The sequence below is a fragment of the Cannabis sativa genome, chromosome 4 (assembly GCF_029168945.1).
Source record: "Cannabis sativa cultivar Pink pepper isolate KNU-18-1 chromosome 4, ASM2916894v1, whole genome shotgun sequence".
NCBI lineage: Eukaryota > Viridiplantae > Streptophyta > Magnoliopsida > Rosales > Cannabaceae > Cannabis > Cannabis sativa.
Genome location: NC_083604.1, coordinates 67,113,178 through 67,185,266, shown reverse-complemented (window position 1 = coordinate 67,185,266; position 72,089 = coordinate 67,113,178). Strand labels below are relative to the sequence as shown.

Genomic DNA, 72,089 nt, shown 5'->3' with positions numbered 1-72,089 from the left:
ATTTCTTAATGAAAAATATATATGAATTGATTTAAAATTGACCAATTAAACATATAAACTTAACACGAACATGTATGATGAATAACTACTGGAAGTTACACTTATTTTTTCATATAAATCTAATTTTTATTTATTTGAAGGATCTATTCATATATGTATATTAGATTAATTTTTAATTTTAGTTATATATATTTTTAATTGTATAATTAATTTTTTTTATATTATTCAATAAGTAACATTCAAAAAATCACATAATCAATTTCAAAAATATCTCTATAATTATTTTTGTCTATTATAAACATACCTTTAAATTTATAAAATATATATATACGTACATACACGTACATTATATATACCTCATAAAATTTAATTAAGCCCAATGAAAACCATCAGGTGGAACAACTGACCCATCATAAACTAACCCACATTGGTATCATCCCATTCCCATCCCACCCCAAAACTTTTATTATTTGAAAATACCAAAATACCCTCATGGGTTGTTGCCCCACCTCCGAGTTTGGACGAGCAACTACAAATCAGTCAGAGACTTTGTGACATAGTTATGGAATTAAAACTAAATTAGTAGTTTAAGCTTGATTCTCAAAGGTCCACTATGAATTTTACTTTTAGAAAGTAAAAAGAAAAAAAAAAATTAATGGGCCCCTGAAGAACTAATATACACAAATCATGGATATGGTTTCAATTCTATCATTTTAAATATTTTTTTGACCCTTCAATGGATCTGGTTCTAGTGGAGCCTTATATAGTATTATATAATTTTTTTTCTCAAGACACTAACTTTGTTATAAGCAGTAGTACGTCAAGAGAATTCTGTTAAACGCACTTGTCTAACTGAAGTGACAAAATCGAAGACTTGGTGAGGTTGGTGGCCTTTGTGTTTTTAGGGATTGTTTATATATATTTTGTGCATTAAAATATTTGATTCTCCATAGTCACATTAACGGGTTTAGTTCACCCACTTAACATTTAAACTCTTTAAGCCTTCTCCAATTCATTGCGTGATTTTTCTTTTTTATTGCTTTATTTTATTTTATCTTATATACTCTTGAACCTATGAGAACTAATTCAATATACAACAAAGTCTATATGCTATTCTCAGCACAAAACATGAATATATATATTTTTTATGATGTATCAAATAATAATAATCATAAAACTTAATTTCTATGGTCATTTGACTCATTGTCACCATGTGTTGGTTAACTTTCCTCTTGGTGGTTTATGCATTGGTTGAAATTTGCATGCATTGCGTCAATAGTACTCATTACTGGCCACACTAGGCTAATTATTTCTTTCGAGTAATGTTATATTAATATATAATAATGTATCATAGTGAAACATAATTTATAATATTATTACTTACTATTTACTTATTAAATATATATAAACATAGAAAATATTATCCACAATAGGGATGCTATCTCTAAAATAAATATATCTTAGAGTAATATACAATTGAAAACAAAAGGAGTACTCTTCGTGTTCAAATCAAGTACTACACACGATTGTATTATACTTTCAAGTAAGGATATGCAGACGGAACATGAAATTAGTGAGAAATTTTAATCTTTATCCCTATCCCATCTTTATTATCCATGGAAGACAGGGTAGAAAATCTCCAAACATATGAAAATAAAATTTATTTTGAAAATTTACTTGTATAAAAATTAAAAATTATATATTATTTATTATTTAATATACTAATTATTATATAAAATATTTAATAAATTATAAAAATAAACACATATTATAAAATATAAAATATTAATAAAAAAATAATTTAAATATTAAGCGGCGGGTTCCTATCGAGACGGGAGTGTTATTCTAGTTTCTGCTCCGTTTAACATTTGAGAACAAAAAATAATTTTAGTCCCCACCTCATTCCCTATTTAGACGAAAAATTTCAACCCCGTTAGCGGATCCCCGACCAGTCTATTCCATGAGGAAAATGTACACCCCTACAAAGTGAGTAAGAAAACAATCACACGATGGAATAATATATACATAAAAATCCCTTTATTTACTCCTTTATTAACCACATAAGCTTTTTGCCAAAGCTAGCTAGCTTATCATTTATTCATAATAATTATGCGTTACAAGTTAACATCAAACATGCATTAATATAGGACCATAAGTACAAGTTTGACATGTGAAAGTGTAGTCCATTTTCGCTTTTTTGGAGAGCAAAGCTTTTATAGATGGGCCACCAATATAATCTATCGATCTACCGCTATATATACATAATAATAATAATAATAATTAATATTATCTGTTCTCTCAAAATATATAAAAAAAGATGTATCTATTATAAACTAACTTTCAGATCACTGTCCTACATGTCACCAGTAATTATTATAATTATTATCAGTTTCATAGATATTGCCTTAGAGAAAGTTACAACACCTTATTTTCTAAAAAAAAAACTATTTTATTAGATAAAAATCGATGATCAATTCATGTAATAAAAACACCATGCTTCGTTGTTTCAAGTCATTACATTTTACATTATTGCCTTATTGTTTTAATAAATATGTTATTGCTTTTTCTTGTTTAGCATGCGTTCATTATTCATTCTGTATTTATATAAATATTTCTCTTATAAAGTACGTAGTCTCTTCCAATCAAAAACATCCGCATCCCAAACTTGTATAATTGATCTTTTAAGATAACTCAACTTTTATTTCTAATGATGAATTGATATGGAAATTAATATATTGTAGTCATGTAAAGATGCAAATGCAATGTTTTACTTTCATGTACAATTTTACACTCTTTTTCTTAAAAAATAAATTATACCAGAATCAAGTGACGTGTAAAATTAATAATCCATTATTAAGGAAATGACAACTTATTTGTGATGTAATTTGGTATTAAAATGTACAGTTATGGATGACTTGAAATATCAGTATTATTGCATGGTCAATAACTCCATGCATATCTTAAAGTTAAAGCTAGATCTTAAGCATGAATAAAATTTGTTAATTTCTATTTTACTGTTAATAAAATAATTAGAAAACACATTTTAAATTTTACGGTGGATCAGATCTGTTCTTCCTATTAATAATATACAAGTAATAATAATTAACTTATTTCTGGTCAACTACAGGCTTTTTTTTCTTTTTGTAGTTAGTAATAAACTTGAAAATTTATATTCCTTAAATAGCAGTTTTTCTTATAAGTTTACAATATATAATGTATATTTTTTTGGTTAAATGACGGTATAAGTACCAAAAGTTTTAAGTTTGTAAATAGTATAATTCTAATATTTATTTTTATCAGCATAAGTACTCAATGTTTGTAAAACTGTAACTTTTCTCTAATTTTGTCAATACAAACTCTGTTATTTTCTTCAGCAAGCCACATATAAAGTCTAGATTCTTGATCATTGGGTCTAGACAGAAAGATGTAGTACCAGTTACTTCCAAATATTTATTTAATAAATTCAAAACGGAGTTTATACGGACAAAACTAGAAGAAAATTACAGTTTTACAAACATTAGGTACTTATGGAGTTAAAAATAAACATTGAGTTTATGCCGCTTACAAACTTAAAACTTTGAGTACTTATGCCGCTATTTACCCTATTTTTTTCATCTAATTTATAACAATAACCTTACTAGATGTGTCACGTCAACCAACTCTGACGCACTTAATATGTTTTTGACATTTTCAGATTTTTTTTCATTTTTTATTTTTTTGCGTTTTTATGTAATTTTTTAGTTAGTAATAGTGTTAATAAGAAAAAGAAATCAATTAGTTTCTTTTATAAAAAATTTCATTTTTAAATAATATAATTTGAAATACATTTTGGTTACCTCTAAAAATTATTTGTATACATCTTTTTAAGTTATAATACGTAGATTATAATTTAAAATAGATTTAATTAACCTTAATTTTTTTTTTAAAAAAAACTAATAAAATTATCATGCAATATAACAAGCTACTATTTTTATATACCAATTATTTTATGGGGTAAATACTATTTTGGACCCTGTGTTTTGTTAAATGACAAAATAGACCCTGTATTTTCTAAAATAGTAAAAATAGGACTCTGAGCTTAATTTTTGATAATTTTTTTTTTAATACAACCAACTTGAAGACAATGCTTAATACGAACAGATACAAAAAATGTAAACATTTTTGTCATATAGCACTTTTAGATCAGATTATAATTAAATTTTATTTTGACAAAAAATCAATTCAGGGTCCTATTTGTACTATTTTTGAAAATACAGGGTCCATTTTGTCATTTAACAAAATACAGGGTCCAATTGGTAACTTTTGTAAAACAGAAGGTCCAAAATGGTATAACTTTTGTTATTTTGAAAGCTATTTAATTATCGTATAATAATAATATATATATATATATATAAGGAAGAGGTTTCAATGGTTACATTTTTATTGTAACCATCATGGTTACATTTTTTTTAAGCCATTTGGATTACTATTAAATGGTTGTGATTAATTTGGAAATTAAATAAAAATAAATAATAAATAACTTGTAACCTGAAAATAACCTAATCATTTATTTCCTTATAAAACTTTAATTAAGATTAATTATATTTTAAAATTAAATTAATTATATTTATTAATTAATTTTTTTGCAATTTATTACTATATAAGGATCTTTTAGCAATTTATTTTTTTATACTTAAATTATTTAAAATTTTATAGCAAAACTTTTTATAATTTAAAATTATATACATATAATTTCATAATTTAAATTTTATTATACTTGTAATCTTAATTTTAAATTATTACACTTAATTATTTAATTTTTTTATTTAAATATTTAAAAAGTAAAAAATGAAATAAGTTGAAGGACTTTTAGAAAAAAAAAATGGCTGCACTTGTTATCGATTGATTAACTTGAGGCCTCATACTTAGTTTATATAATTGTAACAAAATAATTAAATATCATTTAAAAATAATTAATTATTTAAAAATTTATTATAAGAAGAGAATTTTAATTTGTGTCAAAAGAAGTTTAATTTTTGTAAAAAAAATAAATTTTATTGTAAATATTATAATTAAATGGCTTAATTATTAAAATAATTCAAGTAAAGATTTAAATATAAATATTAATTGCTAAAAGAGGTCTTGTTAAATATTTAATTAATTATTTTAAGAAAATAGTTAATTATAATTAAATAATTCTAAAAAAGGAATGTCTACTATTTAATTAATTATTTTAAGAAAATAGTTAATTATAATTAATTAAATCTAAAAAAGGAAAGTCTACCTATTAGTAACCTGCTATTACAGGTTAAAGAAAAATGTAACCATATGGTTACAATAAAAATGTAACCATTGAATAGTCACCTATATATATAATTCAATTAATAAAATTTTAAAATGAATAATAAGTAAGAAAAAGTATAAAACAATAACTAATTATTATATTGATAACTAAATGGTTAAATAGCAAAAAAAATATATGTTTCCTACATTTTAAAATATTCATATTGAAGAGTAAATTACAATGGTATTATTTTAGCTCATTCGAGTAATGACGTGACCAAAAATTATTTTTAAAGCTTGAGGGAAGAGGGAGAAATAAGAAAGAGAGAAAAAAAGAAAAAGAGAAATAGTATAAATGAGGTATTGAAACATACCCAAACAAATAAAAATTATTGATACTTGACCAAATTATACTCTGGCTCGAAAATATATACCATACTGTAGAACTCTTCACAAGCTTCAAAACGGTATATAAATGTAACGCCCTGACCCTCAGGAACGCCACGTGTGTGTGCTTTTATAACTTAATATTATTAATCTATAATTTTTTTTTTTAAAAAGTGTGGTTTAATTTAAATCTTTAATTAAATTCAACATAAAGACTCTTATTTTAAATAATGTCGTAATATAGGGATCCCCTGTTTATAAAATAAAAATATTCTTTTACAATAAATTACATTTCCAAACATAGAAAGGAATTCCGATCCTGCTTTCCAGAAGCCAAGACCCCAGGCTGATATGTACATTGCTGGAGACCTCTGACTCATGGCCGAACACAGCTACCAACTTCCATACCTGCACCACGAAGCACCCGTGAGTCACAATGACTCAGCAAGAAAAGCTACTAATTAGACTTTATGGAAAGTGCAGGCAGATTTCATAATAATATACTATACATACCGGTAGGTCTTACATATGTCAATCTACATATACAAAAAAATAACATAATGCTTATGTAAGCAAATTTAATACATAATAAAGAATATTTATAGCTATTCATAATCAACCATCTCAGTGGTTTATTAAGTACCTTAATCACGCAACATTATAAACACTCACTTTCAGTACCTCATAAATCACTCTAATTCATATATTACAGTAACCACATAATCTCAGTGCTTAATAAAGCACTCAAACACATAATCTTATTGCTTCGTAAAGCACTCAATTCTTACATCCCTACAGCATGTATTTTAACCCCCGACAGTTACAGAGACTAATTTCATAAATAATATAACGTTCATTCAATCATACCATAACACAATAATTTAGTTACAACTCATCACATAATAACACGCTTGATCGTTCCACAACTTCATAACCACATAATTTAGGTACTTCATAAAGTACCCCTACCACTCGTTAACCACGAGCTGTATATGTCACTATCGTTGTCCGATACAACAAACGATAAGTAAGAAACCTATCCGCGGTTTCAGGAGTAATTACTCATAACGGTAATAACCGTTTCTTTTACTCGATCATAATCGAGCCACAACGATAATAATCGTGTCATAATAATTCCCTCGATCATAATCGAGTCAAACGATAATAATCGTTTCATAATACTTCCCTCGATCATAATCGAGTCAAACGATAATAATTGTTTCCTATTAATTCCCTCGATCATAATCGAGTCACATCCAGTACATATCGTTAACCTCGATTAGGACTAAGTCACAATAACGTTTAACAAGATTTCGATCTCAATCGAATCTGTAACAATCAAAACATTAATCTTTTACAGTACTTAATACTTTTCTTACCTCAAGTCCATAGTCAAGTATGTGGGCCGACCTGAGTGGAATGATGCCCGACACTTTCGAGTCCTATGTCACGATAAAGGTAAATCAATAAGGGTCCATTCCAAAACACTGTCTAAAACCCGCATAAAATAACTTAGGGTTTTCTACCAAATCTTATGGTAAAAACACCCTAAAATAAAATACATCTTTTGGCTCTAATCTATGTCTCATACTGTAGAGCTCTTCATAAGCTTCGAAACGGTATATAGAATGTCTAAAACGGACACCCGAGTGACAAGTTATGGCTAAAATACGAAAATCGGCAATTTCAGAAAATTGACCATCCGGAATTCCGGTTGGCAGCCATGAATTCAATTAAAACATACACAATTAGACTTAATTCAACTAGAATATCACACTCAAACCTCAACTAAATCTACAGCCCTGAAAAACTTACAAGAATTATCAAAACCTAGCCTTAGAACCTAGGATTTCACCAACAAAACATAAGGAGGAACTTACCTCAAGATCTAGATTAGCTTGGGGATTAAGTTTAGCTCTGAAATAGAAGGTTGCTGAAGAGAAATAGTCCCCCTCATGGCTGGTTCCTGCTGCTCGAAGGAAGAGGAGGAGGAAGAGCTTGAAAAAAAATGAAGTTACTTAACTCACAAGTAACTTAAATAGGAAGAGAAAAGTTTCTTTTCTTTGTTTGTTTGGTTTTTTTTTTTTTTTTTTTTTTTTTTTTTTTTTAAAAAGCTACAGCCCCCTAAATAAAATAAAAGAGGTAACTAAAATTTCCCTCAAAAACTAAATAATCTCCAAAATAACCTAGGGACATATTGGTAATTTTGCTAATTCTTATCGGACTGATACAACAATCTGGTTTATATCGTAAAATTTCCTTCAAGCAAAATCAAAGTTCTTTGCCAATCTAGTTCCAAACCTTTCCTCGTACTTCTAAAGTTCATAGTGACTCTACTGGGCCATTTTATTTCTTTCAACAGATTAAACTACCACATAATATTAGTAAGTTCTCCAATCATGAACTCAATCCCTATTCTGGTTACATTCCCAACAACCGATAGTAAAATCTTTTCGCTTTACAAACTTGTCCTAAATCTCCTCAGTTTAAGGTATTTACTACTAATTTACTTCCCCAAGTGGTAATAAATCACACAGTTCAAAATTTTCAATCAACTTTAACCGTCATCACTGCCTCCCATCTAAATTCTTTCAAAAGAAAAGTATTTGATACTTTTGTGATCCGTATAGACTTCACATTTTCACCATATAGAAAATCCACATAGAAAAACGGTGCCCAACTTTCAATGTAAAACGATTACTGCCAATCCAATATCATGGCTTAAATACCACTTCTCATATTCCTTCAGTAGCCTCGATAGTTAGGCAATAACTCTCCTAAACTGTGTCAAAATACAATCTATTCCTTGTTTAGAAGTATCACCTTGAATCACATTTTCTCCTCACTGGCTAACAATGTTATCATTGATACAATAGTTAACCTCTATTTTCAATTCTTTTGATCTAATCACTAAGGGTGTTAACAACCCCCAACAATTATATGTAGCATCCTGTTAATTCCAGAAACTTCTAACCTTTATCGTAAATTTAGGTTCAGCGAGATTTGCATTTCTCATATTTGGCATAAAACTTATGCTTTTAGAAACGTTACAACATCATCCAAAGGAATCACAATACCCTTACTGAAGACAATTATGGAGTCATCGGTACGAAAACTGTTTTAAGAATATCCTCCTTTCAAGTCTTCAACTGGTAATTACCAAATCGAGACCAATTCTAGAGAAGATGATCCTTTCCTAAAATTATTTAGCATAACATCTGTCCTTATCAAAGGATACTTAATCTTCACCAATAACATTGGTGTACTCAAGAATGAAATACTTAAACTGGTAATTTCAAGCCCAACCTTCCTACAACTAAATCTTCACTCCTTTCAATTCTACAATTACCATTCAATTCAGAATTTTAAATACAGGTTTTACTCCCATTACAACTTTGATTCAGAATCAATTTCTTGCTTAACCAATAACCCTAGTGGCTCCTCTAAAAGCATCTAAAAACCTTGAGCCACAAGATTGTGCCCCAATCTCACTAATGTTCCCTTTATAATATTGGCCACACTAACTAAAAAATTTGGTACATCCATCCCATAGTAATCCCTTCAGCCTTAAATGTTGAGATTAATGAATTTCGGGACCTTGAACCTTACCTAAGAACACAAATGGGTCCTCACTTTTAGATTCAAGAGTTGCCACCTTTCTTTTCAATCGATAGTTGCATTATACCTTGTAAATTAGTTCAACCCTAGTATAATATTAGATTTCTCTAAATTCAGCACAACTGAAACAACCAACTATTTCCTTGCCCTCATAATCTGGGAAGGGTTTAGACCACATACTGGAAAATAACCAGTTCTCCAGTAGACTAAAAGGTACCAAAACTACTCAGTAACACATCATTAAGTTTTAACACATACTTCCAATCATCCTTCCACTCTTGCTACTATAACCAGGGATAGTTTCTTTTCCAATTGTCTACTACCCCACACTAGATGCAAGCTCTTGTATAGCTTTCACTTTACTGGTGTCTCTTACATCTCAACCCTCTGGATGGGTGTTGCAAATCTTTATTCCCACCACATCAAAAACTTGGTTACCCCAAATTCTCCTACTAGAACCCATAACTGATGAGTTGGTAACTTCTTCTTTTTTTTTTTAAGATCATTAGGGTTAACACTTTTTACCCGTTTCAACACTAGACATTTACTTTCATGAATCTCCTTTCATATTATGTCTTTCGTGATCTAATTCTTGCACCCCCAGAAGTAAGGTTTAGCTCAACCACCTGAGCATAAAACCAGACAACTTCTAGTTGCTTCGCCATTACATCTACATTCTGAATGATATACTCTTTTCCACCTTCAATTAGATTTAACCCTTCTAACAGCCTTAGCAACTACTCCATCAAAACGAAACTTTGCCAATCGGTCCAGCTTAGTGTCAGTTTCCATCACCGCGCTGCCTGGGACCAATTATGTAAGTTCTACTACCTGGCCACTCAGGTAGTCTCTTGCCTCATAGCATTCACTTGCTCTCAGCCCTGAGGTAGTGGAAGATTAGTACTCACACCACCTACCCCGAGCCTAACAGGCTCTCAATTTTTTACTTACTAGATCACCTCAGGTACACCTCCTAGTACATTTGTGATCATTCCTTCCTCATAGTCAAAATCTTTCTAACTAGAATTAATGCTAATAAGCATTACCGCGCATGCATAAACATAATTAACAACTTTATATCAAACTTCTCATGCTTCTCTAATAGCTTACACATTTAAAATAAGCATGCAATTCAAACAATCAACAATTACTGTATTAATCAATTATCAGTTTACACTTACTAAGCCATGAGTCGAACGAATCTTCGCAGCCAATGTACATATCAAACCAGTCTTCAGGATCTTTAAACCTTGGTCGCTCTGATACCATGTTGTAACGCCCTGACCCTCAGGAACGCCACGTGTGTGTGCTTTTATAACTTAATATTATTAATCTATAATTTTTTTTTTTTTTAAAGTGTGGTTTAATTTAAATCTTTAATTAAATTCAACATAAAGACTCTTATTTTAAATAATGTCGTAATATAGGGATCCCCTGTTTATAAAATAAAAATATTCTTTTACAATAAATTACATTTCCAAACATAGAAAGGAATTCCGATCCTGCTTTCCAGAAGCCAAGACCCCAGGCTGATATGTACATTGCTGGAGACCTCTGACTCATGGCCGAACACAGCTACCAACTTCCATACCTGCACCACGAAGCACCCGTGAGTCACAATGACTCAGCAAGAAAAGCTACTAATTAGACTTTATGGAAAGTGCAGGCAGATTTCATAATAATATACTATACATACCGGTAGGTCTTACATATGTCAATCTACATATACAAAAAAAATAACATAATGCTTATGTAAGCAAATTTAATACATAATAAAGAATATTTATAGCTATTCATAATCAACCATCTCAGTGGTTTATTAAGTACCTTAATCACGCAACATTATAAACACTCACTTTCAGTACCTCATAAATCACTCTAATTCATATATTACAGTAACCACATAATCTCAGTGCTTAATAAAGCACTCAAACACATAATCTTATTGCTTCGTAAAGCACTCAATTCTTACATCCCTACAGCATGTATTTTAACCCCAAGCCGATTCTGAGAGACTAATTTCATAAATAATATAACGTTCATTCAATCATACCATAACACAATAATTTAGTTACAACTCATCACATAATAACACGCTTGATCGTTCCACAACTTCATAACCACATAATTTAGGTACTTCATAAAGTACCCCTACCACTCGTTAACCACGAGCTGTATATGTCACTATCGTTGTCCGATACAACAAACGATAAGTAAGAAACCTATCCGCGGTTTCAGGAGTAATTACTCATAACGGTAATAACCGTTTCTTTTACTCGATCATAATCGAGCCACAACGATAATAATCGTGTCATAATAATTCCCTCGATCATAATCGAGTCAAACGATAATAATCGTTTCATAATACTTCCCTCGATCATAATCGAGTCAAACGATAATAATTGTTTCCTATTAATTCCCTCGATCATAATCGAGTCACATCCAGTACATATCGTTAACCTCGATTAGGACTAAGTCACAATAACGTTTAACAAGATTTCGATCTCAATCGAATCTGTAACAATCAAAACATTAATCTTTTACAGTACTTAATACTTTTCTTACCTCAAGTCCATAGTCAAGTATGTGGGCCGACCTGAGTGGAATGATGCCCGACACTTTCGAGTCCTATGTCACGATAAAGGTAAATCAATAAGGGTCCATTCCAAAACACTGTCTAAAACCCGCATAAAATAACTTAGGGTTTTCTACCAAATCTTATGGTAAAAACACCCTAAAATAAAATACATCTTTTGGCTCTAATCTATGTCTCATACTGTAGAGCTCTTCATAAGCTTCGAAACGGTATATAGAATGTCTAAAACGGACACCCGAGTGACAAGTTATGGCTAAAATACGAAAATCGGCAATTTCAGAAAATTGACCATCCGGAATTCCGGTTGGCAGCCATGAATTCAATTAAAACATACACAATTAGACTTAATTCAACTAGAATATCACACTCAAACCTCAACTAAATCTACAGCCCTGAAAAACTTACAAGAATTATCAAAACCTAGCCTTAGAACCTAGGATTTCACCAACAAAACATAAGGAGGAACTTACCTCAAGATCTAGATTAGCTTGGGGATTAAGTTTAGCTCTGAAATAGAAGGTTGCTGAAGAGAAATAGTCCCCCTCATGGCTGGTTCCTGCTGCTCGAAGGAAGAGGAGGAGGAAGAGCTTGAAAAAAAATGAAGTTACTTAACTCACAAGTAACTTAAATAGGAAGAGAAAAGTTTCTTTTCTTTGTTTGTTTGGTTTTTTTTTTTTTTTTTTAAAAAGCTACAGCCCCCTAAATAAAATAAAAGAGGTACTAAAATTTCCCTCAAAAACTAAATAATCTCCAAAATAACCTAGGGACATATTGGTAATTTTGCTAATTCTATTAAACCGACATTCTAATATTTCTAACCTAGTCCGAAATATTCCCAAAATAATTCTTCCATTAATGTCGTGACATTACTAACCACATCGCTAAATTTCCATAATTGCTGGGCCCGAAAATATTTTATTTCGTTAAATAAATTCTCAATAATTATCCCAAGTAAGATCATAATCTTACTTCGTTTCCAAAATAATTACATATTTAATAAAATATGTCTATTTAAACATTATTTATTTTCCGGGATATTACATATGGTATCTACGATACCCACATATTCCAGTACAATCTCCGTAATTAATAAATTACGCTTTATTATTCATTAATTCATATTTCCCTAATCAACTCATGATTAGTTTAAGTAGGATTATAATCCTACTCTAATACCCACTTAATCACATATTTAATAAAATATGGCCAAATAAATATCAATATAATTCTCGGGATATTACAATAAAACATTTAAAATAGACACCTGGGTGAAAAATTATGACCAAAATACGAATTTTGATCCTCACAAAAATACCAAAAATGGCAGACCATTTTTTTCTGCTCCAAAAACAGTCTACCGTTTTCACAAGAATGGGAAACGTCGAGTTTCAACTTCTCAAAATCCCATCAGAATCTAACCAAATCATGCCAAACTTCAGAGAACAATCATACATTATCCATATAACATTCTCTATGTAGGAGAAATCTAAATCATGCTCTCAATCAAAATTCGCCACGAGAGACCAAGCTTTGAGCTTAAAAGCTCAAACTTGGCTCTTACCTCAAAACAGTAGCAAACCTATCAAATTAATATTAAAACCAATCGTATAGCACCTCAAAGTCAAAACTAAACGCTCACAGACTCCATAACAGCCACAAAACACAAAATCAAATTTTAACACCTAAGCTTTCAAAGATTAAAATAGAATATACACTTACCTTAAGCTCTAACCTCCACTTCCTCTATCTATTACTAGAAGGTTAAGAAGCTGGTCTGGACAGAAGGGAGTAAGAAGAAAATAGTGGTGGTGGTGGTGGTTTGATTTGGATAAGAGAGCAAAGGAGAAGGAGACTTAGGTTTTAATTTTTGTTTTTAAACTTATCAAGTTATATATATAATAGTAATTAGTTTATATAATAATAATAATAATAATAATAATAATAATAATAATAATAATAATAATAATAATAATAATTTTTCAAATTTTTTAGTCATTACGAAATTTTTAACCTTGGGGTATTTGGTTAACTCCGAGTACCCCAAAATATTCTAGTAACTCTAAAATCAACTTGCTACAATAATTCCATTAACATTGCTAACTAAACCCTTTGTGATATTTTTGGTCTCCGATTGAATTTTTAAGGTCGCCAAACCTGAAAATATTGTTATTCCACAAACAACTTACATTGTACCCACATATTCCAAATAAATTTCTTTAATTAATAAATTATGCTTATTTATCCACTTATAGTAAAATTCACAATTCATGCTGAATTAAATAAGTAGGATCATAATCCTACTCATTACTCTGCAATTAACTCATAATATATAATAAATTCTAATTATTTCATAATTAGATTTTTGAGATATTACACATAGTTTTCAGGTTGAATTTTTCGAACTAAGATTTATTTGGTGTCATATGAAATGAACACGCAGAATCCAGGATCCATTCAGAATCTGAATTCTCAGAGGTAACAAGCAAAGCACTAGTCGAGTCATCACAATCACTCTTCACTACTGCATCTCCTTCAGATCTCGAATCATCTGACTTCAGCCTCTCCAGACACGTCTTTTTGACATGACTCAATTTTTTTGCAAATATTTAACATTCTTTTGGCTACCACACTAAGATTTAGATCTTGATTTTCCTTTTGAATCTTTATGGGTTTCCCTTTTCTCACTTCTGCCTCTCGTATACAATCCATCGCCACTTCCAAAGTTCTTTAACTAACTCTTTTGATTCAACTCTTTCGAATTTAAGATTGATTGAACATCATCGAGTGTAATCAACTCTTTTTCATATAGCATTGTATCTTTAAAATGCCCAAATGACTTTGGTAAAGAACTGAGTAACAATAAGGCTTGATCCTCATCTTCAATGGTAACACCAAAATTTTCAAGATCCAAAATTAACTTGTTAAAATTGTCAATATGTTCTCCAACAGATTGGTCCTCCATCATATTGAAAGAATACATGGCCTATTTCAGATATAATCTATTTACCAACGCTTTAGTCATGTACAGACTTTCAAGCTTTAGCCGAATCCCAGCAGCCGTGGCTTCTTTTGCAACCTTTCTTAGAACTTTATCTCCAAGAGTCAAAATGATTGTACTATGAGCCTTTGCAAGAATCCTTTCTTGTCCTTCTCAGACATAAAATCAAGAAGAGATTTTTCTCCAAGCAAAGCCTCGTACAATCCTTGGTGAACTAACATAGTCTTCATCTTCATTCTCCATAATCCAAAACCATTCATACTAGTAAAATTTTCAACATCGTATTTGGTTACAACAATGATTACAAACCAAGCTCTGATACCAGTTTGCTGTGAAAATTCAATTAATGACTTACGATGTAATTTTACTGGACTAACAAACACGCAATCAAGAACAATACTATAAGAGAATTGCAAGAATCAAGTAATAGATTAAAGCAGTAAAACAGAGAAAAATACACACCAAGTTTAACGAGTTAGAGTTAGGAATGTAAACGGGGCAGGGCGGGTGCGGGGATTGCTCCCCCACCCCCATACTCGCTTCCTAAATTCACCCTCATACCCGCCCCAATACCCATTTAAATTAAAGCTAGAGTGAGGCGGAGATTACCCGACGGGGGAAGGATTTCTATCGGGTACCCATTACATATATATTTTTGAAAAAAAAATAATGTCTCAAAGAGAATTAAAAAAAAAATAATCATAAAAACTCAGTAAAACAATAAAATTAAGTGGAATAGTGTGTATAGTAAAATAAAATGAAGTATAATCAATAAAAAACCTAAAACATGAAGTTATTTTAATTGTAGTAGTCATGATTTTAAAACTTAAATATATACATATATCATATCGGGGCGGGTATCTATTCCCCTGCCCCACCCCGTTTCCAATCCAGGTATGAACATTTAAACCCATACTTGTCCTCGCCCCCGAAAGTCAACCCCTATTCCCGCCCCATTAGGGGCGGGTACCCTCGGGTATAATTGTCATCCCTAATTAGAGCATTGTGCAATGCTCTATGTATCGGTCAGAACAACAACAGTCATATCTTTATTAATATTTGTGTTTTCAAGGTTACAAGAATTTTTTCAAACTATTACAGAGATCACAAGATGAACTTTCTCTCTAGTTTAGACCCTCTCTCTCTAATCTTAGACAATCATGATTTTCTCTCAAGCTTTCAATGGTCTAATTCTCTATGGGTTATAAAAGCGATAGCTATAAATAGATTTTCATAGTTGCTAAAATTAGTTCTGATTCTATCGTGGCTAATTAATTATGTCTCAATTCTCTAAGTTAGCACCGACAACATATTCCATGTCTGCTTCAGAAACGTGCCTTCTGTACGGACAATCTAGAAGACAATCACATGTTCCGAATGGGCGTTCAAGATTGATACTAGCTATCTAGAAGTACGTCTCCAGATTTATAACAAGCTATTCAAAAAACTTTACTTACAGAAGATAAGCTTTCCAGAAGAACTATTCAGATTGGCCACAACTTTACAAACAAAGCTTTTTGGATAAACACCAAACTTTCCATAACTTCTTTCCAGAGTAACAACTAGCTTTTTGGAAGACGAAATTTGTAACCATAATCAACAAATATATATTTGAAAAATAAAATAAATTAATTTAAAATTAAAATTAAATCATTTTAAAAATTAATTTAGAATATATTTTTTCTAAAGAAATGAAAATCCTAATATCATCTTTTTTTTTTAAAAAAAAAAAAGAGAAATTTTATTTATACCCCTAAATTTTTTAAAGACAATCCATTTTAATAATTTTTATTTGATATATAATTTATATTTTTAATTATAGTAAGTTTTTTTTTTTTAACTTTTTTCTTCCAATTCATATTCTTAAACAAAAGTAAATTATATTTTAAATATTTTGATAAAAAAAATGAAAATAAAAAATTATATGATTTTTTTTAAATAAATAAAAAATATATATATACATGAGTTAGAAAAAAATATGAAAATAAAATCAAAATAAATTTTAAAATTGACATTAAAATTGTGTGAGGAAAAAAATTAAGAGTAATTTTTAAAAATTATTTAAGTTTATATTTTTTTAAGGCTAATTAGGATTTTTGTCCCCTGAACTTTGACATGTACCAAATCATACCCCCTGAACTTTTAAGATCGTTAAAAATGCCCCTGAACTATTGAGATTGTTGGATTTAAGGACTTTTGTCTAATTTCATTCAATTTTACTATTTCAGTGATTGTTTATGTGCTAAATCATGCTCCCTAGACTTTGATATCTACCAAATCATGTCCCCCGAACTTTGACATGTACTAAATTATGACACTTGAACTTTCATCCACGTTAGACTTTTTTACTGAAATTGGAAAAAAATCCTTAAATCCAACAATCTCAATAGTTCAGGGGGCATTTTTAACGACTTTAAAAGTTCAGGGGAAAAAAATCCTAAGTAGCATTTTTTTAATAATAAAGTGCATTTACCATTGGGCTCGTTTGGAACGCCGTATTAGGTCGTATTGTATTGTATTGTATTATATTGAATTGGATTATGTATCATATTTTTATATAATACTATGTTAAACTTTAATTTATACTAAAATATTATATATTTAGGTGTCCATAAAAGTTAATACCACATATAGTTTTACATAAAAATATTGCATAAAATACAATTCAATACAATACAATACAATACGACCTAATGCGGCGTTCCAAACGAGCACTTTATGAGGTAGAAATAGAACTCTTACAAAAAAAAAACCCTAACATCATCTCTTTTTCTCTCCCTCTCTCTCCCTAAAACCAAAAGTTGAAATACCAAAAGTATCCTCATAACTCATAAGAGTCCAAATTCTCTCTACTCTTTACTCTTTCTTTGTTTTCTATAATAAAAAAACAAAGCTTGTTGGTTTGGTTCGTTAAAGCCATCTTGCAGCCAAAGCGGCAGTTACGGCAAAACTCACGAGCCCAGGAAAACAACGGCTGAGATTTCATCGATCAATAAATGTAAATGAAATATTATATTCATTCAAATATTAATATTTTGGAGGGTAACTCATAAAAACACCTAATAATTTATATATTAAATTATTTGTATCTGTAAGTAAATCTATGTATAAATATAGCACATTTATTCCAATCATCCTTAACGATCTCTCTCCCTCCAAACAATAACCAACTCCCAAACATATAGACCTTCTTCTTCCTCCAACGCACACTTTTTTGTATCTCCAATTTTCATGAACTGAAAAAATAATCATTATTTTTTGTTTCTTCTATGGCTTTCAAAGGTTCTGGGTTTTGAAAATATACTTTAGATTTATTTATATATAACTAGAAACCCCAGAGAGCCCAAATCATGATAATGGAAGGTAAGTTTTTCTTTTTTGTTTTGTTTAGAATGATTCCTATTTTTGTTTTTGATGCTTTTCAAAGAAAAACGTGATACATATTTGTTTGATTGCCGAGAAAATAAGTTACCGGTGAGCAAAATTAAGAAAGGAATACAGAGGAATATTATTCAAAATGTTTTTTTTTTCTTTTTAGCCTCCAAACTTCCAAAATGGTTTTCATCCTAAGCAACATACATAAATGTTCGAAGAAAGCTTTTCAAAATGTTTCCTTTTCTTTCTCTTTCATTTTCTCATTCGTATCCCCTGTTTCCCGGTAAACCCGCAAAAGGGAAAGATTTGATATTTCCGTTTGATTCATCTACGCAGAGACCGGAGCCGAAGACAAAGAAACCCCAGAAATGGTTTTGGAATCAGAGGGGAAAAGGTTAGGACTTTTTGGAAAAAAAGAAGAAGAAGAAGTTGAAGAGGATGAACAAGAAGACGAAGAAGCTTCTCCTAGAGGTGTTTTGGAAATCCCTATTTTGGGCAGAGCTGATTCCGACGATCACAGCAGTAGCTCCAGCGACAAAACGACATCACCTTTGTCGTCGTCGTCTTCGTCTTCTTCGACGACGTCTCAGTGGAGAAGCGTTTTCTATACACTAAAGAAGAAATCCATGAGACGATTCTCGACCATGCCGTTGTTGGTAGCGAGCTACGAGATGTCGAAGAAGGGAAGGAAGCTGGCTCGGATTCGCAGCGCGGACGACGCCGTTTCAGACCCCTTTGATATTCCTATTGCCAAGCCCTCGTGGAGGAACTTTGACCAATCTGAGCTGGCGGCTGCCACCGCTAATTTTAGTCCTGGTAACAACACATTTTAACTCCTTTTATTTATTTATTTATTTATTTTGTTTTAATTTTTAAAGCTGAAGTTTTGGATAAACAAAAGCATTTATCAAATGTCATTAAAAAGGGTTTAAATTTCCGAAAGAGAAAAAGAAATTTATGGCCAAACATAGGCCAGTGAGTGACTGTTCATGACTTTGGTAATTAGGTTTACGGGGTCAATGGTTTTGGTTTCTATCATTTATGGTCTTTAACTACAAAACCAGTAGTACTCTGACTAAGAAGTTCAAACATGTATTTACTTTTTATTAATAACATTGTCATTTTCATTATCGAGAATGGTTTTAATTCTTCGTTTTGCTTTGAATAGATATATGTATGTACATTTATTATTATTTGTTTGGAGGGGGCGGTGTTGGTTTATTTTTATTTTTTTTTTTGTTATGGTGAGCGAGCGTGGGAAATTGGGAAAATTACGACTGTTTCTAAGTCTAGTTTTTTTTTTTTTTTTTCAATTTTTTTTTTTTAATTTTTTAGTGGGGCTTTTGAGAAAATAAATGCATATGTACGAGTATTTATATTATCAATTGTAGATAAGATGAAAGAGGTACTATGTTTAGCAGCAATTAATTAATTTGGAGACAAAGCGTGGCCATCTTCTGTTCCTATGGAGACGACCTTTTTGACTAGAAAGTCTTCTTTAACTTTAATGGGTAGTAAGTAAAACAAGAAAGTGATTATTGTCTGTCTACTTGGCCACTCTTCCTTGAGAAGAACACCATGCTTTGCCTGCCATTTTGGTCGACTCAGTACTCAGTTCTATAATTTGTTTAGAAAATCACCTGTTCAAATTGGTCATTTAGTATTTCACTACTTTTTCTTTATTATTTCCTTCCTTAAAAGGGTTAATTTCTAATTGACAAAATCAACTTTCTACCCAAAACTAAATTAGTCACACTACACAATATTACTTGTAGAGATTTTAGTCTAAATATGTACCATAAATAAATAAGCAAGAATGATAATGACATAAATTAACTGATTAACCATATTTGAAAGACATCCCGCCAACTGATGAGGATTTTGGAGTCAATATTTTTATTTCATGTCTCTGTCTAAAAAGATTGGAAGTCAAAACAGTTTGGTGAAACCTTTTAAAGAATTTTATAAGAGGAGGTCATTATTTTCAACACTTGAACATAAAAATCTCAACCCTCAGTTTTGTCTAATTAGAATATAGGTAATGGTAGTTGCACATATTTCATATGATTTTGTCACAACTTAATTATTTTTCTATCTTTTTTTCTAATTTTCACTCCTTAAAGAATGACTTATTTATCAATAATAAAAATTGACAGAGAACATGATCGGAAAAGGTGGGCAGGCAGAGGTTTACAAAGGGTGCCTTCCTGATGGTCAACTCGTGGCGGTGAAAAGGTTGACCAAAAAAGAGAAGGAAAACGAGGAAAGAATTGGTGATTTCTTATCAGAGCTTGGGATCATTGCCCACATAGACCATCCAAATGCAGCTAAGCTGCTTGGTTTTGGTGTTGATGGCGGTTTTCACTTAGTCCTTCAATTTTCCCCACATGGCAGCTTAGCTTCCCTTCTCTTTGGTGTTCTATCTTTCTCTTTAACTTTAACTAGACTCAATTGACCTCATAATTTTTCACATAATGAAATATTTACATAATTTTCTTTTTCAGGTTTGGAGTGTTTGGAATGGAAAATAAGATTTAAGGTGGCAGTTGGGGTAGCACAAGGATTGCAATATCTACATCAAGGTTGCCAGAGACGAATTATTCATAGAGACATTAAGGCCTCTAACATACTACTCACTCAAGATTATGAGGCTCAGGTACTTTCATTTCATTACTCTCACCCAATCAAATTCAATCCAATGCACACCTCTCTCAATTAATTCATTTGTTTTTGAAATTGATTTTGTTGCTTGTATAATAATAATTAATGCAGATTTCTGATTTTGGACTTGCAAAATGGCTTCCTGAAAAATGGACTCACCATATTGTTTTCCCAATTGAAGGCACATTCGGGTATGTCAAGCACTTTGTATCACCACACTTTCTTTCTTCAATTAATTTGTTCTGTTTTGCAATAAATTGTTTGTTTATGGATTTGTTCTTTTTTCAAATGGTTTCAGATATTTGGCACCAGAATACTTCATGCATGGAATTGTAGATGAGAAGACAGATGTGTTTGCTTATGGAGTTTTACTGCTCGAGCTCATAACTGGTCGTCGAGCAGTTGATTCAAGCCAACAAAGCCTTGTGATCTGGGTAAAAATCTATGACTCTTATGATCTAATTCAACTAATATTATTCTCACCAGTAATCACTTTTTGACTTGGCAGTTATAAAGTGTCATTTTGAGCCTAATATGCTTTAACAAATTAGTTACTTAACTTAATCAACAAGTAACCTCATGTTAATTTCAGGCAAAGCCTATGCTGGACACAAACAATGTTAGGGATCTTGCAGACCCTAGATTAGGCAATGAATTCGACTCAATTGAAATGAAACAAATAATGCTGACAGCTTCCATGTGCATTCACCATCAATCTTCTAAACGTCCATACATGAATCAGGTTAGCCTAATTTTTCACTTTCAAGTTAGGCTAATTTTTCCATATCCAAAACAAGCCAAGATTAATAGACTGTGCATGATGTTGTCTTTTTTAACCAAATGAACATAGGTAGTTAAGATATTAAAGGGTGAAGATGGACATGTGGATTTGAAGCCAAAAACTACTTCAGGAGCCGTGAGATCAGTGATGTTAGATGCTTGTGATGTGGAAGATTACACTTGTTCAACTTACTTAAATGACCTGAATCGTCATAGACAACTTGTTATGGAGTGAAAATGAGTCTTTTTTCTTTTGATTATTAAGCTCTTTACGCTTCTTGTTGCTTCTTTGGCAACCTGCTTTTATTGTTGTTACTTGTTTTTGTGGGAATATTAAAACGGGTCATGGGTAATTGGGTATAGCTCTGTTCTTAATGTGGGCGTGAATTGCCAACTTCACTAAAGTTGTTGTCTGTATAAAATTATAGTGAAAAAAGAAAGGAAAAAAAACATGCCACTTTTGTTTTGTGACTGAATCAAAATATACAACATTTCCTTTCTTTTTTCTTTACTTGTTTGTTCTTACGTGGTTGATCTATGTCTTTGAATCTTATGACTTGTATTTGAACTTATAATAAATTACATATTTAAAAACAAAAATGAATTGTAAACAGAGAAAATCAATAATGGTCTGGATGGGCGTGTGAAAAGGAAATTCAAATTTGAAGAGTTCTGGACCCGTGATGAGCGTAGTAAATTTATTGTTAATCAAGCATGGTCTACAGTGCAACATGAGTGGCCTCTTTCCTGAATATTTTGAAGGATTGATATGGTTAGGGCTGCCTTTATTCATTGGAATCGAAATCAATTTGGTAACCTTGATAATTAGATTAAAGATTTGGAAAGGGAGTTAAATGAGTTGCAAGTAAAGAGGGTTGGGTTTCGTGATTGGTGCGATGAACATGCTCTAAGAAGTTCCTTCAAAGCAATCTATTGGAAACAACGTTCTAGAGTCTCTTAACTTAAAGAAGGAGATAAATACTCTAAATTTCTCAATATCTCTGTCACCATAAGGAACATAAGAAATGACATTAAAAGTATTCTTGACAAGCATGGTAACTGGATTAATTCTAGGGAACTCATTGGAAGAGAGTTCTCTAATTTTCTAAGCAACATTTTCTGTGGGAATGGTACTACCCCTGATGTTGATCTCACGGTTTTGATTACTGATCATTTAAGCAGGTATGAGTAGGAGGCCCTTTTAATTGTTTCAGATTGGGAGGAAATTAGAAACATGCTTTTTGTAGAAAATAGTGATTCGAATTATGTGTTTCGATTTCATAGAATAATACATATTTATATACAAAGCTAGGAGACTAAATATCTACTAAATATCTAATTCTTTTACAGCTAATATATATCTAATATCTAACACTCCCCCTCAAGCTGGAGCATAGATGTTAATCATGCCCAGCTTGTTACAAAGATAATCAACCCGCACTCCATTCAAAGCCTTTGTAAAAATATCTCCTAGTTGTTCTCCGGTCTTCACAAATCCTGTGGAAATCAGACCTTGTTGAATTTTCTCACGAACAAAATGACAATCAATCTCAATGTGCTTAGTTCGCTCGTGGAATACGGGATTTGAGGCAATATGAAGAGCAGCTTGATTATCACACCATAATTTTGCTGGAATAGAAGTCTCAAACCCGAATTCAGTCAAAAGCTGATAAATCCATATTACCTCACACACAGACTGGGCCGTAGCTCTATATTCTGATTCAGCACTGGATCTAGATACAACATTTTGTTTCTTACTCTTCCAAGAGACCAGATTGCCCCCAACAAATACACAATATCCTGAAGTGGATCGTCTATCTACCTTGGAGCCTGCCCAATCTGCATCAGAAAAACACTCAATCTGGGTATGTCTATGATCCTTGTAAACTATACCTCGTCCTGGTGCTCCTTTCAAGTAACATAAAATTTGCTCTAATGCTGCCCAATGATGAATTGTTGGAGAAGACATGAACTGACTGATAACACTAACCGGGAATGCAATATCTGGACAAGTTACAGTTAAATAATTCAACTTTCCAACTAACCTGCGATATTTCTCAGGATCTTCAAATGGTTTCCCATCACGTGTAAGATGCACAGCTGGATTCATTGGAGCATTACAAGGTTTTGCTCCCAATTTTCCTGTCTCAGTTAGCAAATCAAGTACATACTTTCTTTGAGACAGAAAAATACCTTGTTTACTCCGAGTAACTTCAATCCCCAAGAAATACTTGAGCTCCCCTAAATCTTTCGTGTTAAACTGGGTGTGAATGAAAGACTTAAGGGATGAGATGCCTTCAGTATCATTTCCAGTAATAATGATGTCATCAACATACACCACTAACAAAATGATACCAACAGTTGATCTTTTATAAAACACAGAATGATCTGACTTACTTTTCAACAAACCAAACTTCTCAACAGCCTGACTAAATTTACCAAACCAAGCATGAGGGCTTTGTTTCAATCCATACAAAGATTTGCGAAGATGACAAACTCGCCCTAACTCCCCCTGAGCAACAAACCCAGGAGGTTGCTCCATATATACTTCTTCCTCAAGATCTCCATGAAGAAAAGCATTTTTAATATCAAGCTGATGCAAAGGCCAATGATGAGTAGTTGCCATGGAAATGAACAGTCGAACAGATGTGAGTTTAGCAACAGGAGAAAAAGTATCACAATAGTCCACTCCATAGGTTTGAGCATAACCCTTGGCAACAAGACGGGCCTTTAAGCGAGCAACTGTGCTGTCTGGATTGAATTTAACCGTGAACACCCATTTACACCCGATGGCCTGTTTTCCGGAAGGTAAATCAACCAAGACCCAAGTACCATTCGCAACCAAAGCATTCATCTCTTTTATCATTGCAGCAAGCCAACCAGGATGAGACATCGCTTCTTGAACAGTTTTAGGAATAGTGATAGAATCAAGAGAAGCAATAAAAGAACAAGAAGAAGAGGAGAGATGATTATAAGACACAAAAGAAGTAATAGGAAAAGTACATTGACGTTTACCTTTACGTAGTGCAATGGGAAGATCATCTGAGATTTCCGGATCTGATGACGAAGATGCAGGTGCAGGACATGAAACAGGAGGTGGAGGAGGGGGGCGCTTGGTGTACACTATAGGAGGCCGAGGGAGTGGTGGAGGTGGTAGTGGTGGTGGAGGTGGTGGAGGTGTAGACATTGTGGGGGTGACGACCGAGGCAGGTGAAGGAACAAGAGACCCGCCAGAACATGTATCAGGCGCATAGGATGTGACAGAATAAACCAACAAATCATCATCCTCCCCCTGACTAGTAGAAGTAGTGGAAGATGAAAAATAAGGTGTATTTTCTACAAAGGTAACATCAATAGAAACAAGATATTTGTTGAGATCAGGACAATAACACCTATACCCTTTCTGAAGACGAGAATAACCAAGAAAGACACACTTTAGTGCCTTAGGGTCTAATTTTATGACAGATGGACGGACATCGCGAGCAAAACAAACACTGCCAAATACTCGCGGAGCAATTGGAAACAATGACTTATTAGGAAAAAGAATTTTAAATGGAATTGCACCATTAAGAACAGAGGATGGCATGATTAATAAGAAAGCATGTCGTGGAAACTGCATCGGCCCAAAAAGGTTTAGGAACTTTCATTTGAAACAAGAGAGCACGTGCAGTTTCAAGAAGATGTCTGTTTTTACGTTCTGCAACACCATTCTGAGGTGTCGTATCAACACAAGAAGTTTCATGAAGCATGCCATTAGAGGTCATATAAGATTGAAATTGAGCAGACGTGTACTCTTTGGCATTATCACTTCTCAAAGTACGAATAGATACATTAAATTGAGTTTTAATCTCAGCACAAAAAGCACAAAATATAGAAAATAACTCAGAACGATTTTTCATTACATATAACCAAGTTACACGAGAATAATCATCCACAAAAGTAACAAAATACCTGAATCCAGGTTGAGACAAAATAGGAGGACCCCAAACATCAGAATGAACTAACTCAAAAGGAACACTAGCACGTTTATGGACACGAGGACTCAAACTAACACGATGATGTTTGGCAAACTGACATGACTCACAATCTAACGAATATAAACTACTATATTGGGGACACAGTTTCTTGAGCAAAGGAAGGGATGGATGACCTAGACGACAATGAGCCTCAAAAGCGGAAACAACACTCAAGCAATAGAGGTTGGCGGAAGTGGGTCAAGAACATACAAGCCACCAGATTCATGTCCTTTACCAATAATCTTCTTCGTCATAAGATCCTGAAACAAACAATGATCAGGAAAGAATGAGATGCAACAATGTAAATTACGAGTGAGTTGACTAAGATAAAGCAAATTAAAGGACAAATCAGGTAAATGTAAGACTGATGACAAAGATAGCATAGGTGTAGGAACAATAGTGCTAGATCCAAGAACAGAAGCTGTTGACCCATCAGCTAAGGTGACAATAGAAGTGGCACCAGAAGTGGGACTATGAGACTTAAAAGTGGAAAAGAGACGGGAATTACCTGTCATATGATCTGTGGCACCAGAATCAATGACCCATTTTGAGGATTGGGAAAGAAGGCATGCATTAGAGTTACCTGAATCAGCAATCGCAGTGATAGAAGAAGATGAAGACTTAAGTGTTTCCTGATACCTTGAGAACTTGGCAAATTCATCAGCAGAAATAAGGACCGATTTGTCAGATGCATCACTAGTGCTGGCAATATTGGCAGAGTGTTGTTGTCGATTCTTAAACTGTAACTTCCTACACTCAAACTTGGTGTGGCCTGGTTTCTTACAATAATTGCACATGATGCTCCCAGAACTTAGTGTGCGGTTATCAGGTCCTTGTGAATTACCTCCTTTAAATCCACTTGGAGTAGAGTTTCTTTCCGGTGCAGAATTATTACGACTCACCAAGGCGCTATTAAGAGGAGTTGAAGAGGTAGTCTCTGTGCGAAGAACACGAGTAAACACATCTTGTAAAGAGGAGACATCAGAACCAGAGAGAACTTGTGACTTTGCAGAGTCAAATTCAGATGAGAGTCCTGCAAGAAAACTCATAATAGCCATCTGTTCTCGTTGGCGCTGTTGAACTTTTACATCAGGACTAAAGGGTAATAGCACATTAAGTTCTTCATACGTTTTCTTGAAAGACATAAAATAATTCATAAGAGACTTATCTTGTTTCTTCGCGCGATAAAAAGCTTTGCAAACATCATATATGCGAGATATGTTGTCTTTGCCAGAATACCAAAACTCCAAGTAACCCATTAGTTCTTTAACCAATTCACAATGATTAATCAAACTAATTACCTCATTATCGATAGAATTTCGAATTTGAAGGAACAAGCGAGCATCCTCACGGAGCCATATTTTCCTTGAATCGTTTGTTTCTTCAGGAGGATCGTCAGTCAAGTGATCATCTTTGTCAATACTCCTCAAATACAGTGGAATCGTCTTACTCCATTCCAAATAATTCGAACCAATCAACTTATGGTCCGTGATTTTAGACATCACGGGAACCACATCAGAAACAACGATTGATTTCGAATCTAATTTTATCTCTGCCATAATCTCGAAACCAAAAAATTGACAGAAAAAGGAAGAGAGCAAACTCAAAGGAATAGATACCCAAACACAAAGAAGACAAAAGTATCAAACCACAAAATGCGAAGAACCGCCGAAAACCGAAGCAAGGAGGACGAGAACAGAGCAGGAGTGGGACGGGCGTCGACCGCCACCGGAGAAGACATCGGACGCGCCCTCACGCGCCGGCGCGTGGGATGGCCGGCAGCGGCGAACGACAGCTCGTGGGCCCCACGCGCGGTGAATCTGGACGCCAGACTTTTGGATTTTGCAGTTCGGCGGCTGGGCAGTCCTCCTATGTGGGCGGTGAGAAAAAATTTTCACTCCAAATAGGGTTTTCGAAAAACAACCCTAAACTCAAACCCTAATTTTTTTTTCAGAACCCTAATTTCGAATTTCGAATTTTGAATCACATTGGCTCTGATACCATGTAGAAAATAGTGATTCGAATTATGTGTTTCGATTTCATAGAATAATACATATTTATATACAAAGCTAGGAGACTAAATATCTACTAAATATTTACTAAATATCTAATTCTTTTACAGCTAATATATATCTAATATCTAACACTTTTCAAGATGAGTAGCCTTAAGGTGTCAGGCCCAATTGGCATGCCTATTTTGTTCTTCAAGCTGCAGAAGAGAACTTCGGCTAAGGAGTTAGTAATTTTTTCACCTCTGGAAAAATGTATAAAGGTATCAATTCTTTCAATGCTTCTTTCGATGTAGAATTGATCCCGAAAGTTCAAAACCACCAAAAAGTATCTGAATTCAGACCTATCTCTTTATCAAATGTGATCTATAAAGTTATTTCTAATAGGATAAAGTCGATCCTCCCTCGTCTGATTTGTCCTACTCAATCAGCGTTTCTCTTGAGGAGAAATATTCAGGATAACAATATGCTACTTCAAGAGATCATACATTCCTTTAAGCGGAAACAAGGAAAAGAAGCTCTTTTCGCTATTAAGATGGACATGGTGAAGGTAAGATAAGTTGGGACTTTATGGACCTAGTGTTGAAAGCCTTTCATGTCTCTAATAGTAACTACAAGCTTATCTCCCAATGTTTAACTACGACCTCTTTAAATGTGTGTCTAAATGGTGCGTCAGTTAGTAACATTAAGCTAGGATTATGGGTGTGTAGAACGTCATCAACTCCAATTACAACCAACAGATCAATTCACAACTGATCTAATAGAATAGGATATCTAATCATAATTAGATCGAATCATATGTAAATTATGAAAAATCCAATTTTATCACATCGGTTGTTGGATGGGACATACGATCTAATGAACAATCGAACCGAAATGATATAATTATCATCTAATAGTCATCCAATTATATTTATTATATACTTATTATTTTGTTTTAAAAAATATATTAATTAATTTTATTCCTAATATGCACTTTCACATATGAGATCACATCAAAAGTATAAAATATCACATATCATTTTCCTAAAAGATTAAATTTAAGTGATTTATTTTATAATTTATATGATATTTGCATTTTATGTAGTGAACTTGTTTGTTAAGAGTGATGCTTATTTGGTTGGATTGGATTTGTGTTGTGTTATATTTTGATTATGGCATATGAAAATTAGGTTAGACTAAATTACTAGTGCTTATTATGTATGTTATATTTGTGTTTTATTACTATGAGAATTAGATTTTAAATTATGTTATATATATATTAATGGAGTTCAACATACTAAAACTAATAAAGATTAGATGGATCCAATGCAATAGAAAATTTGTTGATGCATCCAATGGTTAGAAATGATCCAATTCAATGCATCTATTGGATCGGCTCGGATCGTATCATTTGTCTCAATTCAATTGGATTGGATCGGTTGAAAAAAACCAACATCCAATAAATAATTAGATTAGATCGGTTAAGACCAAATCCATTAGATGTGATTCAATGAACACCCCTAGCCTGGATGTGGCTTGAGACAGGGTGATCCACTATCTTCCTGTATCTTTATCTGTGTTGTAAAAATCTTGTCAAGATTATTGGATAAGGCCTTTTTGTTGGAAAATATTTTACCAAGATTTAGATTTATTAACAAGTATGTTTAATAACACCCTAAATATGAATTTCTAAAATAATGAAATTTAAACACATAAAAAGTTAAGAAACCTTACATTGATTACAACGGAATATATGACTCCTCCCACTCAGATTCTCTAACCCTTGTTCCTTTCTGTCGCAGAGTATTATCAAGATCTGAGCCCGATACTCCTTTAGGTTATTAGATTCTTCACAGTCTTACACACTATGATTGAGTAATAGACTTATGATGGGAGGGCATGCACTCACTCACTATACGCTCAAATTTAATGAAGAACAATGTTCGAAATAGAAGAAGGAAAGAATGTGGTCTCAAATCTCTCTAGTTGTCTGATAGATTGTAAACTAGGTTATGAGAGATTAGGTCAAGTTATTGGATAATGAGACTATCCTATTCCTTTTATACTATTTCACTTAGGGTTAGGATTAAGTTATATGGAATAAAAAATTGATAAAATAATGGTAAATTATACACTAGTGGCTGGTCATATAGATGGGTCCCACTAATTATAATTTTACCATTTTTTTTAACCATTTATCTTTTATTTCACAAATGTCATATGTTTTAATTTTAATCTTATAAATACTAAAATTATTTATTTAATAATTATAATTAATTATCAAATAAAATTGTCATTTATATTATTTATTAATTAGACTCCACAAAGTCTCTTAATTAATAAATAAACTCTAAAACCTCTTTTCTTCACAATTAAGTCATTGTTTAGTGAAAAATTATAAATAAGACATAGTTTAATTTTAGAATTATAATTGATTAATTAAAATCAATTAACTGAGTCCTACAAGCAAGTATTGTCTCAACTAGTATGAGGACCATAGGTCTATATAATCAAGCTTCCAATAAGTAGCTCTAGAATTTACCAAGTAAATTCTCTAACTTATTAATTCATCCTTGCACCACTATAGATTTGGTATTACACTCTTAATTATATAGAGCTCTCTATATGTTCCACGATATAGATATGTTATGTAATTATCTATTGTTATAATCCTAATAATTAATGATCCTCTATAGACAATCTACATCGAGTAGGAACAAATTTACTGTTACACCCTTCAATGTATTTTATCCTTAAAACACTTAGCTTCCTGTAAATAATATTTCTAGTAAACTAATATAATTACTGAAATGAGCACTCAACCATTTATTTCTATTAAGCTAAACTCGAAGGAAATCATCATTTCACTTCTATGTCCAGATAGAAGCTATAGATTCCGTATCTATGATTAGTGCTCCCACTTAATTGAACTACCATGTCCTTATTCTATATGTCACGAAAAGATCCATTGGTCGACTTTAACCAACAAATTGAAGAACATAAATAATACAACAGAGCTAGAAGCCAACCATCTCAGGATTGAGATCATTTGATCTAAGATCAACTAGGTGATATTGAATTAGATAGATATTACGGTAAATTTATTATGTCTTATCCGAGTTCAATATCGGTCTCTTTCGATGGATACTCCATACATCCAACCCAAGCTTACTTTAACCAATGCCCTAGAAAAGACGTAACACTAATCCAAGGTGCAAGTAAACTACATTGTAGATTATCTTATCAATTAAACCCTGTGTAATGATAAATCATAGGACTACATTTAATCACATAATCTTGATTACATTCCATTGTGTTGATGATACAATAAACAAGAATATCAATGTGATAAAGATTTGGATGAATTTATAAATCAAACAAGTAATCACATGAACCAAAATACACATTAAACATGTAATGAAATAAATTTATTTCTTTATTAATAAATGAATGTTCAAGATTACATTCAAATAGAGTTTTATATAGGGCACAAAACCTAACAAACTCCCATTTGCACTAACATAAAATAATCAGTACATTTCAATTAATCCTAGATTCGTTTTGTCCTTTTCAAATGTAGTGACTGTCAAAATTTTGGTGAATGGATCAGCTAAGTTGTCTTCAGTATCAACTTTTTCCACCAGTACGTCCCCTCTTGCCAGATATTCTCTGATGATGTAATACTTCCTCTCAATGTGTTTGCTTCTTTTATGGCTTCGAGACTCTTTACTGTTGGCTATAGCACCATTACTGTCACAAAGTAAAACCAGTGGTTTTTCCATTCCAGGAACAACACCAAGTTTTGAGAAGAACTTTCTTAGCTAGACTAGTTCCTTAGCAGCCTCAGCGACATCTATGTATTTGGCATCCATGGTAGAGTCTGATGTTACGATTTGCTTGGCACTTCTCCAAACAATTGATGCAAATAGTATATGGAGTAATTCCCCAAAAAGATATAATTATTTTATTTTATTTTACTTTTCTAAAATAATATATAAGAGAACCAAATAAGTATAATCTAATTAAATATTCTCATGTATAATTAAGTTTACAGATAATCATATTCTCCTTCCTAATATTTTTAAACTTCCTATACCCAGCGCCCCCTTATATTAAATTTTGACAAAATTACACATGAATTTTTATACAATATGTGCATAAATATGATTTTTTTTCAAAAAAAAAAGGAAAATTTTTTATTTTCTGAGGGTAACTAGTTACCCCCATAATTAGTTACCACCATAATTAGTTATAATTTAACTTCTTTTAAAAATAAATTCCCTTAAAAATAATTTTTTCTAAAAAAAAGAGTACATTTTTCGTAAATTAATGCATTAAAAACCATAAAAAAATAACTCCACAAAATTTTTTGATTTTGAAACAGGCAGTACTTGTTCAATAATGGATCTTGGCCCCCCATTTGTTTGGGCCATGATGCAAAGCCCATCATACACCTGCCACTTTTTTTTCCCTTTTCTGCTGAACTGCTTCCATACTCGTCTCCAATAACTAACCAGAACCACTGAGAAGATATTTCAGAGATGGCCACTGAATTGACCGTACAACTGGTCTTCTTCCTCATGACCTTAGGGATGTTCTTTGTTATACTGAAATATCCAAAACAAGCCTTAACCAAGTTCCGTACCAAAAACAGAACAACGGTTCAGTCCGGCCGCCACTTAGCTCAAGCAACGAACCTATTGGATCGAGCCCGATCCATTCCCCACAAGGCCCAATCCCAGGCCCACGCGAAGAACGCCCTGGCCGAAGCAGAGAAAGCCATCTCTCTTTCCCCGAGAGACCCCTCCGCTCATATCATCAAAGCCATGGCTTCGGATCTCATGGACCGCAGAAGCTCGGCTCTGCGATCTCTTGATCTGGCCCTGTCTCCTCCGTGCGTCAAGTCCCTCTCCGGAAGGGCGCGTCGGGACGCGCTGATCAAGCGAGCCGAGCTTAATTGCGCCACAAACCGGAGGCGTCGTATCGACTCGGCAGTCGAGGACCTGGTCGAGGCAATCCGGTTGTGCAATGGCGACGCCGACGCGGAGTCGAGGGCTTTGTGTTTATTGGGTCAATGTTACGAGTGGAAAGGACTAAAGGAAAGTGCTTGGGAGACTTATGAAAAGGCAATAAGAATCGAACCAGGTTTGGTTATGGCTCGTCAAGGGTTGGAAAGATTGAGTTCGTAGCAGCTACCAACTGAAATTCAGGGGTTTTGCTCTGTACAGATTATTTTGCAATAGATAACCGTATTTCTCTTCTTATTTTATTGTAAATTAACTTGGCTTGGCTTCCCAATTAATATTTTGTGATTGTGTTGGTAATAAAAATGTTCATAAAAATATTTGACTTGACAATGAGAGAGATTTTCAAAGAAAAATTTTCTGAACTAGATATCCTCCTTTCAGCCAATGTACCATCTAAACAAGTTAAATATTACAAGATCCAGCTTTTCCTACTGTATCGAGTAGTTATATAGCCTGCATACAAAAAAGAGAAAATCCTCATAGCCTTTTCTTCTAACTCCTCAAGGTCGAGAGGTGGGATTAAAGGGTCAGATTTTTGGTCAGCTGGAAAGGGAGCCACTTACAGAGGGCTTTCGGTAATGGTGTTAGCTGCTAACATTAAGGGGCTGGAAAAAACCACTAACTACTTATTTATATAGCATCCCATATCAATAAGTCTGGTGAGGCCATATAAAGAACTCAGCAGGCTGAGGAATCATTCCCCCCATGGCAGGGCTTGAACCCGCAGTAGTATCAGAGTTTCCCAAGTAATTAGATTGATAGTGATGGAAGAGATTCTGATGATAAATAGCTGCAGTTGCAGCGTCAAACGGGATTCCACATGGGATTGTTGAAGCCGGCTGCATAGCCGAAAAGCTGATGTTATTGCTGTTGCTGCTGCCGCCGGTATTGTTGCAATGATTTTGATGGTCATGATGGTTAATACTTGGTTTCTCTTCGGCTTCAAGGGAGAGCTTTAAGCGCTTAGCTGCCCCGCCCACTGGAAGAGCACTTTTCGCAATTGCTTCAACATCATATCGATTCATCTCAAAGTTGGTCACTGCATTTATACCTCTGAACTTTATAGCTGCAATGTCATATGCCTCAGCTGCTTCCTCTTCAGTGGCTGTAGGGAAATGCGTTAATTTGGTAATCTCATTAATTAACCAATTTTATAACTAATTCTTAGGCCCTAATTGGATAAGAGTAAAAGTTATCTATTTACCAAAGGTTCCAAGATATAGATCTTTGTTTCCGGCAACACGGCCGATTCTTGCTTGCCATCGACCTTGCTGATGATGTCTGTACAGTAGATTAATGGACCTTGATTACTAATTTTTCAAATGAAATATAAATCTATACACTAAATAGTATTTTATTTATTTAGGCTACAAACAAGTGGAAATATATAATAACCTTGTTACACCCCGGTATATTGAAGCACCCCTTGAGAAACCACTACTTTTTCTGCAACAAAAATAGATTCGGGTTAATAAATTGTTCTAATTAGTTGAGTCAAAATGCACCACAAAGTAAATAGAAAATTATTACCTTCTGAGGGATGCAATAAATTCTTGCTTGGTCACGTGTTTCATTTCTTCCAACTCCTTACTGTAGTTCGAAACCTTGAAAAAGAGGAACAACCAAGATTGTTCAGTAACGTATTAAGAAATTAAGATACTAATCTGAACAGCATTTGTAAGATACATGAAAATCTTACAGGAAAGTTGGTAGTAGCTGTAGCGCCCCAGTATTTTAAAGCAGCCAAATCGTAAGCCCTGGCAGCTTTTTCTTCCTTGTCATAGCCACCTAAAACATTAATGAAGTTACATTTAGGGACTTGCTGCCTAAAATTTAATTTGTGAAACTTGAATATGAGAATATTGATTTTTAGGTCCTAATGGGGAAAGGATATGAGAGGTTCTTACCCAAATATACTGCAGAACACAATCAAATGTTGAATTGTTGTCAATAGCAATGATTCCGATTTCATGGAAAGAAAGAGAAAAAAAAGGTTCAAACATCAGTTTACGTAGTAGTCAGACATTATTGCTGAAAGAGTTCCACAAAAAAATATTTTAATAACTAAAAGTAATGATGAAATAAAAGACTTTTACTTCATATTTCACAAAGCAACTCTTTTTCACTATACAAAGAGAAAATAATGCTCGGCTAATCATTATTACCATCTAACTTTTATAGCCATTGTATATTTATACATTTTTTTTAATATGGTGTACAACTTGGATTATTATTATTCAAGTTACATAATTTCCAAAAGCTACCAATCTTTGCAAGAAGTAAAAGAACCCGTACATTCACATTATTTAAAAGAACCCAATGTGTATGGACCCAAAGCTAAGCCCACTACTCTGGATCCACAGAGATTTTCAACTAGTTTCGGCGACAATAGTGGACAAGAATTTAATAATGTCAAATTTTCAAATAGGTGCTTTGGTCAAACCAGACTACCTCTGATGGGATGAAAGCAAAAGCAAAAGTTAAAGCTAAGCTCAGTAAATCAGACCCCATTGATGTCTGTAACATCTGGGGTTTTGGGTATGGGTCGCATCAAAACCTTGCACAATGGTGGGTACGGAGAGAGATAGGAGCGTAGTCTCTGTGTTTGAGAAAGAGAAAGAGTAGAGAGAGGAAAATCACTGAAGCAAAGAAAACAAAGTAAAGAAAACCCACATATACAAAATGGCGGCACATCTGATCAAATCAATTGATGAGAAAAGAAAAGAAAGAAATTCAGAACAGAAAAATAAAAGTAAAGTACCATTTGTACATGTATAGACGTCAATCAATCATAAAAGACTCATGTAAAAAAAAAAAAGAGTAAATCTACCCCACACAACCAAAGAGCGCCATCCATTAATGCATTTTAATTGCATGCAAGTTTCTTTTCAGCTTTTTTCATAAGTTTCTTTACGAATATTCAAATCCTTTAGGAGTTCAAATATTCCATTTATGCAAAGAATTTAGGCAAAAGATAGATAGATAATAAATAGAGAAATTTGTATTTATGTATATATACGAACCTTGACGACCTTTCCTGGCCTGACCCTCTCTTCTACAGCTGTTATCCCATAGATGCGCTTCATATCTACCCGTCCACCTATGTCTGCAACAGTTCAGAAAGTTAGTAAAAACTGGTACAACTCAAAGGAACATTTTCTTCCAAACTTGGATCGTTCGTGCGTGAAATTATTATATTTAATCAAAAATGAAACTATAATACATTGGTGATAATTATGCTTAGACATTTTTTACTAAAATACAATAAACAACAAGTCTCTCAGGTGCGTGCATATATCTAGAAAATAATCAAAACATAGTACGATTGGTAAGAAAATAAACACTAAACAATGCAGAGACTGCTTAATGAATCAGGCTTTCAACTTTTCAATTAATTAAAACAATTACAAAAGGACAATTATCAGGCGTTTCTTAAAAGAAGACATGACTTTAATTTCTGGGCAATATTAGATACTGAAAATAATTTCTGGGAAAATAATAATGAAAACAAATGTAGAAGATAGTAAATACCTTGTGACACCTCTGTAAATTGATGTTCGCTGGCCAAACGTATCAGAAATCTTTTTTGTAGAATCAGTAGCAGCGGGAACAATGGCCTTCTCAGAGGTCTGAGTAGCAACAGCAAGAGATAAAGAACCGGTAGGACAGCTTGAGAAGGCCAACTCGTTTCCGGAGGACTCAATAGAATGAGTACCCGTGAACTCGCTGCAACTCAGCTGAGCTCTTGGGATTGAGGCTGAGTCGTCTACTTCAGAGCCCGAGTTAGTAGAGAATGCTTGAAATGCAGTAACGGCTTTAAGATCTTGATGTTGATCGTTGAAATAGGCCGAGCTGTGGTCGTAGATTTGGGTGAGGGACGAGTCCTGGGTCTCTGTTTGGCTATCGGAGTACCGAACCAAAGACGATGAGTCTCCAAGAAAGTCTTCGAGTTTTGGAACTGGATGGTGGTTTTGGGTACGTGGATCTATGAAGCTGGTCAGAACCGGTGATTCAGCAATGCTTGCAGAATGGCCATTATGCTTGCCTTGATGATCTTCACCATCTGGAAAAAACACTTGGGATTTCTGGTTCGACCAGGCTGAAATAAAAAGTAATTACATAAATAAAAACTGAGTAAAACAGAAGAAGAAAAAGTAAGTTAAGTCGGTCAATAAAGACTTGAAACTCCATTAATTTGGGTTCCTGTTCCTTCCCGAGAAAATGAAAAGGAAAACAAATGAATACATGAAAAAGGAAAATAAAAATAGGTAAAAATTCGGACCAAAGTCCCAAATGCAACTGTGCATAGACTCGCACATGCAGCTGAAGTAATCATACGAAAGTTTCACAAATAATCTTCCCAAACTTGTGTATTTACTACCCACGAAAATAAAAAAAAAAAATGAATAAAAGAAGAAACATTTCATGCTGGTCAGTGACATCAGTTTTCTCAGTAACCAAACAGAAAGCTGAAAAAGCTTGGGAGGGATAATCACGTGACTCGGTAAGATTATTTGAATGTTCCATTAAACCAAAATAGGCTTTCAACGTCACACTCAATCTCACACAAGATTTTTGTTTTTTCCACATTGATCATTACCCTTTTCTCAAAATAATAATAATAATAATAAAGCAAGACATATACTGTAAATTACCATTAGTGTAGAAACTATCGAGTAAATATTGCGGAGAAGCAGTAGAGGAAGTATCATAAGCCATGAATGGAGACTGATTATTATCAGAGGACCTCAACATTTCCAATGGAGAAAGAGAAAACGAAAGCCAGTTATTCGTCCCCGGAGCCATTAAGCTTGGTACTTGTACTATTCTCTCTCACACACACACCTCAACTTCTTCGTCACTAGTCTTTAATGTCACACTACTATTCTTTGTTTTGCCTTCTCTTCTTTCCACTAAATCCGAATAAACAAACATATATATCATTTATTGCACAACAGATTTTCTCAGGAAACAAACAAAAAATCAAAAGGAAGAAAGAAAAAAAAAAGCCAAAACCGTCATTTACCTTAAACCGTTACTAAAACTTCCTCACTCAGGATGAAGAAAAAGGAAAAAAAAAAACGTTGAATAAATATATATATAATTATATTTTAGACAAGTCTACCATTGGAAGCCATTTTTGAGATTCGAAGGTGTAATATAGTAAATGTAAGTAGTGCGCATGCAATAGGTGAAAGAGCTTGTTTGTTTGTTTGTTTGTTTGGGGAGTTACAGTCTTCAAAAAAGAACAAATAAAAGCCTTAAAATGTTCAGAGAAAGAAAGAAGAAGAAGAAGAAGAAGAAGAAATGAATGAGAAGGTAACGAGTGGTTTATATAGGGGAAAGAAGAGGATGAAGATGAAGCGGTTTCAGCTCATTTCACTGAAATAGTTTTTGAGAAAATAAAAAAGAAAAGTAGAGTGAAAAATTAAAATATTAAAATTAAAATAAAATAATAAAACTAAGGGAGAGAGACTTTTGGCTCTGCGCGGAAGAAAATATGTCTGAAACAAGGTCGCGAAAGATCCGGGCTGGCGGAAATTGGAGAGAATTTGTTAGGGTTCGTTTCGTTCGGGCTCTTTTCTAACCCATCTCATAAAAAAATAAATACTATATATGATTTTACGAAAATACCCTTCACCAATCGTCTTGCCTTTGCTGTACACTTGTCTTACATGCAGCTTTTTCGTCACTGACGTGGCTCTTTTGTTTTTATTTTATTATTTTTGGAAAATAATTGTGTCGAAATCATTTGTGCGTTATTTCTTTGTATTTTAGTTCATTAGTTAATTATTATTAGTGTTAGACTCTTAATACTTTCACATAAAAAGCACACTACGAGGGGAATTTATAAACCAATTTATATGATTATACATAAACATTTGTTTTTTGGTTACAGAATCCACTTATACACTAATTAATTTCAATTTTATAAATATAGTTATGGTCCCTACTTTGACAACGAATCTCTAATAAAAATTGCATGTAATAACATCAATTAGTTTAGTAAGTGTGAAAGAGTGTTGTACGTGTAATGTTAATTGGGGTGTTTATTTATTCTTGAACCAAAGAAATTTTATCCCTTTTAAGCATAAAAAAATTGAAAAATAATTAGAGCATGTTTAGTATTGTTTTCTGTTTTTTGTTTTAAAAAATTGTTTTTAGAAATGAAAACAAAAAATAATTTTTAAAATTTTTAAAACACAAGTCACGTTTGGTTAGTGATTTTTAAAAACAATATTGACCTAAAGTGAATTGGTTTTTAAAACAGAAAACAACATTTTGTTGTTTTTCAAAATTCTTGTTTTTGTAACTTTATTTTCTGAAAACTGTTTTTAAAAAACAAAGCCAAACAAGCCAAATTGTTTTAAAAACAATTTTCTGTTTTTAAAAATAAAAAACAGTTTTTTAGTTATGATGCCAAACATGTACTTAGTCTGTGTAACTCTTACGGTGGGAAGTTTTTTTTTTTCTTTAAGGGTGGGAAGTTAATCTCTATAATCTAGAATAAAAAGAAACAAAAAACAAAAATAAAATAAAAAAAAAATGTTTTATTAATATCAAGTTGGCACAAAAATTAATTGTTAATTTTTGCAATAGTAAGCAATAATTTTAGGGCTCATTTAATAAATTGTATAACAGTCGTATTATATTGAATATTTAGATAAAACAATGTATTATATTAATTATTACGACCAAAAATGTTAATACAATGTAACTAAGGTATTAAACTTTACAATAGGAACAAATGTGTAAGAGTAATCAATACCTTATTTTTGATTGTAGCCTTTGGCTATCAATCGTGCTTTGAATCATTCAATAGTACCATCAGCATTGTATTTTATTGTATATCACTTATAGTCAATGGCATGATGACCATCAAGAAGAGTTACGACAATTCAAGTGTCGTTGGCTTTTAGGGCATCGGTTTCAGTATCCATAACTTTCTGCCAAATAGGGTCTTTAGCTGCCATTTTGTAACTGAGAGGTTTAATAACCGGATGGGTAACAAAGATCGTTGCTCAATAGTGATCTTTTAACTTATCATAAGATAAATGTTGGTTAATAGAATGAGCAGTGAAAGAAGAGCAGTAGTTCGGAAACATAATCAGAAAATGTTTTGGTTTAGATACTAGTCTACCTGTTTTAGACATAACAAGTGAACTTGGATGAATATCCCTGGGTGTGGATGGAGCTTCATCATGAATGGAGGCCGATGTGTGATCCATAGTAGGAGGCAAATCATTGGGTATATCCCTCTTGTGGGATGAAGATTGATCATCATCAGGAACTGGTTCGTTCTCCACGAGTAGAATGTGGTACTGTCCTAAAGAAGGCAACAAAGAATATGAGAATAGTTCATTAATGGAAGAAGGAGAAATAATGTCCGAAAGAGAAAAAAATATTTTCATGAAAGTAAACATTTCTAGAGTGAATAAATGTTGGAATTTTATACCCTAAATAAAAACTAATTTCATTGTAATCTTATTTACTTTCAATAAAGATCAGAAATCATATCCTAACCTAGTCATATGTTTTGCTCACATGTTTTATACATGATTATAGATTTAATATATAATTTCTATTAACTTTTGAACATATAGTTATTCACAATTACAATGATGCCATCACAATGGAAAGTAATTGTGATTATATGCTTTAAATTATTAAGTCTCACGATTTATTAGTGCACTGAATTTATATTGATGTGATAATCAGTTATAAGGTTTACTTATACTTAGCTGAGTGAAATATCTTTTCTAAGGTATTAGTAAAGTAAACCAGGATTAGATGTATCGATTTTACATCGGACTAGACCGATATTGACAGTGGAAAAGATATCATAAATTTATTGTTATATCTTTTCCTAGTCAATATCACATAATTGATCATAGATCATTTGATCATTTGACTTATTCGTAACTATCTTACCATGGAACTAGCTTAATACTTATATCTTGGGAACTTGGAAGTGCAATTGAGTAGGAGTGCTAATCATAGATATAGACATCTATAGCTTCTATGTCTATTAGAAGTAAAATGACTGTTTCCTTAGAGGTTGGCCTAATGCGATAAATGATATAGGCCTCATTTCGATAATTATATTAGTTTCCCAAAATATCATTTACAAGTAGTTAAGTGTTTTAAGGATAAAATACATTGAAGGGTAAAACAGTAACTTTGTCCCTACTTAATATAAACCGTCTATAGATGATCAATGATTGTTGTGATTAAAATAATAGATTATTCATATTGTATCTATATTTAGTATATAGAGTGTTCTATGTAATCAAGAGTGAAATTCTGAATCCATAGTGGAGTCGGGAAGAATTAATAAGATAGGAAATTTACTCGATAAATTTCGGATCTACTTATTTGGAGCTTAGTTACATAGGCCTATGGTCCCCACATTGCCTGTGATAATATCATCTTGTAGACTCAATTAATTAATTTAATAAGTCAATTAGAATTGAAAAATGAATTATATCTTATTTGAGAAATTTCACCAAGTTTGGGCAATTTTAAGAAAAAAGGAAAAATATGAATTTATTTTAATAATTATCAAATAAAATAAAATTGGTATTTAAATAATTAGATGACAAAAGTGTTAAAATTAAAAAAGACACTTTTGTTTCATTAGTTGAAATAAAGTGGTAAAAATCTAACTTGGAAGCCCATATGTGTATTTGTATTGAGATTTTATGCCATAAATAAAACTCATTTCAATACAATCTGATTTGTTATCAATAGTAGATTAGAAGTCATAAATGTTTACATGTAATTTTCATGTTTATGGTTTAATGTATACAATTTCTGTTAAGTCCAGAACATAAAGTTATTCATAATTGCAATGATGTCAACACAGTGGAAGGTAATTGTGATTATATGCTTCAAAAGTTAATGTCCCATGATTCATCAGTGCACTGAATTTACACTGATGTGATAGTCAGTGATAAAGCTTACTTACACCTTGGATTAGTGTTATGTTCTTTCTAAAACATTGGCAAAGTATGCTAGTATCGGATGTATGGAGTATATATTGGACTGGGACCGATATTGATCTTGGTAAAGATATTATAATCTTACCTTTGTATCTTTCTAAGTCAACATCACTAATCCTGACATGGTTAGGTTCGATCTCAAGAATGTTATTTGTGCTCTTTAAGTTGTTAGTCAAAGCCTACCATTTGGTTCGGGTCACACGTACAGCTTGGGAACATGATAATACAATTGAGTGAAAGCACTAAACATAGATATGGAATCTATAGCTTCTATCTGAACATAGAAGTGAAATGATGATTTCCTTCGAGCTTGGCTTAATAAAGATAAATGGAAGAGCTCTTATTTCAGTGATTATATTAGTTTACTAAAATATCAATTATAGGAAGTTAAGTGTTTTAAGGATAAAATACATTGAGTGGTAAAACGGTAAATTTGTCTCTACCCAGTGTAAATCATCTATAGAGGATCTTTGATTATTGGGATTAGAACGATGGTTAATTTTCATAGCGTATCTATATCATGGAACATATAGAGTGTTCTATATAATTGAGAGTGAAATTCCAAATCTATAGTGGTGCAAGAAGAAATTAATAACTTAGGGAATTTACTAGGTAAATTCTAGATCTGCTTATTGGAAGCTCAGTTACATAGGCTCATGGTCCCCATACTAGTTGAGACAATACTGCTTGTAAGACTCAGCTAATTGATTTTAATTAATCAATTATAATTCTAAAATTAGATTATGTTTTATTTATAAATTTTCACTAAGTTAAGGCTTAATTGTGAAGAAACGAGATTCTGGTATTTATTTGTTAATTAAGAGACTTTATTAAGTCAAATTAATAAATATATTAAATGACAATTTTATTTGATAATTAATTTTAATAATTAAATATATAGTTTCGGCATTTAAGTGGTTGAATTGGAAAACATGACATTTGTGAAAGAATAGGATAAATAGTTAAAAATGACAAAATTGCAAGTGGTGGGCTCACATCCTATGGTCGACCACATGTGCTTAATTTTACCATTTATTTATCAATTTTTTAATGCCAAATAATTTAAACCTAAACCTAGAAGGATTCTTATAAATAGATAGTGATGGACTCAAAACTGACAGTTGATGACAGCTTTAGATTCATTAGCCTTCAGTCAAAACTTGAGTCTTCTATCTCTCTCAAAATTCGAATCCTTCTCTCTCTCCTTCTCATTCTAAATTCAAACCCTATAATGATAGAGTACATGCCCACGCATAACAAGTTGGTACTCAATCATAGTGTGTAAGACTGTGAAGTATCCAATCAACTGAAGGAGAATCGGGCTCAGATCTTGGTGATACTATGCTACAGAAAGGATACAAGGGTTAGAGATCTGAGTGGAAGAAGTCATTTAATTCCGCTGCAACCAATGTAAGGTTTCTTGAACTTTATATGTGTTTAAATTCCATTGTTTTAGAAATTCATATTTATGATGTTAAATAACATACATAGTAGTAAATCTAGATCCTGGTAAAATAATCTCCAACAATTGGCCAAAAGAGGAAGATTCATTATAAGTCTTTATTCCAAGCCCATCTCATCTAAATCTAACTCTATGTGAATACCTATATAAATAAAGAGAAGAGAATTGAAATATTTGAGAAATTTTATGGGTTTCCATCAATGGTGAAAAAACGAAGAAGGTAGGTCATTAAAGATCTTGCAAACAAATAGGGGTGGAAAAATATTTGGTTATGCAACTAAAAAATCATCAAGTTAAACTTCGATGTGTATCTAAACTTACTTCCCCGGAACTTTAAAATAGCATTTTGATGAAAATTGTAAGGTCTATAATTAGTTACTAGCAGTTGCCTAAGTCCTTCTAAGGATATGCCTTTGAGGCAGCTAATGACATGTTAAATGTCATCCCATCTACGTCTGATCCCAATATAACCTCAGATGCCCTAATCATGAATTTAAGCAAGGCTAGAATTGATAACTAAGATATGCATGTTTAGCTATTCTAAAAATATTAGGGGTGGACCATCCTGTGGTCATTAAGACAAGAAAGTGTTTGTTTCTACAAATACTACTTCTATAAATCTGAAAACAAAGTAGCCAAGTAGAGGAGATACTATTTGATTTAAACCCAAAGTGTTCCATCATCTTATACTATATAAGATGGTCCCACTGCCTCTCTTGTATTGACGTAAGTCTTCACAACTGAAGAAGACAATATCACTGATGTTCCTAGATCAAAAGTCACAATACCTTGTCGTAGTGGGAGGGTTTTTGGAAACCCACCCTATTATGAATTGGATGACACTAGTGATGACGATTCATTGTTAGTTTCAACATTAAATGGACAGTCCAAGTAAGAAACTAAGACTCGGAGCCAAGAGAACTATGGTTCAACCATTCATATGGATTAACCAAAAGTTTCAAACATAAGGACAAGAGGGGAAGCTTTGCTAAAGAAAATAGGTCTATTCAGTGGACTTAAGCAAACTTCCCTTTCCTAGTATCATGGGTTTGATGAGTATATCAAAACTAATGGGTTATGGTATATCTGATAATTTAATTACTCCAATGCAAAAAATTTACTTTAGAAAGATGCTAGAGCATCTTTCAATGGTCGAATCTAAAGGAAGTCACCAACTTCTAGACTTGGAATTTATTTATCTAAAAATAATTTCAACTATTCCAGAAAAGATAAAGGCCAAGGAAAAAAATTCTTTAAGCATCAATAATGAGAGGTCTCATGCATGCTTCAGTATACACTTGACCAAACACCTGCTGTTGAGTCAGGGTTATAAGTAGATATCAGTTTAATCTAGGATAGGAACATTGGAAGATAGTGAAATTAATCTTAAGATCAAGGAGGATCTATAAGTTAGTCTATAAGGGTGATGTTTTCAAAACCCTTTAGGCTACACTGACTCATATTTCTATATTGTATTAATGCTAAAAAGTTTACATTTCAGATGGTGACTACTCTAGGGTGGAGCAGTAATTTTTGGAGAAATGTAAAACTTATCTAGAGTCTCTAACTCCACCAGTGTCCCAAAGGCTACTAGATAATTATCCAGCTTAGGGAAAGTTCTATACAACTTTTAGCATTATTCCAGTCATAGATTAACTACTGGTGTTACTTTCCTATAACACAAATATAGGTCTCGAAAAGTAAAGAATCCAACACCCTAAGAGGAGTAAACATATAGATAGAAATTTTACAATATCAAAGTTTTTGTGACTAAGGAGGATGTAATGGTGGAGAAGGTTGATACTTAATACAACATATAAGATCTTATTACAGAGATAATACTACATACTACACTTGATCTAGACATCAAGAAGATGAGATTAATTGAAATAAATTTTAAGTTTTATAATAGTGCAAGTGGGAGTTTGTTGGGATTTTATGCCCCAAATAAAACTCATTTGAATAAAATCTTATTTTTCTAATTAATAAAAGATCATAAATCATTTTACGTTGCTTGGTTCACATGTTACTTTCATGATTATATTTTTAATATATAAATTATATTAAATCTAGAACGTATAGTTATTCATGATTATAGTATTGTCTGCATAGTGGATAATAATCAAATGATTATATGCTTCAAAATTATTTTAGTCCCATGATTTATTAGTACACTTGATTTACACTGACGTAATAAACATCGATATGATTTAGTTACACTTAGATAAGTGGAATGTCCTTTCTAAAGCATTAACAAAGTATGCTTGTATCAGATGTATAATATATACATCAGACTAGACCAATATTTACAGTGGAAAAGATATTATAAACTTACCGTTATATATTTTCTAAGTCGATGTCACTTAGTTGATCTTAAATCAATTGATCTCAATCCCGAGATGATTAGATTCTACCTTAATTGTACTATACAAGTTCTTTGACTTGTTTGTTACCAACTTACCCATAAGACTAGGCAATACTTACATCTTAGAAATTTGGTAGTACAATTAATTGGGAGCGTTAATCATAGAAATAAAATCTATAGCTTCTACAACTATTTAGAAGTGAAACGATGATTTTCTTAGAGCTTGGCTTAACGACTTATATGGAAAAGCTCTTATTTCGATAATTACATTAGTTTACTGAAATATCATTTGTAAGTAGCTAAGTGTTTAAAGGATAAAATACATTGATGGGTAAAACGATAATTTTGTCCCTATTCGATGTAAGCTGTCTAAAGAGGATCATTGATTGTTTAGATTGAAACAATAAATTATTCATAACGTGTTTGTATTTGGTATATATAGTTGTTCTATGTAATCAAGAGTACAATTATGAATCTATAATGGAGTTAAGAGGAATTAATAAGTTAGGAAATTTATTCATAAATTTCTGCTTATTGGAAGCTTGGTTACATCGACTCATGGTTCCCACACTATCTGAGATAATATTGCTTTGTAGAATCAATTAATTAATTTATCAAATCAATTAGAATTCTAAAGAAGACTGTGTATTATTTATAAATTTCATTAAGGAAGGGCATATTTGAGAAGAAAAGAGTTATAAGGGTTTATTAGTTAATTGAGACACTTTGTGAGTCTAACTAATAACTAATTTTAAATAGTAATTGGTCTAATGATTAATTATAATTATTAAATAGATAAAATTAGCATTTAAATAATCAGAATAGAAAAATAGTACTTTTAGAAAAAGATAAAGAAGTTTCATTTAATGAAACAAAGTGGCAAAAAAATAAACATGCGGGCCACAATTATGCATGCGTACTATCATTAATAAGTCATCTAGCGCCATTGTGGACCAAATCCCTACCCCACGAGATTGATCTCTAGATGAGGAAGACTTCTTAGTATTAGTCCATCCAACAGAGTTGAATTAAGAAAATAAATATCCTTCATGAGTTTGGCAACAAGGGTTTAAGCTCAAAACGAAGATGAGCAGCTTGCTTCGCCAACATAGCTTGGTTAAAAACAAAAACATCACGGATCCCCATTCCACCATCTTCTTTGTGCCAACAAAGCTTTTTCTAAGTGCACCAATGTAATTTTCTTTTATCCACCCTCCCTCCCCAACAGAAACAGACACACAACTTGTGAATCTCATCAACCAAAGTAACAAGTAATCTGGAAAAATTCATGGAATATTAAGTAGGGATAGATTGGATAACAGATTTAATAATAAGCTCCCTACCACCACTACTACAAAAATGGTATTTTGCTTTAGTTTTTAAGTGACATATAAAGAATTTGCGTTAGTTTGTGTAACTGACGCTATAGCCATAAGACGCAAATAGTTTTATTTTTTGCTTCACTTAGTAACCAACACTAAAAGGTTTTTGCTTTAGTTCTTAACCGAAGTAAATAGTAATGCACCAACGCAAAATAGTTTTTTTACTTTGGTTATGAACTGAAGCAAAAGAAAAAAAAAATATGAACTACCACCACCACCACACCCCATCAGACCACCACAACACCCCATCGGACCACCACAACAACCCAACAACAACAAGAGTAAATTCTGCCACCACAATAACCCATCAAACAACCAAAAGCACATCAAACCACCACCACAACCTACAAAAATAATCAGAGAGAGAGCCCGAACGAGAGAGAGAGAGAGAGAGAGAGAGAGAGAGAGAGAGAGAGAGAGAGAGAGAGAGAGATTGAAAGAGAAAGAAATTACCTTTGAAATGCAACCTGGGCTACGGTGGTTGACAAGGGAGGAGCTGGGTGCGCAATGACAGTTGGCTTGGGGCTTCGAGGAGCAGTAGATCTGAACACAAGAGAGAGAGAGAGAGAGAGAGAGAGAGAGAGAGAGAGAGAGAGAGAGAGAGAGAGAGAGAGAGAGAGAGTCATTGCCTGGTGGAGTTGGGCCTCTAGAGAGAGAGAGAGAGAGAGAGAGAGAGAGAGAGAGAGAGAGAGAGAGAGAGAGAGAGAGAGAGAGAGAGAGAGAGAGAGAGAGAGAGAGAGAGAGAGATAGATAGAGATAGAGGGAGAGAGAGAGAGAGAGAGAGAATGTAGGCTAAGTGCGGTAGGGTTTGAGTGGCTATAGAGATAACATATAGGTAGGGTTTTTTAAAATGGGTCGAAACCCACAAATCTGTGATTTTTTAAGTAATTTAGCGTTGTTTATGAATCGATGCAAATTTTGTGTCGGTTGTGAATTTTGTGTCGGTTGCGAATTTTGCGTCCACTCATAACCAACATAAAAACCCATTCAACTGACGTTAAATGGTGCGTTTGAGCGAAACAGACGCAGAATTTGAGCCCTCCATTTTTTTTTTTAAAAAAATCATCTTTAGCATTAGTTTTTTTTAATATCGAAGTAACAACTAACAAAAATTATTTATTATTGGCATCGATTAACAATCGAAGCAAAAAGGAGATGGTTGACTTTTGCGTTAGTCAACTAATTTCATTAGATGCATTGACCAATACAAAAAACTCTTTTTTGTAGTAGTGCACCAGAAGAAAAAGATCGAGATTTCTAGTTGAAAAGTTTATTCCAAACAAGATCTCAAATTGGAACAAACATTTTTTACTTCGACCAACTTAGTAAGGAAGAGCAAGGTATTTGTCATGAAAAGCTACCACATTCACCCCCAAAATAGTATGCATTGAGTCGTGTCAATAGGCACTTGAGAACTGAAGCAAATAACAAATTTAGTGAAATTATGTTAAGGTTTATGCTCTGAAAAACATGTAAAGATATTTCTAATTATTAATAAGAGTTGAACATTTTGATATATGTATAAATGTTAAATTATTAATATTTAATAGTGAATAATTTATATATAAATATCAAAAAAACTCTTATTCATACACGAGGCTGTGACTTGTATTATACGAAGAATTAATAGTATTTAGCCATAAATAAAACAGTCAATAACATATTAAAGTTTAGGAATCTTTAATCAATCGTTGCTAGTGCGGTTCACTGATGCTTGTTATTCGATGCAAGTAATCTCGATTTAGATTACTGATGTAGCATGACATCTAAGTGAAGGTGTTGTAGATAATAGAGATTATATATGACAAGGACCGATATAAATAAAATTATAAATAAAGACCTAATTCATATTCTAAAGATGATCAATAGTTGATGTTATTGTAATTACTTTCATGTTATTACTTTCTTTGATTCACTCGTTAAAGTTTCTCAGAGAAGATGATTCTTACAACTTCTGTTTTGAGAATCTAATAATATGGATGGCTGGGAATATGGTCTACAATTATGGATCCTAACTTTCCTAGCGGATTAAATGTTGGTTCCCTTTAGGTATTAATTCTAAAACTGAAAAGTTGTGCACAAATTTAGATTGGATCTAAATTATACTTTTACTAGTGAATTAACAATACTAAAAGATAAAGAAGTAATTAGAAATGTAAAACGGTAATTTGACCAAAAAATAATTACAAATCGACACGAGGATTAATCACTGGAATTAATTATATCAATAATTCCATATTTATAGTGGAGTAACGATGGAATAATAAACAAGATTATTTGATTGATGAGATTTAATAAATAAATCTAGTTTATTAGAGCTTAGAATTATAGGTCTATGGTCCCCTTATAGCCACCTTGAAATACTATCAAGAGATAAGATCAATATTGTTTATGGAAGTTCAGAAAAATTTATTTTGAATTATCAAAATAATAATTATTTATTTTTATAAGGCGATTCGTTAGCTCGGTATCTAGTCTGAATTGGTGAAATGACAGAATCCATAAAAATTATTCAGCAGGCTTTAGAAGGAATTCCAGGGGGGCCATATGAGAATTTAGAAATTCGAGACATTGATAGAGAAAGGAGTAAATATTTTATTTTTTAAATTAATTAAATAGGAAAAAGACAAAAGATGTCAAGACGAAAGACATCATTCTTATATTAATTAAGACATGAGTGGCACCTACCCTAGTGTAGGGTGTTCTTATCATTTTTATCTTTTTGGGTTAATTAATTAATTAATTAATTTAATTAGATAAATATTTAAATTTGAAAAGTTATTGAGATATTTCAAGTGGTTGAGAGATTCCCTCAATCCGTTATAAGATATAAATATCTATAATCAAATTCATTTATATTATTGATTCAAATAATTAAATATGATTTAATGAATTGATTTTAATTTATATAATTAATTAAATAAAACTTTTATTGGGTTTATTTAATATATTGTATAACAAAATTCTGAATAGAAGTTTTGGAATAAAATTTCACATAACCTTTTTGAAAGCCAAAAAAAAAAAGTTTTTGTTAGATTTTTTTTTCTCTATCACAAAAATAAATTATTCTTGCTCTTGTACTGAGATAAAAATTAGAACTTCATATACACTTTGTCCTAATAGCCCACATTATTCTTTGTGTGTGGTGGATTGATTTAGAAGACTACGGTGTGAGTTTCCAATAAACCTAAAAAGATACAACATACGAAACGAATCAAGGATATCCTGATAGACATCAAGAGGTAATTATTATTTTCATCTATTTACTTTTAGTTTAATATATATACATATGGTATAATGATATTTAGAAACAAACTCTTCTGCTGCTACCTGATTTAGTACTATAAAACTAACAATTGGTACGAAGGCAGTTCTATTATGTATATATGTATATATTAAATATTGTGTGAGTTTTATGTAATAATTTATATATATGTAATATATATTGTGAATGAATAGTATTTTATTGTGAATGTATGTGAGGTGATAGATCGTTAATTTTATGTTAAAATTAGTGTAAGTTTCATTATTATTTTTTAAAAATAATGTAAGTCAATTATGAGGCATAAAAATATTTTATGTAAATTTAATTTTATATAATTTATTTTTTATGTAAATTTTTCATAAATGTAATGCGCAAAGCATGTAGCTCAGGTTTGAATGAACCCAGGCCATGCACCGCCTTCACCGCACGTGAGTCCGGGTCTCCATGACCCTGACTGTGCTCCTCGACGACGGCTGACTGGCTGATGCAAGTTTCCGTGCCCATGGACGTTTGACGTCCGTATGCATGGGCATGCAAGTCGGGTGAATGGGACGTTAATGTCCCAAAGTCGTCCCTGCCAGTAGAGCCGCTCGACTCTTATTATGTTTAGTTTGACTGAACAAGTAAGCTCGGAGCTCTTCACGGAGCTACAAGGGGACTTAAGTTCCTTAGTCGAGGTACCCCATGCATGAGAAATTGACCCGTAAGGGTCAAGCCCTACGTCTGCTTAGAAGGAAAATACCTAGTCGGGTCTCAGTCTTCGTGACCCTCCTACGATTTTCCTTCATGCGGCAATGTCCTACAATGGCCATCCAAGGCCACCGTGGCCATGGTGGCTCTTCGGAGCTGTCAGCCACGATGGTGGCCATGGCGGCCGACCCCTCCGTATACATGTATATTTATTTATTTATATATATATATGTATATATTATATATATTATATAATGTATATAATATAGTGTATTATTGTTGTAAATTTTTTACCAGGATCTAGATTTATTAACAAGTATGTTTCATTAACATCCTAATATGAATTTCTAAAACAATGAAATAAACACATATAAAGTTTAGGACACCTTACATTGGGTGCAGCGAAATATAATGACTCATTCCGTTCAGATCTCTAGCCCTTGATTCCTTTCTGTAGCAGAGCATTATCAAGATCTGAACCTGGATCTCTTTCTCTTCTTCTTGAGCCTGATTCTCCTTCTTGTTGATTGGATTCTTCACAGTCTTACACACTATGATTGAGATACCACTTGATGTGTGTGGGCACTCACTCTATCACTCAAGGCTGAATAATTGAAGAAGAAAAGAGAGGGAAGGTGGTTTCGGCCTATAGAGAAAGAAGGCTCAGGAAAATTTCTGAAAGTTAAATTTCATCTATCATCAATCTTTTCTCTTAAGCCATCACTATCTATTTATAGGTAACCACCTAAGTTTAGGTTAGAATTAATCAGTATTAAAATAATAGAAAAATAAATGGTAAATTTTACTAAGTGTGGCCGGCCATGGATTGTGGATTGGGCCCACTTTGTAATTTTGCTATTTTGTCATTTTTTCATCTCATTTTCTTAAAAACGCTAATTTTCCAATTTAACCACTTAAATACCAATTCCAATTATTTAATAACTAAAAATTAATTATTAAATAATATTTTCATTTAATATATTTATTAATTAGTCTAATCAAAGTCTCTTAATTAACAAATAAAACCTAGAATCTCTTTTCTTCACAAGTTTGCCCTTGCTTAGTGAAAAATTCATAAACTAGACATAGTCTAATTTTAGAATTATAATTGATTAATTAAAATCAATTAACTGAGTCTTACAAGCAGTATGGTCTCAACTAGTATGGGGAACATGGGCCTATATAACCGAGCTTCCAATAAGCAGACCCAGAACTTACCAGGTAAATTCACTGTCTTATTAATTCCTTGTTGCATCCACGCATAAAACTTGGAATTGCACTCTCAGTCATATATATAGAACGCTCTATATGTTCCACGATATAGATACACTATTAGTTATCCATTGTTATAATTCTAATAATCAATGATCCACTATAGATGATCTACATTGCATAGGGATAAAATTACCGTTACACCCTTTCAATGTATTTTATCCTTAAAACACTTGCCACCTATAAATGATATTTTAGTGAATCAATATAGTCACTAAAATGAACGTTCTATCATTTATCTCTATTTAGCAAGCCTGAAGGAAATCATCGTTTAACTTCTCAATACCTATAGAAGCTATAGATTCCATATCTATGTTTAGCGCTCCCACTCAATTGCACTATCATGTTCCCAAAATGTACGTATCACGCTGACCAAAAAGTAGGCTTAACTAACAAATCAAAGAACATGTATAATACTCTTGAGATCGAACCTAACCATATCAGGATTAAGATCATTTGATCTAGGATCAACTAGGTGATATTGAATTGAATATATATTACGGTAAATTTATCATATATAATCAAAGTTCAATATCGGTCACTTCCAATGTATACTCCATGCATCCGATACTGGTAAACTTTGCCAATGCCCTGGAAAGGACATAACACTTATCCAAGGTGTAAGCATACCTATCGCTGATTATCATGCCAGTATAAATCCAGTGAACTGACAAATCAGGGAATTAAATTTTCGGACATACAATCAAGATTATATTCCATTGTGCTGACAACACTATAATTATAAACAAATACGTATGTTCTGGACCTAATAGAATTTACACATTAAATATAATCATGAAAACAAATCATGTGAACCATGCAACATAAAATGTTATTTCTGATATTTATTAACTAGTAAATCTGATTATATTGATATGAGTTTTATTTAGGGCACAAAACCCAACAATTATAATATATATACTGTATATACATTATAAATTATTTATATTATTTTATTAATAATTTTAATTATTTTGTTAAGATATTTATTTTCAAATTAAATTGAATTCAAAATAAATATTATTGTTTCACATTTGAAATTCAAATTCAATATTTGTAACTACTTTAATTACATTAAGACAATTGTCGTCTGTTAATTAAATCATGAAAATATTTTGTTATTTAAACTAAAAATAATTAAGACAAAATAATATTTTGTGGGATATTTAATTTTTAAAATTTATTTTAATTAAGTATTATTTAATGGGATTTTTTTAGTTTTAACCAAAAAACGTAACAATATTACAAAAATATTTTCAGTTGGCCAAATAAACAAATATACAGACCAAATAAAAAAAGGGTAAATGGCGGCAAAACCCCCAATACTTTGGTTTTGGTTTCGCCAAACCCCCACAACCCAAATTTCTGCGGGTAAACCCCTAGAACCACTATTCTGCTATCAAAAACACACTTCCGTTCCCCTGACCCCGTTATGTGCCTACGTGACTCAATCCAAGTAAGCAGCAGCTCGACACGTCATAAATTATTGTGACGTGGAAATAAAAATAATAGGATTAATGTTTTTTTTTTGGTTTAACTAATGGCTAATTACCCAAAATTAAAAGACAAAACATTAAAAGAAAAAAAAAAACAGATTAAATTCAAAAGACACAATTAATAAACCAAAAGACACCATTAATTATCTAAAAGACACACATTAAATTCAGGTAGTAACTGTACAAAAATTAAAACTAAGTTATACTGTAAATGAAAAACAAAAACTCAAACACTCCAGAGTAATCGAAGGAACCCCAAGAACAGTGAACCCAGAAATTACCACCATTGTCGTGAGAACAAAACCCAGAAATTGAACAACACCCAGCCCATAAAATTGTTGTGGAGAAAGCACACAGGAGGGACACTCGAAACCCAGGCAGGCGAGGTTGAAGGTTATTCATCATCGTCGTCTGAAATCGAAGGAAACCTAGAAGATTGAAGGTTTTTGCAATGGCTTTTCGTCGTCGAGGTGAAGAAGATCCTCCGCCCGACTACAGTAAGTCCGAGATGCATATTTTCTAGGGTTTTTTGTGTTTTCAAAAAATGTTGGTGTTGTTTGGGTGAATGCAAGTAGAATTAGTTAATGGGGGGTTTTTATACAATTTTTTTTCAGTGGGTAGTAGCTTTAATTGCTTGTGGTGGGGCTTGTGGTCCTGTACAGTGGTTAGATATGATATTAAAGTGGAAGTTTTGAAATTATTGCAGAAAACAGAGTAGTCAAAGGCTGTTGGGAATCTTTGGCTGTTGTTTTCTTCAATGGGAACATTTGCACATGTCTTTTGTCTATTTCCCTTTATATTATTCCTTGTCTGTTTGTTGGCATTGGGGGATGAATTGCTTTTGGGGGTTATTAGCTTTTGGGGGTTAATTGCCTTTGGGGGGTTATTGGCTGCTGGGGGTTAATTGATATTGTGGGTTATGTGAAACTGATTGGAAAGTTTAATTAGTTTTACTTATAAGCTGAACTGTGTACAAATAATTACATATTAACTTTGCAGGTTTGAATTTGGAAAATTTCACTGTGAAATTTTTCCATGGTGGGTATTGGTTCACCCGAGGTGGCAATCGACAGTATGAGAATGGCAGAATTGCCTATTTTGATTTCTGTAATTTCAATGGATTCAGCAGGCTCCAACTTGAAGAAATGGCTCAGGTATTGGGATACATATTCCCTTTTGGTTTTCTGTTTAGGCCAAAAGGGAAGAGCTTGAATATGGGGTTTAGGGTTGTCGGTGAAAGTGAAGTTATGTTGCTGTTGGATGATTTGAGGGGTAGAAATTACAGGGAGGCCAACATATATTTGGTATTGCCAGATCCAGTTTTTGCAGTTGAATGGAGACTGGATGAGGAGGCAGTAAGGCATGTCCCCCAACCTGAGGCTGCAAAATTGGACAAATGCATTCTGAAGGAGTTGCCATCTGACAGTGAGTTAGTACCAGATGTAGTTGTAAATCCGAGAGGCCATCATGATCCTAATGATGCATTCTACAACAAGTTTGTGCGATGGGGTGATTTAGTAGCACAATGGATTGATGAAGAGGTAGATTCTCGAGAGTGCAGCCCTCAACCAGGTAATATTGTGCCTGAGACAATTGATATTTCATCCTCCTCATCATCAGAATATGAGGAAGATGATGATGCTGCTGATGATGATGATGGTGATGATGATGATGATTCTACTGATGATGATGGTGGTGATGATGATGGAGATGAGGATGATGGTGGTGATGATGATGGAGATAATGAAGATGATGAAGGTGATGAAGGAGATGGGGAAGTTGATGATCGTGGAGATCCACCTGATGACCAGAATATATCTGAAATCATGGAGTGGGCTGAGACACTTGGGCATTTGGATGATGATGGAGGCCTACCAACATATCTAACGCCATTGCAGCAAATGCCCCCACAAAGCCCCCTCGGCCAGATGTGGCACCAGTAGCCCAGGTTAGTGTATACATTTGGCATTTTGTTGGCTCTATATTGTTGATGGTTTGGGTCTCTTTTGTTAGCATGTGTCTAATTTTTTATTTTCTTTTTGTGTGCAGGGTAATGATGGTTCAACAAGGTCTCCAGAGGTGGAGATCACTGGTTATAAAGAGGTTGAAGAATCTCCACGAGCTAGAAGACTTAGGCAGAGGAGGAGGTTGAGATTCAGTGCCCAATCACAACCACAACCCCACACTCAACCAGAACCCAACATAGAACCTGAAACCATACTCCCAACACCCCAACCAGAACCACAAACTGAACCCCATCCACAAACTGAGCCCCATCTAGAAACTGAACCCCATCTAGAAATTGAAACCCAACCAAATTTTGAACCCCACCCTGAAGTAGAAGAATCTGCAAGAGGTAGAAGACTTAGGCAGAGGAGGAACTACCAATTCCCCCACATTGAAACCCAACCAGAAACACAACAACAACCTGAACCTGACATTTTAACCCAACCTGAATATGAGTTTCCCTCACAGTCTACCCAACCTGACCCTCTAACCCAACCAGAAACTCACTCTGAACCACAAACCCAACCAGAAACTCACTCTGAACCACAAACCCAAGCAGAAGCTGATTTTGTCTTGCATGAGGAGGAATACTGTGGTGAGCCAGAAGTTGAGAGGCATGGCTACACTCAACCTGACAGTTGTGATTGGTGGGGGAGGCACACTGAATTGGTTCCTGATGCCCTCTGTGAAGATGAAGGTGACATTGGTGAAGAAACTGAAATGGGCAGTGTTCATAGTGATGAAGAAAATGAAAGTGCAGGACCATACAAGTTGCCATATAATCCAGACACAAATCTGGAGAACTTGGAGTGGAAACCATACATGGAGTTTGCATCCATAGAAGTGCTGAGGAAGACAATCAGAGCATATTTCATCCATCAAAACAAGGAGTACATTCTAAAGGCTAATGACTCCAAGAAGTTTAGGGTGAAATGTAGTGCTGAAGAATGTCCTTGGATGCTGTATGCATATGTGAAGCAAGATGGGAAAACATTCAGGGTAAACAAATGTAAACCCAATCATGAGAACTGTGGCATTGTTTTGGACAATAGACATATTACTGCACAATGGCTAGCAGAATAATTCAGAGACACATTCAGATTACATCCAAATATTGAGTACAAGTCCTTCTTGGAGATAGTCAAAGATACAAAGTACTCTAAGGTTACTACCACCAAGTTTTATAGGGAAAAACACATAGCAAAGGTAGAGTTAGAAGGCACAGTGACTGAGTAGTATGCAATCTTGGAGGATTACTTCAACCAACTATTGCAGACCAATCCAGGTAGCACTGCCAAAATTAAGATTGAGATGCAAGGTGATAAAAGAATATTCCAAAGGTGCTATGTCTGTCTAAATGCTTGCAAGGAAGGGTTTAAAAATGGTTGTAGGCCATTCATAGGACTCGATGGGTGCTTTTTGAAGGGGTTTTGTAAAGGAATACTGCTGGCTGCTGTTGGAATTGATGCAACAAATTCTATATTTCCAATAGCCTATGCAGTCACTGAGAAAGAGACAACCAGCAGCTGGACATGGTTTTTAGAATTATTAAGAGATGACTGGAGTCCCATTGAGCCAAACTCATTCACTTTTATGAGTGACAGACAGAAGGGGCTTCAAAATGCAGTTCTAAACATTTTCAACAGCCCAGATAGCAGGTTCTGTGTCAGACATATGCATTGGAATTTCAAGTATGAGTTCCCTGGACTACTGCTGAAGCAACTGCTGTGGAATGCAGCAAGATCCACCATTGAGGCAGATTTTGATAGGAGAATGGAAGAGATTAAGAAGGTGAATGTGAATGCATACAACTGGCTGGCAGCAAAGCAACCATCAGAATGGACCAAATTACATTTCAAAGAGGGGGTGAAATGTGATATGCTGCTAAACAATATCTGTGAAAGCTTCAACAATGCAATTCTTGATGCAAGGGATAAACCAATTATTTCTCTATTGGAGTCCATTAGGTAATTTCTTATTTTAATCCTAATTAAATTTGGCTTGGATATGTATGCTAGGAAGTTTACATGAGTTTCAGTGTATTTGTTTCAATTCTGGTGTTATTAATATGATTTTCACTGTATTTGTTGGCTAATTTAATTCAAAACCCCCATGTTGCACTTATTTTCAAAATTGATTTGTTACTTTTCAGGTATTGGCTTATGTGTCGTTTTTACAAAAAAAGGGAGAGTATATCAAAATGGAAAGGCCCTATACACAACAACATTGTCAAAATCACCACTAAGCTAACAGAGGTTGCTAAACGATGTGTCGTAACAAGGGCAAATGCAACTGTGTTCCAAATTCAAATGAATCTAGGAGGTGGTTTCACTATCGATCTACAGGGGAAAACATGCACATGTAGGAGATTCCAGTTGACAGGCATTCCATGTGGACATGCCTTAGCTGCAATCTGGTTTTGCAACCATCAATCCCATGCTTATATTCACCCTTGGTACAAGATGGAGGCCTTCAAGAGGACTTATGAACACACAGTTTACCTTGTGCCAAGCCCTGATAAGTGGCCCCTAACAAGTCGAAATCCAATCTTCCCCCCAGGTGCAAACATTTTGCCAGGCAGACCAAAGAAAAATCGAAGAAGAGATGCTGATGAGCCACCCCCTCCAAATTGCACAAAGACAAGGAGAACTGGTGCAATTATGCATTGAAGCAAATGCAAGAAACCTGGACACAGTAAGAGGACTTGCAAGAATGATGCAGCACCTGCTCCTACTCTTCCAACTCAGGTAACAATTTTTTGCTGCATTCTTAGTATACATATGTCATTTGGATCCTTATGTCAATAAAATAACAGTGATTGTTTTTGTTTAGGGCCAAAAGAATGAGGGGGCAGGCCACCAATACAAAATCCAAACAAGGAAACATTGAAGAGAAGGAAAAGAAGAGAAATGGAACAAGCAAGGAAAGCTAGGCAGGCTGCAGAAGGTGGTGGACCTGGGTCAGCTGAGGCTGGAGGGTCTAATCCATAGAATGGAGCAGTGTCCTGCTGTAGCATCTTGTGCACAAACTGTTGTATTTTGAATTAGTGCACATGATGCTTACTTTTGACACAAACACTTTAGTGTTTAGGGCTTTAGAGTTTAGTTTTTTGAACTGCTATTGTTGCACATTATGTGCTGTGTGTGAATTAGTGCACATAATGCTTACATTTTGACACAAACTCTTTAGTGTTTAGGCCTTTTAATTTCTGTTTTTTGTGGATGCTATTAGTGGACAATTTGTAGTAATACAAGACTCAAAGCAAATTTTCCTTTGAACTAATTTAAAGTAGAACATCTTTCATTGATCAACAAAAGTTACAATTGTTACAATTACTTGCTCATGCTTTAAGTACAAACAACAAAATACATATTGCAATACATATTACAAGGTAACTAATACATCCACTCCTTTGACATTTACAGGTATGACTTCCATTTATGGATTCATCAATGGTGGGAGTGTTGTCATCAAAACTCTCCACAACTTCATTTCTGTCTTTGCAGGTCATTGACTTCTCAACAGTTTCAGAATGCTCTTGGTTAGTCACAACATTGTCAACACCTTCAGATGATAGCATAGACACTTCTCTCTCCAGATTTCGAATTCTCCTTAGCAGCCCAGGAATCACATCCTTCGATCGTTGACAAATGGGTGGGTCGTACCACATCCAAAAGCCACACCCTTCTACTTCCTGCCACAACCAGGAGCACTCGTGAACAGAAGGAAAGAATGAGACATAAGAAAATAAAAATTAGGGCAAAAAATCTTACATCATGGCATGGGCATCTAATGAACCTTCGTCCAGGATTCCTACTTGTCCAGGATGTTATCATTTGTGCAACTCGAGGGGGACGACATTCGCAGTACTGAGGCCCCGCAGACATTTTTTTTCTGGTTTGTGGTCTTCAGCTTCGACAATGGAGGACAGGTACCCAAAACTTTCACTTTTCTTTCTCTTCTCTTCCCTTCTCTTCTCTTCGACAATGGGGTCTGAGGATTTTTCCTCCTTTGCAAACCCAGATCTTCGTGACTAAGAAAATATAAATCTGGGTTTGGAGGATTTTAATTTAAATATCTATTTTTTTTTTCTTTAAATGTTTTGTCTTTTAATTCTGGGTAATTAGCCATTAGTTAAACCAAAAAAAAAACCTTAATCCTATTATTTTTATTTCCACGTCACATAATTTATGACATGTCGAGCTGCTGCTTACTTGGATTGAGCCACGTAGGCACATAACGGGGTCAGGGGAACGTAAGTGTGTTTTTGATAACAGAATAGTGGTTCTGGGGGTTTACCCGCAGAAATTTGGGTTGTGGGGGTTTGGCAAAACCAAAACCAAAGTATTGGGGGTTTTGCCACCATTTTCCCATAAAAAAAATTACAGAAATACCACTTACACACACCTTCAACCCATGATCCATGCTTCCTGAGCAACTATCCCGCAACCACGCATCAACCCAATGCAACCGAAACATAAAATTCAACCAGAAAGAGAACCACCATTAATTCCGGCGGCTTCATCTGAGAAGATGACCGGAATCAATCAAAACATGGGCTATTTCGAATTCATGAAAAAAAGTGTAGAAAAACTACTACGAAACTAAAATTTAATTGTAAACCTAGTTTAATTTGCATAAAACTAATATCCTCACTTCAATTTTTAGATCCATGAAAGGTAGATCTCAAAAAGGTTAATTAGAGTTCCCTAACAATCAAACTCAAGTATAATCTTTAAAAAAATATTTCAGTACTATAGTAAAATATTTATCCTGGTATATTTTTGTTGTTTTCTAAATTTTTAATGGTAAATTTATTTATATTAAATCATAAAGAGACATGTAGATAGAGTTACGTACGTAGAAATACTGTTTTGATTTTTAATGTTTCATAACAATTACATTACAGTTACATAAACATTTTGCTAACAGTTATTTCGTCTGATTGAAACCTTCGTCTGATGCAACCTTCGACCAACCACCCAGAAACTTTCGTCTGATTAAAACATTCGTCTGATGCAACCACCGCGCAACCACGCAGCAACCACCCTGCAACTATCGTCTGATTGTGTAAGTGATAGTGTAAGAGGTATTTTGGTAATTAAAATTACATAAAAGGTATAAATATTGTCTAGGCCTTATGGAGGTATTTTTATAAATAAAGTGTCAATTTATATTTTCTATATAATAATTTCTTATTTAATTTTGGATTTAAAATTTAAATTCAAATATTCATAACTATATTAAGAAAAATAGTGTCTTTTTTTAATTAGAAAAATAGTGTCTTATTCTCAATTAAAATAAAAATAGTTATTATTTAAAGACAAAACATATAATTATAATAAATTTGTCTTAAATAAAGGGTTTATATTTAAGAATAAATTAATTAAAAATATTTTAATTAATTTATGGTTGGTAAAATTATCTTAAATAAATATATTTATTTAAGAATAAATTAATTAAATTATTTTAATTAATTAAAAGGGTTTAAGAGAGGTCTTAAATAAAAATACTTAAGAATAATTAATTAAAAATATTTTAATCAATTTTGAGGCCTACAACGATTCTACAAAATTATAAAAATGACCTTGCAACGATAGAGAGAAGGATTTGTAATTTAATTTCTAATTTTTCTAAAGAGTTGTAAAATTAAAATACTCAAATTTTATTCGGTTCATCATCATTGTTTATTTATTGCTTTTAAATAAATGTTCATTAATAGTTTATTAATAATATGCTCATGCATTAGTGAATAACATGTCATACATACAAATTCGACATAATTATATTATCATGCATCTCATAGTAGAAACATGATATATTAGGATTGTCCTTTTTATTTATGTATTTATCATTTTTGAAACCGAAAGTATGTAAACTGACAAAGATTAATTTAGAATTAATTTGGTAGTTCAAAATTAACCTCTTAATTTAAAATAATTTTAAATTATGAATTAAAAAGGTTTTGATTTAGATTTAATAACGTGATGGAAAATTTATTTATAATATAAAGCTTTTATTATAAATAAATTAATGATAATTATTAAAGTGGTTAATATGTATTAATTCTGAAAATTAATAAAATAGAGAGTGGGAGAAGGAGTACATGTCAATGTAACCTACGGTCTCCATTATTGGTCAACACCGAAGGAATATAGACTAGCCTCGGGACGACTTTGCTTTCCTCCCCTTACGAAAGGTATTTATCTATATTGTTGTTCAAGGTTGATCTCTTGACTAATATAAGAGGAAGTGATGTATTTTAGTGCGATACTGACCCTACGACTAGAATCTAAAATAATGGGTTACACTCACAAAGTGTAACTGAGCTTCCATGTGGTTAGTTGTTAGCTTGACCAAATAGTGGTACATTATATTTTAAAAAAGAAATATGTGATATATAAGTTTCAAAATTATAAAGATGGGATCAGTCTCATAGGCTCAATGAAATTGATTCGATACCAACCCTACGACGACGAACAATTGTCAAAGAGTTTTATTGTATAATAACTTAAATAATATTTTATGTGTTTTACCTGTATGCGCTCATGCATCACGTTTACAATCATTCCAAAATAATATTTATAATTCAAGTATATTCATTATGTTATCTCTATTTATTTTCAATCATGTTTACTAAGAAAAATTCCCTTAATGCTTTACTAGCAATTAAAAAACTGGATGGTAAAAATTTCCTTAAGTAGAAATCTAATATAAATTTGATGCTAGTTTGTGAGAATTACACATTTATCCTCATTGACGAGTGTCTTTGTATAAACTCATGCATTACACATGATTGAGCTAATACATAAGACAGAGACACATGGGTCTATCGTAGATAAGATGATTCAAGTGAGCATTATTCTTGAGTCGCTCACTCATTGCTTCAAAGTATTCAAATAAAAAAAATATAATTTAATAAATAAATTTGAATTTAAATAATTAATTAAATAAAACTTTTATTGAGTTTATTTAATACACCGTACAACAAAGTTCTGAAAAGATATTTTGGAATAGCATTTTTACGTAATTTTTCTAAAAGCCTAAAAAAAGTTTTTATTCGATTTTTTTCTCTCTATCACTAAAAGAAATTGTTTTTGCTCATGTGTTGTAATAAAAATAAGAACCTCATATACCCTTTGTCCTAGTAGCCTACACTACTCCTTTGTGTGGTCGATGGATCTGGAAGACTACGGTATGAGTTTCCAACCAACCAAAAATAACACGACATACGAAAAAAAATCAAGAATACCTTGATGGACATCAAGAGATAAATTTTCTTTTCATATATTTACTTTTAGTTTAATATATCAATATATACATATACATATGGTGATCCTGAGCATATGATACAATGATAATCAGAAACAAACTCTTTTGCTGCATACTTGATTTAGTACCATAAAACTAACAAATTAACCAACTCACTTGAAGCATTACCATACCACCCGAACAACTGTTTAAATCTGCTACAAGAAAAAACAATTGCTTTGAGAAAAATAGACTATCATTAGCGAAAAAATATGAGATATAGGAGGGCCCAATGCACCACAGGCAATCTCATAAAGCTAACAATCTTCACAATCACGACGAATAAGAGCAGATAAATCCTCTGCACATATGAGAAGTAAATAGGGTGAGAGGCGTCACCTTGTTTGAGACCCTTACCAAGGACGATATGGCCCAGAACTTCATTCAGATTAAAAGCGTAGTCCACCAAGGAGATAGTGAACACCAAAGAAATCCATCTCTCATGAAACCCAAACTTACATATAAGGTAGCAGAGGAAATACCACTTCACGCGATCATAAACATTAGGCAGGACAAACGCCCCAATTTTTCTTCAGACATGACGTTTGAGATGATTAACAAGCTCAAAACCTATCATAGGGTTAAGAGTGATTAGTCGACCAGGGAGAAAAGTGCTTTGTTCCTATGAAATAATATCCCCTAGAATCTCACAATGTCTGATAGACATAGCCTTTGCAATAATTTTTTAAAGTACATTAAAAAGACTAATATGTCTGAAATAGAAGCACACTTAGGTTTATCAGCCTTTGAGATAAGGGTTATCAAGGTGGAATTCATACCAACAACACTTCCATCCCCATTTAAGAAAATGAGACAAAATGTACACACATCATCACCCACGGTCTCTTAATACTTCTGGTAGAAACCAGCTCACGTACCATCTTTCCCAAGACTTTTATAAGGATGCATCAAAAAAGAGGTCTCCTTTAACATCATTATGGGTATAGGTTCGAACCAATTGATAGAATTCATGGAAGTAAAAACTTTCGTGTTAACAACATTAAAAATAGGTGCCATGAAATAAAAAGGAGAGTCCGAACTAAAAGCTTATGAAAATTAATATTAGAAAACAAAGGCAAGATTAGCCCGATCTTCCCTTGCATTGTTGTTCTCATCAAGCTAAGAGTGAATAAAATTTCCTTACAAAGAGTGAAATTAATATATAATTTTAATTTTACACTATGTAATAGTTTTTTTATTTTTTTTTTCTTGAGGGGTACTTTTTAATACTTTATGTTAATTCTATTTTTGGCATCTTTAATGTGATAAAAATATTTTATTATTTATTGTTTTAATACGTTGGAGTAATTACATTGTTTCCATATTTTGTATTTGACTTTTATATTAATCAATTTATTTTTGGAAAGAAAATTATCTACCTTTTTTATTTATGAAAAATAAGGTAAAAATAGTAAGTTTAGTTACTAAATTTTTTGTATCTATCCAGCTGTGATATTTTGATCTCGTGTGAGTTTTCTATTTTGTTTGATCAGATTTCTTGAGGAGAAAATCGAAGCAAAACTTTTATTTTCTCTAAAAGGAAAGTCGCACTTACTGTTCATGATTCTGTAGGTACAAAAATAGAAATTCTTGGACTGATTGAAGATCTATTTTAGAGAATTTTCTAGTGAGTTGTGATCTTATTCAGACCATGTGTAAGCTGTTAATAAGGTGTATATTAATTATAAATACACCGTATAGCAGCTAGGTCATGTACCTCATTTTTATCTTTGTATTTCACTCATATCTTTAGAAAAGAGAGTCTTTGTTTTGTAGAGAAGGGTGTGTTCGAATCTTACTCTGTTTATTTATATTTTGTATTATCTTGAGTCTGTATTCAAGCCTACAAAGAAGAAGAAAAACAGTGCTACCTTCGGAAGAATGTTTTACAAAACTTTCAGGAGATTGCTTTTCAAGTCTTGCCTCGGAAGGAAGCAAGCACTCTTCAAGGAGATCGAATGGAGTTTGAGCACTTGAAGTTTCAGCAAGATTCGATTAGAAGATAGAATACTTCAAGCTTGCGCCATACAATAAGAGGGGGTCTATTTATGCATAAGTCAATCACTTTGTATTTTTGAGATCTATCTAATGAAACTAATCTTTGGGCGTGGCCCCATGAACTAGTAACAATTTGAAAAAATCGTTGAAACCACGTACAAAAATCTTGTGTGTTTTTACTTTTCTACACTGTTTGTTTTACTTTTCCGGAGTCACCTTGTCTGTAGTTACAGAAAAACTATTTCAGTACCAGTTTTATTATTTCATATTTAATTAAATAATAAATTAAAAATTTTAAAATACGAAATTTCAATTTAAATTATAAAATTGTATTATTTAGTATTATCTTTGAATTTTGTTATGAAATTATAAATTTTTTTGACATAATGTTTTTAGAGAAAAATGAAAATTTTCAATAATAAGCAAATCAGACTATAATTTCTTACATATATCCCTCGTAATAGAAATAATAAAAGGGAAATTTCACTATTTGCCCTTAATAATATACCCCATATCAAAATTTATACCCTAAACTAATTTGTACAAATTAATGCCTATAATTTTAAAAGTTACCCAAATTACCCTTTAATTAAAATTTCCCTCTAACAGTTTCCCTTTCCTCTCTCTCTTCCCACTTCGGCTTCCCCAACCCCCCACCTACCTCCGAGAAACCCAACCAGCGTTCTCGACCTCCATTCCCTCTCTCTCTTTCCACTTCGTCTTCCCCAACCTCCATTCCCTCTCCCTCGCCACAACGAAAGTCCGAGAACCCAAACCCACTTCCCCAACCTCCATTCCCTCTCCCTCCATTCCCTCTTCGTGTGCATCCAATCGACGAACCCACAACCCAGTCGAGGACGACAAAACCCACGAAACAACGACCACAAAATCCAGTCGACACCCACCACCGTCCTCAATCGACACCCACTTCAGTCAAAAAGGTACCATTTTTTTTAAAAAAAAAATTGATTTTAAATGTTCAATTTTGCTAGATTTTTGTGGATTACTTGATTACTTGTGATTTATCTTTGTTCATGTATATTCTGTGGATTCCTTTGATTCTGTGTATTATTTTTGGCGAAATTATATGTATGTACAGTGTTTGTCGATGACATATCGATGGGATGTCGATAGGATGTCGATATTTTGGGTGTCTGTTTGAATTTAGCTGTTATTTGTATGTCGATAGGATATCGTTGTATGTCGACAGGATGTCAATTAGTGGGTGAAATGTATTTTCTGCCCTATATTGTCGACGACTTGTCGACAGTATGTCGATGGTTTGTCGATTAGATCAACTTGTTTATTGTTAGGTTGTATTGTCGACTTAATATCGACAGTATGTCGATATGTTGTCGACTTGTTGTGAAATTATTGTCTGATTGAATTTGTCGACAGCATATCGACATGTTGTCGATATATTGTCGATTATATTTACATGTTGAATTTAATTTGTATTGTCGACTGAATGTCGACAGGATGTCGACATTTTGTCGACATGCTGTGGAATTGTTGCTCGTTTTAAATTGTCGACTGAATGTCGACAGGATGTCGATATTTTGTCGACATTGTTGAATTGTGTCTGCTTTTGATAATGTCGACATATTTTTAAATTTTTTTGGCACCTTTATTTATTTGTTTTTTGTTTTTTCAGATGGCTCCCAGACTCATTATTCCAGCACCCGAGCATTTTACTAGCCGCGTCACATATAGAGGCACTGGAGTGTTTGCAAAAATCAAAGCTCGTTTTGAGGAGTTCAACCTTAATAACACGGCGAAGGAAAGCCGTTTCAGGAGCTTCTGGAATGTCGTACCCTTGACATTCTCCTCGGTGTTATTTCACCAGCTGATGCTCCACAAAATGAAAGTGGATGCTCAGGAGGAGTTGAGGATGCAGTTTTATGTTGGTCGGAAGGAGGTGAGATTCGGGGTGCTGGAGTTTGCCCTCATTACAGGCCTAGACTTCTCCTCGGGGCCAACAGAAGAGGAGAAGGCTGCGCAGGTCGCGCGCTCGGGGTCAGACCGATTGATCAACAGATATTTCAACCGGTCTGATAGTGTGAAGACAGAAGCACTCCAAGATAGGTTCACAAACTGTCAGAACCCGGAAGACTTGTACAAGCTCGGCTTGTGCTTGTTTGTGGAGTCAGTGCTTCTGGGCCGCGAGGCAAACGCGCTGATTACGCCTCACATACTTAGATATGTGGAAGACCTCGAGTTCTTCTTCCGGATTCCTTGGGGGAAGCACTCATTCGCCAGACTCATGCACTCACTTCAAAAAGACATGTTGAAACAGAAGGCCAACTACGAGAAGAAGCTGAGTTCGGATGTTCAGCACGAGTGCAAATACACAGCATATGGCTTCGCACCTGCAGTACAATATTGGGCGTACGAGGCCATTTTGGAGGTTGGGAAGAGGTATGGCACGAATCACGGGATTCGGTTCCCCAGGATGCTTAGCTGGACGAGCAAGGGCGATATTGGGAAGAAAGACGTCAGCGCATTATTTTCTAGACGGGTATGATTTTCACTTATGTTCAGAATAATTATTTAACATAAATGCTTGTAATAAATGCTAAATGGTTTTATTTTGATATTTTTTGAACCATGAACAGAATCTTGAAGTGGTGAAGGGGCTACTTCCACGGACAGAGGAGGAGGCATTTGTGAGGACCATATCTTACGATGGTGTGGAGAACCTGGTTGATGATGGTGTGGATGACACAGAGGCTGAGGCAGGTAGTCAGACACTCAGGAAACAGACACTCAGGTACCAATTTTTGGAACTTTTTTTTTATGTCTTTATTTTTTATTGTTTTTGTTTTGTGATATTTGTTACATTGTGGAATTATCGTATGCTTACCGTATTTTTTTGATATATATTTTTTCAGGCCACTGGTTCAGAACCTCAGCCCAGTGCACCATCTTCATCAGGCGTTCGGGGTGCCGAGTACACTGATTTAGTGGCGAGGTTGGATAGGATCGAGGCTGACACTCAGGGTCTGTATGCTGCTCATGTCGAGCTGAAGAAGGCATACGAGACCAGCCATGTAGAGCTGAAGGGTGGTCAGAACGTAATTATGGAGCAGCTCAGAGACATATTGGCCATGTTGAATCGTCCGCCAACGACAGCTTCAGCACCGGAGGCCCCAGCAGATCCATCTACCCCACCACCAGCTGCTTCACCCCCAGTAGAAGAGGAGGAGGTCTTCCCCGACGATTACGATCCTTATGAGGGAGCTCCAGCGACTCCGATCGAGGCACAACCTCTTATCCATGTACATGACACCGAGTCGCAGGGTGAGATTCTGTCGATAGAGGCACAACCTGCAGTGGTTAAGAGTCGGAAGAGGAAGAGAAAGCCTCCTGTATGGTTCGGTGACTATACGGAGATGAAGAGGAGACATAGGCCATCTTCGACTTTTGATCCCCTGGAGCCACCGGATGAGAAATTGTTAACCACTTTCCGAAAGTGGTGTGTTGGACTCATTCCGAACCACCGACTTCGGGATTTGAGAAGTGGTGATTACGGTCCAGGATTCTTTTGGATAATGCTCACACCAAAGGAATGGCTTACAGATGACGTAAGTAAAGTATTTTATAATATTACTTCACTTTACAACTTTATGTGCAATTAATATATTTTTTTTGTCTAACTGACATTTCCCTTTATATGCAGCATATAGATGCAGCAATGCATATGCTGAGGAGGCGACGCACCGACTATCCACTGACATTTCCTCAGAAGGGTGTCATTCTCTCCACATTCGTGACCACCATGATCAGCAGTGCATGGACGAGCCACAGGGGTCCGAGGAAAAACTTTGTGTGGGAGGATTATATCCTGGACTACTGCAGAGGGGTTCATAAGGTATTGTTTTAGTAAGATTTTAAATGTTAATTGTTTGGGAAGATTATTATGGTTTGTTAATTGTTTCGTTGTTCTCTGTAATTACAGTCCCAAGTCTTTGAGAGATGGAGGGGTAACGAGTTTATTTACTTCGTTCTGAACCTTCCCGAGGCAAGGCACTGGGTCACACTTGAAGTCGACATAGAGCTGTGGAAAATTAATGTCTACGACTGTGATTCCAGCGTCTGTTATTGGACCGCCATGGAACCCATCCTGAAGACTTGGGGAGAACTGCTACCCTCGCTAATCCTTGCAACCGGGGAATTTCCACATAACAACCAGATCATGGCGTTAACTAACAGGGACATCACAGTGCTTCCAAAAATGTACTCGACTCGAGCCACTCACGACTTAGTTCCGAAGTCAACAACCAGGTACATAGCGATAAAAAAGTACTATAGTATTAAAATATGTTTACGTTAGACTGACTTTACATTTTATTTTGCATTTAGTGGTGATTGTGGCGTCTATTGCATTGAGTATGTGGAGCATCTCATGATGCAGCGTGGATTGACCGATGTGACGCCAGACCGGATAGCTATGTTTCGTCAACGGTGGTGTGTTGATTTATTTTACCAAAATGTCGGCTGATTATATGTGTAATTATTGGGACATTGTATATTTTGTGTAATTAACATTACAGTTATGTATATATAGATTTTCTTTTCGTTCAAATTTTGATAATTATTCGTGGTTTCAAATATAAAATATCAATATTATTCAACAAAAAAACTATTAAACCTAAAAATAATTAAAATATTTAAAAAATATTCAACCTCAACAAAAATAACTATGACAAAATATGCATCATTACAATATATCAAATTTCCCAACGAATACGTACAAGACGCCTCAAATGCGGGCTTTGCATGTTGCTCTGTTGTGGCCTGAACTGCCACAGCGGCTGCAGTTTCGTGGTACATAACCTTTTTTATCACCAGACGGGAAACGGTTCTCCCGTCTTCTTCCAGCGTTGCTTTTTCTTGGACGACCTACAGGCTTCTTTTCCACAGGTACCCCAACTTTCATATTCTTGATGTGTTCTGGGAGAACCCAATCATCCTCGTCACCAGCAAGATTGATGGTATCATCGTAAATCTTCCTCCACGTTTCTTTTGAATAATAAGGTGAGCAAAGCGTGTACACACTTGTGTTCGTTTTCAATGCCGCGGCACATGCATGAAGGCAAGGGAGTTTCAATAACGTGAACACGCTGCAGGTGCATGTTCTTTCAACTAGATTCACATCACCACCTCTTTCACCGTTAGGTCCCCTACCAACGTTATACAAATTGGCTCCATTTCGTTGGACGCGCCTGTACCTTGCATTTTCATGAATTTTTGCCAAGTTTTTTTCAAAGAGCATGGCCAAAGGGGTGGCACATTTGTCAGCATTTTCGAGGCGATCAGCGAACCACGATTGGAGTGTGAACCTGATAAATTCAACCAAAGTAGTTATTGGATATTTCTTGAACTCTTCTATGACACTATTGAACCTTTCAGCAGCGTTGCTCGTCATGATGTTGTATCTATCGCCCAAACAATAAGGGTGAGCCCACTTCTCAAACCCTACACTCTCCACATATGCAGCAATGGCCGGATTCATCTTTCTAAGCTTCTCGAACTCTCTATCGCATTCAGTCTTCGACCATGCGTAAGCAACATTATATATTTGGTTGTGAAAAGCATCAGTCTTGAATTTGGCGTTCACGTTCATAACAATGTGGTGATAGCATGCACGATGGACTGCTTCGGGAAAAACGAGTTCAACAAAGATGATCAATGCTTTGATGCCTATCTGACACAAACACTAAGTTCTCAACCACGCCAATTGCTACCCTCAACTTCTGTAAGAAATACGTCCAGGAGTCGTTATTCTCACTGTCAACGATACCATAAGCAACCGGCAACAATTGGTTATTCGCATCGTATGCCACAGCAACTAACATTATACCGCCGTACTTCGTCTTCAAGAAGGTGCCATCGATACTCAAAACAGGACGACAAAAAGAAAAGCCCCTTCTACATGCACCGAGTGATATAAAACAGTACTTGAACCGCTCATCCTCTAAGTACAAGTCAGTAATGGTACCTGGATTCTTCTGTTCCAGCATGTACAAGTACCCAGGAAGCTTCATGTATGAAAACTCAGGCGTACCCCTAGCATACGTAAGTCCCATCTCCCTGCACCTCCACACCTTCAAATAACTCATACTGATACCATAGTTGTCAAACATGTCCCTCTGTATGTCTTTAGCCTTGTACTTAGTTCCATCTTGGGTGTACTTCCCCTTAATAAGGTGGCCAACTACCCATGGTGCCGCTTGACGGTGATCTGAACGTCTCGCATTCAAGTTACATGTGTGTTCATTGTGAAATACAGTGACCTCAAAGTTTTCAGAATGCATCTTCTTCCTCCCCCTCAATCTCCATTTACAATCTGGAGCCTTGCATGTAACGTACAACACATCAGGGGATGACTTCTTCACCATCCACTCGAAATTGTTATTAAGTGCAAACCTACCCACTACTTGTCTCAGTTCTTCCTTATTTTCATAAAAATTACCAAGCTCTATCACCCCTGCTTCCTTACTTTGTAAACAAGTAGTTAGCTCATGATTTTCCATTATATCTTCCTTTGTCCACATGGGAGCTTTGAACTTGGTACAAACTTCAAAAGAGGAGAACGTTGAGAACGCTGCTTGACGAGCATGTTCTTCAGTTCTGCCTTGTCGACTACTGCTAGTTCCAGGTGTAGTGCGATTTTCACTACGAGGTTGTCGTTCTCGCTGTGTACCTTGGTTACTCGATACACACTCTAACCTCAACGATGGTCCCGCTACGGCTTCATCGACTGCCAAATCATGTTCATCGTCCATATTCAAATCTACAATAGGATCGTTATTGTAGAAGGGTGTATCGAACTCTTTAAACTGATGAAATCCTGTCGCTTCTTGTTCTTGCCCTACATTGGTCGGAACCTCTAAATTGGTCGGAACCTCCTCATTCACACCAATCCCAACATCTGTTTCGGGAACGCAAGACCCTACCACACTTCGAGGGAGAGGATTAGTAGGCGGCGTAGGCTCCGAATTCCCAACTTTTCTCACCTTGGTCACGAATAATGGCATAAACTCTGTATTTGACATTGTTGCCCTCATCTCTAAAAACGTTCTCAGTTGGCGTTCTCTCTTAATAACCTCTGGCGCAACCATTTTT

The 72,089-nt window shown here is 33.9% G+C and overlaps 5 protein-coding genes across 7 annotated transcripts in view; 3 read left to right on the top strand and 2 right to left on the bottom strand.

The window, feature by feature from the left end:
- The first annotated feature begins 17,722 nt into the window (after positions 1-17,722).
- Positions 17,723-22,188, top strand: LOC115712482 (receptor-like cytosolic serine/threonine-protein kinase RBK1). Of its 2 annotated transcripts, none has more exons than XM_030640763.2 (8): positions 17,723-17,859; positions 18,573-19,052; positions 20,393-20,650; positions 20,741-20,892; positions 21,009-21,088; positions 21,196-21,331; positions 21,490-21,639; positions 21,748-22,188. In XM_030640763.2, exons 2-8 carry the CDS (start codon positions 18,605-18,607, stop codon positions 21,910-21,912), a joined length of 1,389 nt encoding a protein of 462 aa, XP_030496623.2. In that variant the 5' UTR covers positions 17,723-17,859; positions 18,573-18,604; the 3' UTR covers positions 21,913-22,188. The 2 variants fall into 2 exon arrangements, with proteins under 2 accessions (XP_030496623.2, XP_030496622.2); XM_030640762.2 differs by lacking the exon at positions 17,723-17,859 and adding an exon at positions 17,906-18,224.
- A 9,781-nt stretch (positions 22,189-31,969) lies between these two features.
- On the top strand, positions 31,970-33,041 carry LOC115715035 (uncharacterized). Its single transcript, XM_030643821.2, has one exon. It carries the CDS (start codon positions 32,226-32,228, stop codon positions 32,871-32,873), a length of 648 nt encoding a protein of 215 aa, XP_030499681.2. The 5' UTR covers positions 31,970-32,225; the 3' UTR covers positions 32,874-33,041.
- A 23-nt stretch (positions 33,042-33,064) lies between these two features.
- LOC115715034 (AP2-like ethylene-responsive transcription factor AIL6) lies at positions 33,065-38,467 on the bottom strand. 2 transcript variants are annotated; one of them, XM_030643819.2, is made up of 10 exons: positions 37,738-38,467; positions 37,367-37,624; positions 36,243-36,810; positions 35,735-35,817; positions 34,619-34,627; positions 34,411-34,499; positions 34,242-34,315; positions 34,107-34,157; positions 33,916-33,992; positions 33,065-33,816 (listed from the first exon to the last, which is right to left on the bottom strand). In XM_030643819.2, the coding sequence occupies exons 2-10, from the start codon at positions 37,515-37,517 to the stop codon at positions 33,359-33,361; spliced, it is 1,560 nt and encodes a 519-aa protein (XP_030499679.2). In that variant the 5' UTR covers positions 37,518-37,624; positions 37,738-38,467; the 3' UTR covers positions 33,065-33,358. The 2 variants fall into 2 exon arrangements, with proteins under 2 accessions (XP_030499679.2, XP_030499680.2); XM_030643820.2 differs by lacking the exons at positions 37,367-37,624; positions 37,738-38,467 and adding an exon at positions 36,994-37,312.
- A 20,464-nt stretch (positions 38,468-58,931) lies between these two features.
- LOC133036545 (uncharacterized) lies at positions 58,932-59,683 on the bottom strand. Its single transcript, XM_061113072.1, has 2 exons — positions 59,426-59,683; positions 58,932-59,346 (listed from the first exon to the last, which is right to left on the bottom strand). Exons 1-2 carry the CDS (start codon positions 59,537-59,539, stop codon positions 58,993-58,995), a joined length of 468 nt encoding a protein of 155 aa, XP_060969055.1. The 5' UTR covers positions 59,540-59,683; the 3' UTR covers positions 58,932-58,992.
- Positions 59,684-66,915: 7,232 nt separating this feature from the next.
- LOC133037091 (uncharacterized) overlaps positions 66,916-72,089 on the top strand; it is a 9,312-nt gene continuing 4,138 nt past the window's right edge. The window contains exons 1-3 of the mRNA XM_061113908.1: positions 66,916-68,545; positions 68,641-68,832; positions 68,920-69,245. Coding sequence (XP_060969891.1) covers positions 68,042-68,545; positions 68,641-68,832; positions 68,920-69,245 — 1,022 coding nt within the window. The 5' untranslated portion in view covers positions 66,916-68,041. The remainder of the gene's footprint in view (positions 68,546-68,640; positions 68,833-68,919; positions 69,246-72,089) is intronic.

Excerpts from the sequence above, each read along its gene's own strand:
- LOC115712482 (XM_030640762.2), top strand. Across the intron at positions 20,893-21,008 it reads CTCAAGATTATGAGGCTCAG|ATTTCTGATTTTGGACTTGC; the intron begins GTACTTTCATTT and ends TAATTAATGCAG. Across the intron at positions 21,640-21,747 it reads AACGTCCATACATGAATCAG|GTAGTTAAGATATTAAAGGG; the intron begins GTTAGCCTAATT and ends AAATGAACATAG.
- LOC115715035 (XM_030643821.2), top strand. The coding sequence starts at position 32,226 with ATGGCCACTGAATTGACCGTACAACTGGTCTTCTTCCTCATGACCTTA.
- LOC115715034 (XM_030643820.2), bottom strand. The coding sequence starts at position 37,153 with ATGTCACTGACCAGCATGAAATGTTTCTTCTTTTATTCATTTTTTTTT. Across the intron at positions 36,811-36,993 it reads CAGTTGCATTTGGGACTTTG|CCTGGTCGAACCAGAAATCC; the intron begins GTCCGAATTTTT and ends TTTTTATTTCAG. Across the intron at positions 34,316-34,410 it reads CAGCTACTACCAACTTTCCT|GTTTCGAACTACAGTAAGGA; the intron begins GTAAGATTTTCA and ends CTCTTTTTCAAG.
- LOC133036545 (XM_061113072.1), bottom strand. The coding sequence starts at position 59,539 with ATGTCTGCGGGGCCTCAGTACTGCGAATGTCGTCCCCCTCGAGTTGCA. Across the intron at positions 59,347-59,425 it reads TTAGATGCCCATGCCATGAT|GAAGTAGAAGGGTGTGGCTT; the intron begins GTAAGATTTTTT and ends TGGTTGTGGCAG.